The sequence below is a fragment of the Rattus rattus genome, chromosome 13, assembly GCF_011064425.1.
Source record: "Rattus rattus isolate New Zealand chromosome 13, Rrattus_CSIRO_v1, whole genome shotgun sequence".
Taxonomy (NCBI): domain Eukaryota; kingdom Metazoa; phylum Chordata; class Mammalia; order Rodentia; family Muridae; genus Rattus; species Rattus rattus.
Genome location: NC_046166.1, coordinates 12051500 through 12120688, shown reverse-complemented (window position 1 = coordinate 12120688; position 69189 = coordinate 12051500). Strand labels below are relative to the sequence as shown.

The window sequence follows — 69189 nt, the reverse complement described above, 5'->3', positions numbered from 1 at the left end:
CACCAGCTTCAGGGCTGGAGAGGTGATTCTGTGGTTAAGAGCACTTTTTGCTCTTGCAAAGGACCTGAGTTTGATTTTCAGCACCCACATGGATATTCTTCACCACCTCCTCAGGCACTCATGTGGGGCAAGACACTCACACACACAAAATAATAAAACAACCCTAAAAATGTATTGAAGAGGAGGAAGAGGGCATGGCAAGGTCAGAAGCAACCCTCACCCTCCTGTGTCTCCACAGGCATGCACATCACCCAGGCCCCACTTCCTGCAGCCCCTGAACGTCTTTCTAGTGTCACACGGGCTACAGTCAGGGCCTCAAGTTTGTACAACAAGCCCATGGAGCCTAATTCCCTCTTCTGAAGCCTCTGGGTCAATGGCTTATGGCTCTGTCACCATGCGACCAATGACTGCTGCTGGCTCCAAGCACAGCCACTCATTCTCCCAGGAGCAGCCCATGCCCACTGGCTGCTGGTCCCGCTCTCCCTGCACCCAGCAACCATCAATCCCGTTGTCTCTGGATGTCCTTCTTGTGGACTTCTTACACAGAGAGAATCATACAATGTATGGCCTTATGAGATACAGCATGGGTCGGTTCACTCTTTGTCCTGGTTTGACTAACTTTATCCTGTGGGCAGAGGACAGCTTGCTTATTCATCCATTCCCACATCCATTTTTAGGAACTGCTTCTTCAACTTTGTGTGCGTGCGTGCGTGCGTGTATGTGTGAAAGAGAGACAGACACAGACAGACAGACAGACAGAGATCAGAGGAAGGTCAGGCATCTCTAGCTCCATCTTCTTCCTTTGAGGCAGGATCTCTCCCAGCACCAGGACTGTGTGTGTGTTCTGCCCACGCCCTCCTCCGTAGGATGGCAGCTATCACGCCCCAGAATCCCCTTGTTTTCAGCCCCACAGTGCTAGGATCACCGATGTGTTTGAGACCAGGTCTTCTCTCCGCTGCTCACCAAGTACTCTGAACCCTCAGACCTCGCCCAGCCTTTTTTCAGGCTTTCGTGTAGTCCAGGCTTCAAACTCTTTCGGTAGTTGGATGACACTGAATTTCTGATCCCTCCTGCCTCTGCCCCCTGAATGCTGGAATCTGGGTCTGTGTCACCCTGTTAAGCACTCTTAGTGACTGAGCCACCTCCCCAGCCCTTTTAGCTCCCGGCACCTGGCAGAAAAGGTCTCATGTATAAGCTGGCTTTTTTTTTTTTTTAAAGAATTATTTATTTTATGTATATGAGTACATTGTCAGTGTCTTCAGACACACCAAAAGAGGGCATTGGATTCCATTACAGTTGGTTGTGAGCCACCATGTGGTTGCTGGGAACTGAACTCAAGACCTCTAGAGGAGCAGTCAGTCAGTGCTCTTAGCCACTGAGCCATCTCTCCATCCCTACTCTTTCTTTTTAAAGATTTATTTATGTATGTGAGTACACTGTAGCTGTCTTCAGACACACCAGAAGAGGACATCCGATCCCATTACAGATGGTTGGGAGCCACCATGTGGTTGCTGTGAATTGAACTCATGGCCTCTAGAAGAGCAGTCAGTGCTCTTAACCTCTGAGCCATCGCTCCAGCCCCTATTTACTTAATTTTATTACCATTGTGCTTGTGCATGAGGGCTACATGTGTGGAGGTCAATCTGTTCTAACTATTGTCAAGACAGCATCTGGCTGGCCTCTAACTCCCAACCCTGCAACTAAGTCTTCCGGTGCTAGGATTACATGTATTCACTGCCTGGGTCCACACCTTTCCTTTCATATGAAATTTAATTGACCTGTTTGGGTTTCTCGATTGGGGGTTAAGTTTACTCCTTTTATTTGTTTTGGTTTTCTGCTTTCTTGGAACTCACTTTGTAGACCAGGCTGGCCTTGAACTCAGGGATCCTCTTATCTCTGCTGGGATTAAACATATGCACCACCACCTTCCAGTTAAATTTCAGTTCTAATAAACCATTTCCTAGTTCCAGGTTATGATGTTATGATGTATATCAACATTCTCTTCTGAGTGTTTTACAAGTTGTCTAGGTGTGACTGCTCATGCAATGGCTAAGGCAAACACATCACTGTTCGTCAAGAGAGCCTGAGCTAAGATGATATCTACAAAATTAAAATAGTACAAGGTTAGCTCTTATTTAGATGTTTGATCAGTTTTCGTGTGCATGTGTATATATCTGTGTGTTTGTGTACACGTGTATATGCGTGTGTGTTGCTGGCAATTGAAGCCAGATACTCAAGCATGCTACACCAGTACTCTACCATGGAGCCGGTTAGTCTCTGTCAACCTGATGTAGACTGCTGTCATCTGTGCAGAGGGTCCTTAGTTAAGAAGTTGCCTCTAGGGTTGGGGATTTAGCTCAGTGGTAGAGCGCTTGCCTAGCAAGAGCAAGGCCCTGGGTTCGGTCCCCAGCTCCGAAAAAAAAAAAGAGAAAAAGAAAAAAGGAAGAAGGTGCCTCTAGGGGTTGGGGATTTGGGTCCTCAGCTCCAAAAAAAAAGAAGAAAAAAAAAGGAGGAGGAGGAGGAGGAGGAGGAGGAGGAGGAGGAGGAGGAGGAGGAGGAGGAGGAGGAGGAGGAGGAGCAGCAGCAGCAGCAGCAGCAACAGCCGCCGCCTCTATCAGACTGACCAGTAGGTAAGCCTTTAAGGGCATTTTCTTGACTAGTGACTGATGCAGGCCCTGCCCACTGTGGGCGGTGTCACCCCTGACCAGGTGGTGTGGGATTGTATGAGAACACAAGCTGAGTAAACCGAGGGGAACAAGGCAGGAAGCAGCAGTCCTCCATGGCCTCTGTTAGCCCCTGCCCTGACATCCATGACTGACTGAGTTATGACACAAACCCTTTCCTTCCCGAGCTGCTTATTGCTGTGGTGTTTTATCACAGCAGTGGAAACCCAGCAAGTACAGACCCCAGGCTTGTTCTTTTGCAGTGGGATTGACCAACTGCTAGAGAATCCATCTTTTCCCCACCCAAACTCCTGGTACACCCATCAAACGTCACTCACCGAGCTGGGCATATAACTCAACCAGTTACGAGTTGAGTGTTCAGCTAGTGTGCAAGGAGTCCTAGGTTCCATTCCAGCACCACGCAAGCCAGGTGTGTGGGTGCACAGCTGTAATCCAGAGTTTAGGGAGAAGCAGCAGGAGGATCAGAAGCTCAAGGTCATCCTGGGATGTTTGGTGAGATGGGGTCCTGTGTCAGTTCTGTCCCACTGGCCTGTTAGCCCAGCCTTAAGTGCAATGTGTGTGTGTGTGTGTGTGTGTGTGTGTGTGTGTGTGTGTGTGTGTGTGATGGTTTGCATGTGTTTGGCCCAGGGAGTGGCACTATTAGAAAGTGTGGCCTTGTTGGAGGAAGTGTGTCACTGTGAGGGGCGCTTAGAGACCCTATTCCTAGCTGCCTGAGGATACTCAGTCTGTTCCTGGCTTCCTCTGGGTGAAGATGTAGAATTCAGCTCCCCCTGCACCATGCCTTCCTGGATGCTGCCACGCTCCCATTTTATTTGAAGAATGTGGATTTTGGGACTTTGGATTTGGAAAGCAGTGGAATGCTTTAAATGGGGCTTAATGGCCTATCTTAGTAGGAACTCGGAAGTCTTTGTTACTGAGAGTGATTTGAATTGTGCAGGTCTGGCCCAAGAGGTTACGGAAGAGAATAATTTCGGTATGTGCTGTAAAGACTGCTTTTGTGGTATTTTGGTGAAGAATGTGGCTGCTTTTTGCCCTTGTCTGAAGTGTCTGCCTGAGGCTAAAGTGAAAACACTCAGATTAAGTGCATTGACAAGGAGGTCTCAGAAACGCCTATCATAGACTTTGTTCTTTGGTTAAGTCTCATGAAGAGCATTTTAATGAAGAAGGGTAAGTAGAAAAAGGAAAAATACAAAATATATGGTTCGAGTATTAAAGGGACATGCAGAAGTGAAACGGAGCTGAATCCTGTGTGCTGTCTCCTGGGATTAAAGGAGCTAATTTAGCTGGGTGGAATCCTGCCCCAAGGGAGACAGCCATACAGATCTCTAAATCCAAGGTCAATCTACAGAGCAAGATCCAGGACAGCCAAGCTTAGGCAGTGAAGGAGTTAGAAAAGAAGCTGGTGATAATGTAATAGAACAAGGAGGCCATGTTCCAGCTCCTGCAAGTAGCAGAACTCAGCAGCTTCAGCCATGTGTCTCTGGCCTTATAGTCAAGAGGAGAAGGAGGCTACTGGGACAACTGACGCTGGTCAGCTGGAACTAAGGAAGAGATCAGCATCACTGAGGGGAAATCTTCTGGGAAGTGTTTTTTGAGAGCTGTGTTCCAGAGATGCCAAGGTTGTAACTCATGCTGTGGTTTGACTTGGTCGTGTGTAAGAGTCACCCAAGTGGTACTGGTTTTGAAGGCATGAAGGGGTCATGAAGGGCAGCTGAGGCTGGGCACTGAGAGGCCATGGAAGGCCATTGGTGAAGATGCACCCTCAGTTGATGGCCCAGGACTGAAGGGGTCACGCAAAGGAGTTGAGGCTTGGCACCGTGAAGAGAGCCTATGAGAAGCTATTGGTGAAGCCTGGTTGCAACGGGAGACCCCAGTGTATTGGAGAGGCCAGTACCATGGGATGACCACCAGGAACAGCTGAGGCAGTGGAGTGGGTCAGCCTGAGTGCTACAGAGGGCAGAGCTGGAGAAGTGAAGCCAGCCCTTTGGAGGATCCTGTGTGGATCCCAGACATTGAAACAAGAAGCTGTAACATTGAAGCTGCCTTGGAGACCCAAAGATGTTAAAGATGCCAGAGCCACCCGCTATCTGCTGAGGAAAGCTGCTAACAGGGACTGGAACCAGCTCAGAAGAAAGCAGTTTGTTGCAGTCAACGAAGGTGAAAAAGATGTTGAAGATCTGAAGACCACTTTGACATTAGACACGGAGATGGCAGAGTTTGAAGTTTGCCCAGCTGGTTGCCTGTCTCGGGGATTAGACTTCGAACTTTGGGCTTTTAACATTGTTGATACTGCTATAGACTAAGGGGACTTTGGAAGTTGAACTAAATGTACTTTTTTATTATGCTAATTTAGGTATGGCCTCCATAGACTCCTGTATTTGAAGAAGCCTACGGAGGAGGGGAGTGGAATGTGATGGTTTGCATATGCTTGGCCCAGGGAGTGGCACTGTTAGAAGGTGTGGCCTTGTTGGAAGTGTGTCACTGTGAGGGTGGGCTTGGAGACCCTCCTCCTAGCTGCCTGAGGATGCTCAGTCTGTTCCTGGCTTCCTTTGGGTGAAGATGTAGAATTCAGCTCCTCCTGCACCATGCCTGCCTGGATGCTGCCATGCTCCAGCCTTGACGATAATGGACTGAACCTCTGAACCTGTAAGCCAGCCCCAATTAAATGTTGTCCTTTATAAAACTTACATTGGTCATGGTGTCTGTTCACAGCAATAAGACCCTAACTAAGACTGTATGTATGCATGTATGTATGTTTTCTAGATGGGACCTTGATACATAGCCCAGGCTGGGCTCAAACCCTGGGGTTTAAGGGATTACCTGCTTCCTCCTGAGTAGCTGGAACTTCAGGTATATACCACATGCTGGATTGAAATATAGTTTCTGTTCTAAGCTCTTGCTCTTTGGGACATGTAGCACAGCTACACTTGAACTTCAGATTCTTCTGCCTCAGGTCCTGAATCTTTGGATTATAAGCATGAACCACATCAGGCTGTCTGAAATATTTATAGTTTAGTTTTAAAAAATTGTGTGTGTCTACAGATTCAATGCAATCCCCATCAAAATACCAATCCAATTCTTCAAAGAGTTAGACAGAACAATCTGCAAATTCATCTGGAATAACAAAAAACCCAGGATAGCTAAAACTATCCTCAACAATAAAAGGACTTCAGGGGGAATCACTATCCCAGATCTCAAGCAGTATTACAGAGCAATAGTGATAAAAACTGCATGGTATTGGTACAGAGACAGACAGATAGACCAATGGAACCGAATTGAAGACCCAGAAATGAACCCACACACCTATGGGCACTTGATTTTTTTGACAAAGGAGCCAAAACCATCCAATGGAAAAAAGATAGCATTTTCAGCAAATGGTGCTGGTTCAACTGGAGGTCAACATGTAGAAGAATGCAGATCGATCCATGCTTATCACCCTGTACAAAGCTTAAGTCCAAGTGGATCAAGGACCTCCACATCAAACCAGATACACTCAAACTAATAGAAGAAAAACTAGGGAAGCATTTGGAACACATGGGCACTGGAAAAATTTCCTGAACAAAACACCCATGGCTTATGCTCTAAGATCAAGAATCGACAAATGGGATCTCATAAAACTGCAAAGCTTCTGTAAGGCAAAGGACACTGTGGTTAGGACAAAACGGCAACCAACAGATTGGGAAAAGATCTTTACCAATCCTACAACAGATAGAGGGCTTATATCCAAAATATACAAAGAACTGAAGAAGTTAGACAGCAGGGAGACAAATAACCCTATTAAAAAATGGGGTTCAGAGCTAAACAGAGAATTCACAGCTGAGGAATGCTGAATGGCTGAGAAACACCTAAAGAAATGTTCAACATCGTTAGTCATAAGGGAAATGCAAATCAAAACAACCCTGAGATTTCACCTCACACCAGTGAGAATGGCTAAGATCAAAAACTCAGGTGACAGCAAATGCTGGCGAGGATGTGGAGAAAGGGGAACACTCCTCCATTGTTGGTGGGTTGCAGACTGCTACAACCATTCTGGAAATCAGTCTGGAGGTTCCTCAGAAAATTGGACATTGAACTGCCTGAGGATCCAGCTATACCTCTCTTGGGCATATACCCAAAAGATGCCCCAACATATAAAAAAGACACGTGCTCCACTATGTTCATCGCAGCCTTATTCATAATAGCCAGAAGCTGGAAAGAACCCAGATGCCCTTCAACAGAGGAATGGATACAGAAAATGTGGTACATCTACACAATGGAATATTACTCAGCCATCAAAAAACAATGACTTTGTGAAATTCAGTAGGCAAATGGTTGGAACTGGAAACTATCATTCTGAGTGAGCTAACCCAATCACAGAAAGACATACATGGTATGTACTCATTGATAAGTGGCTATTAGCCCAAATGCTTGAATTACCCTAGATGCCTAGAACAAATGAAACTCAAGACGGATGATCAAAATGTGAATACAGATCGCTCCTGAGAGACACAGCCAGAATACAGCAAATACAGAGGCGTATGCCAGCAGGAAACCACTGAACTGAGAACAGGACCCCTGTTGAAGGAATCAGAGAAAGAACTGGAAGAGCTTGAAGGAGCTCAAGACCCCATATGTACAGCAATGCCAACCAACCAGAGCTTCCAGGGACTAAGCCACTACCCAAAGACTATACATGGACTGACCCTGGACTCTGACCTCGAGGTTGCAATGAATATCCTAGTAAGAGCACCAGTGGAAGGGGAAGCCCTGGGTCCTGCTAAGACTGAACCCCTAGTGAACTAGACTGTTGGGGAGAGGGCAGCAATGGGGGAGGGTTGGGAGGGGAACACCCATAAGGAAGGGAGGGGAGGGGATGTTTGCCCGGAAACCGGGAAAGGGAATAACACTCAAAATGTATATAAGAAATACTCAAGTTAATAATAAAAAAAAAAAAAAAAATTGTGTGTGTGTGTGTGTGTGTGTGTGCGCGCGCCGTGCGTGATTGCGTGCGTGCATGTGTGTGTGTTCCCTAACCCAGGCCCCTCCTTGCACAGACTGGGTAGCTGCCTATAGAGTTGAGTGGGGAGCCCTTTTTACTTATTATTTCTAGTTTGGGACAGCATCTTGCTAAGGTGTCCAGGTTGCCCTTGAACTTACCTGTCCCGCCTCCTCGGTCTCCCACCTGCTGGGGTTACAGGCACAGACTGCACGGCCAGCCTGAAATACGTTTTAACAAGATACTTTGTGGGCTGAATGTGTTAGTCCACATCTGTAATCCCAGAGCTCAGGAGGCAGAGGCAGAAGCACGCGGATCTCTGTAAATTCAAGGGCAGCCTGGTCTTAGCAAAGACACAACAGACCTTTAATTTGGAGGGTGGATCTGCAGGACCTTTGTGTGGGAGTGAAAGGGTTTGGGATGCTGGGCCTTGAGCAGTGCCCATGGAGGCTTCATCAGGTCAAATGTGCAGCCCTTGAGCTACAGGCAGAGCCAGTAACTCTAGGCTGAGGAAATCTCCACAGGAGGAGCTGGGGACCCAGGCTGAAGTTCAAGGACTTTCAAAGGTTACATGGGAGACAGTGGAACCCAAATGTCAAAGAGGAGGAGCAAAGAAAAAGCAGGGCAGGACAGGGTACCTCCTAGTGTTCCAGGGTGACTCAGTGAGGGCGGAACACAGAGACTGAGGAGAGGGTGGAGGTGTGGGGAAGTAGAAACAGCAGCCACACACTCGGCCATCTTGTCTCGCAGGAGAGCAGCAGGAACCAGCATGGAATGTGTAGGCAGCTGGGTTTCTACTGTTCTAAGAGGCTTGGCCGAGCTGGGGTCAGCTACTCCCAGACAAACACCTGCCTTGCACAGGACCATCAGCCATCCTCTGCAACAATTCACCTCACATAATACCCAGGCTTTCCCTGTCCTCAGTCATCATGGGGCCAGATCCTAGACAACTAGACACCTGCTAGGACCCAGACTTGAGTAACTCATCTCTGTCCAGCTCCAGGAAGCTCAAACTGGTCTGCCCAGCCCAGCCAGTTCATTCTGGAGAAAGTCCTACCAAAGCTCTGGGCCTCTGCCTAGACAGACAGACACACATACACAGACAGACTGAGAAACAGACCCACTCCTACCATGGCTGTGTGTGACTTTTCCTCTTGGGAGTAGTAAGCAAACTTTTCCTTCAAAAGTGCTTGTCTCGGGGTTGGGGATTTGGCTCAGTGGTAGAGTGCTTGCCTAGGAAGCGCAAGGCCCTGGGTTCGGTCCCCAGCTCCGGAAAAAAAGAATTAAAAAAAAAAAAAAAAAGTGCTTGTCTCCATGTGTGTCAGCCTGCCACACTTAATTCAAACAAATCTGTTACAAATCCAGTCAGGATGGAGGCGGAGAGGTGTTTCTGAAGTTAAGATACTGCACTGCTCTTGCAGAGGACAACACAAACTCTGTTCCCATGTTGAGCAATACAACACCTGTAACTCCAGCTCCAGGAGATCAGACGCCCTTTTCTGGCCTCTGGGAACACTGCACTCACACTTCCCACAGAGACAACACACACACACGCACATAAATACACACTAAATAAATAAATGTTTCTCTTTTTGGTGGTTTTGTTTTGATTTTTGGAGAGAGGGTTTCTCTGTGCAGCTGTGGCCATCCTGGATCTTCTTCTATGGACAAGGCTGGCCTCAACTTAGAGATCTGACCTCTGCCTCCCGAGTGCTGGGATTAAAGGCTTGCGCCACCACTTACAGCAAGATGGTCTTGTGTATGTGTGTGTGTGTGTGTGAGCGTGCGCACACACATACACACACGTTGGTGTTTTTGCCTGCATGTGTGTCTATGTAAGGGTGTCAGATCCCTTAGAAACTCTACTTTATGGCATGTGGCCACAGGCATAGACAACTATGATCTGTCACATAGGAGCTCTGGTCTTCTGCAAGAGCAACACAAGCTCTTAACCGCTAGGCCATCTCTCTAGCCCCAGGATGGATCTTTAAAAAAATTTTTTAAACTAATTTTATGTGTATGACTGTTTTGTCACACACATGGTGCCCACAGAAGTCAGAAGGCGGCATTGGATCCTCTGAACTGGAGTTACTGTTTTTGAGCCCCCATGTGGGTGCTGGGGATTGAACCTGGGCTCTCTGTAAGAGCAACAAGCGCTCTTAACTGCTTAGCCACTTCTCTAGCCTTTTCCCTTTTAAAATAGGGTCTCAGCCCAGCCTGGCCCTGAATACACTCACTATCTGAGGAAGACTGAACAAGACAAGTGCTAAGCCCAGGCAAGCCATGTGCTAATGTTTAGCCTCCAGCAGGAACATTCCCGGTGAGTCATGCCCTAAGTCCCTCACTAGAGGATTCTGGGAAGGGCTCTACCTGAGCCACACCCTCAGCCATTCTCACTGGAGGAATGCTAAGCCTGTACTTATCAGCTGCCTTCAGATCACCAAAGCACAGTCCAGTGAAACAGCCTTGCAGTGCAGAGTGTTACTGGGAGGGATGACCTCATCCTTCGCCATGACTTGGCAAACCCTGAGGTGAGCCATGACGGCCTCACACTCTTACCTTGACTCAAAGCAGAACCTGTGACTCAAAATGTGGCTGCCATGTTATCTCACAGTTCATGCAGATGAAAAGCCCAGAGCCACAGCAGAGAACTCGGGGTGGCGTCTAGAAGCTAAGGGTTAAAGGCCAGGGACATCAGTCTTACAACTGCAGGGAACGGAATGCCAATAACTACAAGGGTCTGAGAACAAAGCAGGAACACCCCAGGCCACTCTTTCTGTCCAGCTTGTGAGATCTGTGCCCAGATTCTTTTTTTTTTTGGAGCTGAGGACCGAACCCAGGGCCTTGCACTTGCCTAGCAAGCGCTCTACCACTGAGCTAAATCCCCAACCCCCTGTGCCCAGATTCTTGACACAACAAAACTCTAAGATCACAAATGTACGGTTTATTTTTGTAATTATTATTTTATTTTGGGAGGCTGAAGAAATGGCTCAGAGGTAAGAGTATTCATTACCTTTCCAGAGGACCCAGTACCCACATTGGCAATTCACAACCATCTGTAATTCCAGTTCCAGGAGATCCAGCGCTTTCTTCTGACCTCCTTGGGCACCAGGCACACATGTGGTACATACGTGCATGAAGGCAAAACATCCATACACATTAAAACAAAAGAGTAACATTTAAGGAGGTTTCATGATTATGTGGTTTTAGATAGGGCATCTTTTTTCCTAAAACTAATGCAATTCTCCTGCCTCAGCATCCTGAGTGCTGGGGTAATGGGTGTCTAGCACCACATCTGGGTAGTAACACCTTTTTGTAGTACTGGGATGAAACCTAGGACCTTAGGCTTGCTCAGTTAACGCCGTCGTCCCCTTGGCCTCCACCCCACTACCATGCATGTAAATTTCAGCAACTACTTCAGATGGGATTTGTTTCAGCAACAGAGAGCCGATGGTCTCCAGCTGACTTCAGACCAGCGAGTAGACTGTGGGAGGGAGGGAAATGGGGTCAGTGCTGAGCCACCTGGCTGGCCTGGATGTCACCTGGGTGCATCCTTACTGCTTCTCTCTCTCTCTCTCTCTCTCTCTCTCTCTCTCTCTCTCCTCTCTCTCTCTCTCTCTCTCTCTCCCTCTTTCACTCTCTCTGTCTACCTTGGAATTCCAAGTCCTCTGCCTCCAAGTGCGTGGATGCCAGGTCAGACATGGCCTTGGTGGGGACAGAATGACACAGTTCCTGTCACAGGGCCAGCAGGCTGGGCCTCCATGAGTGTGGATGGCTGCCTTGGGCACAGGGCTTGTCTGTGTATAACGCCCATATTTGACAATTCCTCCTTAAGGACTGGCCTCCCTGCTAATGTTGACTCCATGATAATCAGACAGCACAAGTCCAGGAGCTAAAGGTGTGGCTGATGTCTCAGCAAAATGGTAAACTCTGGGCCCTTCAGGACAGCCCTTTAAGGCTGTAGGAAAGAACTCTAAAAGCATGAGTTTGAAAAGATATAATTTCTCAACTGTATAAAAAATAAGGATAAAACATGAATTATGAGGAGCTTCATGAATCTAAAGGCAGCTGCATTAATGAGCCATCCCATCTTGTCAGAAAGATACAAAGGCAGGCAAGTTCCTGAGTTCAAGGTCAGCTTGGGACACAGCAAGTCCAAACCCAGGTATGGTAGAAATCGGTAATTCTAGGTCTGGGTCCCACCCAGATATCTTATAATGGCTGGCTTAACAGAGGCAGACAGATCTCTGAGATCTTTGGCAATGTTAAAAGGAAATGTGTGCTTGCTGTCTCCTGAGTATTAAGGGTTGGGGGTCTTGGGATGCTGATAATCAAAAAGAGACCTGGAGTAAACTGGATTGATATGTAAAATAAAAAACTGGGTTTATGATCAGCCGGAGATAAGCTATCCAGAGAAAGTGTTTAGAACTGCTTGGAGAACTGTCTCAAGCTGAACGGAGACAGACAGACAGAGAGCGGAGGGAGGGAGGGAGGGAGGGAGGGAGGGCGCGCTAGCTGGAGGTCTCCAGACAAAGACCTGGAAAGCCATCTCCAGCAGAGCGTAGGCTTCCAGCCTGGAGCCTCCATTTGACTTGAGTCTCTTTCTCTCAGACACCCCTTCTCTCAGAAGCCCTCTCCAAGCTGGGGCTGGTCCTCCACACCCGGCACATTCTAATTCATCTCTTTATTCTTACTGGCTCTTTCATAAATCCGACTATAAACAGCCGATTTCAGTTTGTTTTGCAACACTGTTACTCTTGGGGAGGCCTGCTCAAAGACTGGGGTCGTGCAGAGGCAAGAACTCTGCACATGTCTCTAAAATCAGACTCCCAGGGACTTAAAATCTGACCTCCCCAACAAAAACAAGCTACCACATAATTACTTAGAACTGTTTGGAAATTACAGGTAGAAATCAGGAGCTGTGATATCCTGTTGGTAGAACAGGGCTTATGATTGGTATAACTCCGCTCCTTGGTCCTACACTGTGGTAGCCGGTTCCTGATGCTCCTCTCACAGACACTGAGTAAGTAAGCACTGTTGGGGACACAGCACCAAGCTTCATTTCTCACCATTGTTCTATGTGAGTCTAAGTAGTCTGAATATACAATTTTAGAATTTTTTTTTTTTTTTTTTTTTTGAGACAGGGTTTCTCGTTTCTCTGTGTAGTCCTGTCTGTCCTGGAACTCAATTTGAAGACCAGGCTGGCTTTGAACTCAGAGACAGGCCTGCCTCTGCCTCCTGAATGCTGGGATTAAAGAAGCATGCACCACCACCTCCTGATGAATTTTAGTGTATATGCTATGTATGCATGCATGTATGTATGTATGTATGTATGTATGTATGTATGTATGTATGTAGGTATAGTATGGGAATGCATGTGCATGTGAATACTGGTGGCCTAGGATCGAGGGCATCAGATCCCCTGGAGTAACACATGCTTCTGAGCTGTTGTGAGCCTTCCAGGGTAAGTGCTAGGAGCTGAACCTGGATCTTTTGGAAAAGCAGCATCCTTAACTCTGGAGCTATCACTGGAGGGCAGTTAAGCATTAGTCAGTTTTTCTGTCTGCCTTTCTTTCTTTAGTTTTCTTCCTTCCTTTCTTTCTTTCTTTCCTTTCTTCAGTTTTTGTTGGAGACAAGATCTCACTATGCACCCGTGGCTGTCCTGGAACTCACTCTGTAGACCAGGCTAGCCTCAAACTTAAGAGATCCACCTGCCTCTGCCTTCTGAGCACTGGGATTAAAGGAATGCACCCACTGTACCCAGCTTAAAAGGGTTCTTAATGGCAGCTCCACATGAGTTGTAAAAGGACTCTTAGTACTTGGGGCACACCTTTCTTACATGATCTTTCACTGGGCAGTGAGGCAGCAAGGTCCAGAGTCTTAATGTGTATCTGTCAACATACTTCTCAGACAGGGCTGAACCAGGGTCCCCCACAGATCCCTACACATAGAATATATCTGCATATACAGACACATATCCACATAAATACAAATAAATAAATAAATTTAAAGCCCACGAGTAGCTACATAGCCCGGGGTTAAAGGTCAGAGGAGGGCAGACTGAGAGCTCACTGGCCACCCAGTGGAACCAAAATGGTCAACTTCAGGTTCAGTGAGGACCCCATCTACAAGGAATACAGTAGAGAGAGTTAACGTAGGACACCTGGTGTCTTCCTCTGACCACACACACACAGACACACACACACACACACACACACACACACACACACACACACACACACACACGCCCCTCAAGATTGTTTTCTGCTCTCATTTAGCAACTTCAGTTGCACAGCGCAGCTGAGACAGGAGCTCTCCCCCAACTGGTTTCCCTTCTGAAGGGGGTTCATGCTTACCCTGGCATACATGCTTACATGCATGTAGCCTGCACTGCACAGTGCAGTGTGTGTCTTTGTTTGAAGAGCACTCTATACCTCTTCCCTTTAGTAATTAAAACCAAGATGACTCTGTAGGAACGTGCTGCCAAACCTGACCCCGAGTTCAGCTGAGGAAGGACTCTTGGAATTGTCTTCTGACCCCTGCCCACTCACACACAAACGATAAAACAATAAAAATTTTACAAAATTTAATCTGTCTCTTTAGTACCACAAAAAGTGAATTATCCTAGGACATACATTTTTAGAAGTCAACCAATGTCCGGGGCCTAGAAAGATGACTTAGTGGTCTTTTTTTTTTTTTTTGGTTTTTTTTTTTTCGGAGCTGGGGACCGAACCCAGGGCCTTGCGCTCGCTAGGCAAGCGCTCTACCGCTGAGCTAAATCCCCAACCCCTGACTTAGTGGTCTTGTTTTTGTTTTACCCAGGGCCTTGCGCTTCCTAGGCAAGCGCTCTACCACTGAGCTAAATCCCCAACCCCTGACTTAGTGGTCTTAAGACACTGTCTGTTCTTGCAGAGGACCTGAGGTCAGTTCCCAGCGCCTGTGCCATGGAGCCCACAAATGACAGTCACTCCAGCTCTAAAGGATCCAATGCCTTCTTCAGGCTTCTGAGGGCAGCGCCACCCCCCTCCCCCCAGCAGATACACTTAGACAAGGACACATAAATTAAAAGACATAAATCAAAAAAATCAGTGTAGTCCATCATATTTATAGGCTAAAAAATCTCGCAGATAGATGGAACCAGTTAAAAACATTAGCAGATGTTGGTCCCACCTCTTCACAAACCACTGGAGAACAGAAGAATCCAAAAGCATCCTTAACTTATGAGGTACCACTGAGAAACCCAGTCAGGAACACTGGGGCATGCCTGTAATCTCAAGATTCAGAAAGCAGAGGCAGGAGGAGGACCTTAAGTTCAAGGCCAGCTCGGGCTACAGAGGAAGACCCTGCCTCACGAATCTCCTGCTGCAGAAAGGTAGCACAAGATGTTATCCCGGAACTGGGGAGCCTGAGGCAGGAGGAACCGGAACCATGCCCTAAAAACTAAAGTATTAAACAATACCTAAAAGACAATGGCACGTCAAGCAGGACACTCTCCGGTGTGCCATCAGACACACGGACAGCGAGCGGTCCAGGCCAGATCTGTCAATCACATGCAACACAGCCCACCGCCCTTCTGCAGAGAGAAGCGGGAGGAGGGAGCAGCCCTATGCAGTTGTGATGTAGACGGAATGTTCTGAGTGGTTTTGTTTCATTTTGGTGCTAGGAATGGAACAGAGGGCCTTGCCGTACCAGGCAGGTAGGTTCTCTGTCGTTAAGCTGCCCACCCGCTAGATCGTCCAAATTCGTATACGGAGACCTAGTGCCCAGAAGTAGCATATTTGGAAGTGGGGCTTAACTAAAGGAGCATGAGCTGAGAGTGAAAGCCTTATAAAAAAGCTCCCGCCCCCGCCCTTGGAAGAGAGAGCCCAGGCGAGGAGGTGGATCCACTGCCCAGATGCAGCCACGCCCGATGACCTGAGTCCCATCCCTGGACCCACAAGGTGCAAGGAAAGAACCGATCTGTAAGCTGTCCTCTGGTTGTCTATGTGCTGAGGTACGCACGCAAATAAATAATGTCAAAAGGAAGCTGGTGGAAGGAAGACTAAATTAGTAAAGCCATTATAGAAATTCGTGGAGGTTCCTCAAAACAATTAAAAATAGAATTACCAGGGGTTGGGGATTTAGCTCAGCGGTAGAGCGCTTGCCTAGGAAGCGCAAGGCCCTGGGTTCGGTCCCCAGCTCCGGGAAAAAAAAAAAAAAATAGAATTACCATATGACCCAGTTACGGGCGTCTACCCCAAGCAGAGACACTTGCACGTCCATCTGTCCATCTGTGTTCACGTTGCCCTAGTCCTGATGGCATGATGGTGGAGGTGCCCACCAGATCCGTGGGTAAGATAAACCCAGTGTAGGGCTGGAGAGATGGCTCAGAGGGCAAGAGCATTGGCTGCTGCTCTACCAGAGCACCCGGGTTTAACGCTCAGCACCCACATGGTGACTAGTGAGCATCGTGACCACCTAACTTCAGTTCCAAAGGGCACCAGGCACACATGTGGTACACAGATATGCACATAGGCAACACACCCACACAATACAATAAAAATGAATAAAGTAAAAACTGAAAAAGTTAAAAAGTTGTACATACACACAATGGAAGATTATTCAGCTATAAAGAAAAATAAAATTGTGAATTTTGAAGGAAAATGGATAGCTCTGGAGAGGGGTGACAAAGTTGGAAAAACAAGGGTTCAAGTCCCAGAATCCACATGGTAGCAGGAACCCCAGAGCACAGTGTTTTCTGACTTCACATGCTCCCAACCCTCCAAAATGGATGTTAGTCTGAAAAAACAAACAAACAAACAAAAAAGACAAAAAGGTCTCTCTCCTTCTATTCAGACCAAAGCCTGCAATGAAAGTCAGTGTGATGAAGTCCAACTCTGGAGAAGAGGTCAGGGAGGGTGATACTCAGTGATGAGAAAGACTGGAAGGGGGTACAAGAGGGAAAGAAACCACAAAAGCACATCATGTTCAAGAATGTCATTAACATCTAACATATTATGTTTATTTAAAATAAAGACTTTAAAGGGTCCTCTTGAGGAGAGGGGGTGTTGGGTAGGTTAAGGCCTCAGAAAGCACCTGGCCCCTGAGCCGTCTGGAAGCAGGAAGCAGCCCTCACCAGGCCTGCAATCTGCGGCTGCCTTCACTGTCAGGCCGAGTGACCTAGGGAAGTCAGTCAGACTGCTCGGAACCGCTAAGATAAGGTGCCACAGTGTGGGCTACAGAGGCCTGCGTCTCCAGACAAGCAAGCCATCAACTATTCCCATCAGGCTTTCTTCTCCCACAGGCTGCCTGGAGTCACCCCGAAGCAATTCCCAGACTTAGGGTCTCACACTGACTTCTCAGGCAGCTCATTATGCGAGTCTGTCAGCTCCCGCTGAGTGAAAGCTTCTTGGCTCCTGTAACCAGGATTGCCTTTAAATTTCAGAACTTCTGTCGCAATGTCCTTGGGGAGGGCCCAGAACTTTTAACAGACATTCAGAGACACTATGACTCAAACACAGATAGAGGACCGGCAGAGACCTCAGCCCGAAGAGATAACCTTTAGAAACTGCTCACCAAGGAGTGGGGAACAGTCGAGACGATGACCTATGGCACACTGAAGAAGCCAGAAGCCAGAAAAACCTCCCATGTGCGTGGACCAGTGGGGTATTGTGAAAATAGCTATACTGCTAGAAGCAATCTACAGATTCCACATAATCCCCACCAAAACTCCATCATCAGTTTTCACAGAAACAAAAAAGGCAATTCTGTACTGTGAAGGCCTCTTCCCAGCCCTGGGGAGGCAGAGGCAGGAAGATCAGGAGTTCAAGGTCATCCTTTACTACACAGTGAATTTGAGGCCAGCTTGGGATACCTGAGACACTGTGTCAAAATCTAGCTCCTGGGCTGCTGAGGTGGCTTCTGCAGTAAAGGCGCCGGTCACCGTGCAGAGGCCCTGAGTCAAGGACATCCTGCAAGGTGTCTTCTGTCTGCTTTCACAAGTGCTCGAAAGCATGCATACTATAAACGGCTGAGTGTAAACAGACCAATCCACCACCGCCCATATCACAGCAAAGGAAAGGACCGGCTTTAAAAGAGAGACGTCCCTTTCCCTTTCTTTCCCTACAGGCAGCAGAAGCCTGTCAGGAGCAGCACCCCGCTCAGATGAGTCTTAGTCACCCCAGGAGCTTGTTTGGAGGTCAGCAGGGGCTGCAGCTGCTCTATGCTGGAGACAGGAGCACAGTCCTCCAGACTGGGTGGGGCCAACATGGAGCAAGATGGGAAGGGACACCGGCTGAGCCAGCCAGTTCAGCCCATTCAACCCGGCTATAAATCGGCTATAAATCGGTCACAGTCAGCTAACACTCACCCACCTTCCTTCCTTCCTTCCTTCCTTCCTTCCTTCCTTCCTTCCTTCCTTCCTTCCTTCTCTGTTTCTATCCTTTCGTCTTATTGTACGAACTGGTGCTCACACATAGGGACTAGTGTGAACTTAAAGGTGCATTACACTTTTACTTCATTTTAAATCTTTTTTTTTTTTTTTTTGGTTCTTTTTTTCAGAGCTGGGGACCGAACCCAGGGCCTTGCGCTTCCTAGGCAAGCGCTCTACCACTGAGCTAAATCCCCAACCCCCATTTTAAATCTTTTGAGAAATGTTTTTTGGATTTATTTTATGTGTGTGGGTGTTTTGCCTGCTTGTATATATGTGCACCATGTGTGTGGCTGGTGGCCAACGAGGACAGAAGGTGCTGGGTGCCCTGGAACTGGATCTAGGTCTTCCACAAGAGTGACACCTTCCTAACCTCCAAGCCATCTCTCTAGTCTTCACTTTGTAGTTTGACTTCTAGTAAATAATTCCCTTGATTTTTTTTTTGAGCTGTTATATTGTTACATTTCTAACAATTTTTACTTAGTGTACTCTGTGTGTGTACATGTGTGGAAGTTAGAAGTTAACCTGGGGAAGTGGGTTCTCTGCTTCTACAAAGTGGGTTCCGGGAAGTCATCTCAGGCTGTCAGGCTTGGAAGCAAATGCCTTTACCTGCTGAGCCACTGCACCGATCCTGATCCCCATTCTCCTGTCTCTAAGCACACTTGACCCAGCCCCTCAAGTGCTGCAACACTCAGGAGAGCAGGCCCTGCACCTCATCTGGGTTCATCCTGCTATCGTGGGCGAGGGTGACCAGCCTTGAGGTCATGTGAAAGGGGAGCTGGCTCTGCCCTTTGCCAGCTGGGGCATTGGGTGAGCGAGCCAGGACAGTGCTAGAGGGCTGGCCATGGAGGTGTGGGTGAGGGAGAGCTGGCCATGGAGGTGTGGGAGGGAGAGCTGGCAAAGGGCTGGCCATGGAGGTGTGGGTGAGGGAGAGCTGGCAAAGGGCTGGCCATGGAGGTGTGGGTGGGGGAGAGCTGGCCATGGAGGTGTGGGTGAGGGAGAGCTGGCAGAGGGGTGGCCATGGAGGTGTGGGTGAGGGAGAGCTGGCGGTTGACCAGCTCAGCTACCACGCAGGCCCGGATCCAGGGCTCTGAGTCAGCCCACCTCAACCTCTACCCCATCTGTATGAGCTGGAGCACATGAAGGGACGGTCCTGCAGATCCAGTGCTGCAGGATCTCCATGTCACAGGGCAACAAGAGGACATCTGAGAAGTCCTGGTGAGGATCCAGTCAGTATTGATAAGTGTAGAAGTCAGAGGCCTTGAGCCAGATCAATGATTCATTGCAATGAACATTTGCAAGTAAAGAAGTGTGGACAAGAGGGTGGTATACTAGGGGACATACTGTGACACACTACGGCTTCCACAAGGACATCTGACAGGATAATAGAGGTGAGAGGCCTCACATGGTGGGTGGGAAGCTCTTGATGCCTGGTCCAGGCAGGAGAGATGAAGCTGGCTCAATCTACTGCACTGACAGGCTATCAGGCTGCAGCCAGGGTCCCAGCATCTAAGAGGCAGCCTTATGCAAGACACAGTGCCGTTTGCAGGTGCCCTTCACACATCTCCCTGTGTACTCTGGATTTGTTTTTATTTCTGTGTGTGCAAAGACACAGAGGCCAGAGAGATCAGAGGATCCTTTGGATATGTAGGTACATAGGAACGGCCCAACATGAACACTGGGAACCAAACTGGGGTCCTCTACAACAGCTATGAGAGCTCTTAGCCACTGAACCACCTCTCCAGCCCCGCTATGCACATAAAAAAATACATTGTGTGTGTGTGTGTGTGTGTGTGTGTGTGTGTGTTGTGTGGGGTATGTGTTGTGTAGGGTGTGTGTGTGTGTGTGTGTGTGTGTGTGTGTTCTAACATCATTTCTGTTACTATGATAAAATACACTGACCAAAAGCAACTGAGAAGAGGACATGCATTTGCCACATACAACCATATAACCCCAGGTTACAGTCCTTTACTTAGGGAAGTCACAGAGGTGGGAGCTTAAGAAGGCTTGCTACACCACAATCCATCAGGAGAAGCAAGGGAGGAATACTGCCTGCTGACTGCTTTCTCCTCCTACAAGTCAGGGCACTCACTGACAGGCACAAAGTATGACAGGCGCGCACGCGCGCGCTTGCGCACACACGTGCATGCATGTTATTTCTTGAGAAAAGGTGTGAGTGAGTAGTTCAAGCTGTCCTGGAACTCACTGTGTATCCCAGGCTGACCAGGATCACTCAAAGCAATTCCCTTCAATATATGTCCTTTCCACTACATTTATTGTGCATGTGTGCACACACGTGTGTGTAAGCATTCAGTGGTACATTCATGGAAGCCCGAGCACAGCCTTTGGTTGTCAGTTCTCTTCTTCCACTGCTTTGGTCCCACGCATTGATCTCAGGTGAGCCAGGCTTGGCAGCGGGCATCCTGACCTGCACTCCCATTTGCCAGCCCCTCCCTAGATTTTCAGTCTGTTGAGTCTAGGATACAGAACCCCAACAACAGAGAGTTGGCTGTACTGTGAGGAAAAGACCCAGCCAAGCTCTGTCCCTCGGGAGTGGAGACAGCTAAGGACTGCAGCTTTCTCAGGACTTGGGTGATCTTTATTTTTTTATTCTTTTTTAAAGATTTATTTTATGTGTATGAGTACACTGTAGCTGTCTTCAGACACACCAGAAGACGGCATCAGATCCCATTACAGATGATTGTGAGCCACCATGTGGTTGCTGGAATTGAACTTAGGACCCTTGGAAGAGCAGTCAGTGCTCCTAACTGCTGAGCCATCTCTCCAGCTCTTGGGAACTCTTTAGAACTCTGAGGTTCTATCAGGAAAAGTACAAAGAAGAAAAGGAAACCAGAGCCTCCAGGATCTCAAAAGCTACACACAAGCGTCAGGGACCAATTTTCACAATTATTTTAAGATAAAGAATAATACTTTCTTTCCTATTATTGTTATTGTTGTTGTTTTGTTATTTCACAGACCCTGGCCTTAGTATGTAGCCCAGGCTAGCCTTGAGCTGTACTTTTTCCTGCCTTAGTATTCATGCCCAACTCAATACCTAACTGGCAATATGAGCCGGCAGTGGTGGCTTCTCACACCTGTAATCCCAGCACTCGGGAGGCAAGGGCAAGAGGATTTCTTGAGTTCCAGGCCAACCTGGTCTATAAAGAGAGTTCTAAGACAGCCAGAACTACTCTGTCTTAAAACAAGGCAAAGCAAAACAAACAAAACTCTGGCCATGGAAAAGAACTGATGTCTTAAAATTTCATATAAAGAGGTAGGAAACCAAATATTAGTGGCACACACCTTTAAACCTAGTACTTGGGAGGAAGATGCAGGACAATCTCTGTGAGTTTGGGGCCAGCCTGGTCTACATAGGGAGTACTAGACCAGCAGTGTCATATAATAGATCCTTTCTTAATAACCAAACAAACGAATGAATAAAATGAATGAATGAATGAATGAATGAATGAATGAATGAATGAAGAGCAGGGGCTGGAGAGACAGCTCAGAGACTAAAGCAGTGGCTGCTCTTTCAGAGGGCCCAGGTTCAGTTTCTAAAACTCACGCAGTGGCTCACAACTATGTGTAATTCCAGTTGCACATAAAATGTCCTCTTCTAACTCTGTGGGCATCATGCATGTGTTCAGTGTATGTACATGCAGAGAAAACACACATACACATGAAATTAAAAATAAATCAAAACAACAACAGCCCAAAAGAGGTTGGGAGCTATGGCAAGAACGGTTCAGTGGGTAGAGGACCTTGCCACCGAGCCTGACGACCTGAGTTTCATCCCCAGATCCCACATGGTGGAAGGAAACAGGTGACTCTTGCAAACTGTACTCTGACCTCCTTACGTGCGCTGTAGACGTGCCACATGCATGCATGCACACATAATAAAAATAAAAATTAACTTCTCCGCCTTAGAATAAGCACCCTTTGGAAACTGTAACTAAAAGGAGTGGATGGATTCCTTTGTGAACACCAGCCCTCTTTGTAAACACAATAAGCTGCCTTGTGAAAGCAAAATGGATTTCAGCAATTCTGCCGCCTGACGCTGGATTTGGGGACATGGGACAGGTGATCTGAAAACCATTCTTTTGTCTTTTCCTATTGAAATTGGAGGGCTGGAGAGATGGCTCAGTGGTTAAGAGCACCCAACTGCTCTTCCAGAGGTCATGAGTTCAATTCCCAGCAACCACATGGTGGCTCACAACCATCTGTAAAGAGATCTGATGCCCTCTTCTGGTGTATCTGAAGACAGCTACAGTTCTTATATGTCTAAATAAATAAATCTTTAAAAAAAAAAAAAAAAAATGAAATTGGAATGGTGGCTGGGGAGACGACTCGGCTGTGAAGGGCACCGGCTGCTCCTGCAGAAGATCTGGGTTCCACTCCCACAGAGCAGCTCACAACTGTCTGTAGTTCCCGGGAATCAGATGCCTCTTCTAGGAGACCGGACACATACTTGACATGATACACTCATGCAGGCAAAATACCCAGGAATCTAAAAACAAATCTTTATAAAACCCCAGACGTCGCCTTTCTTTCCTGGGAACATCTTTTCCCAGCCCCTGGGACTTCTGGACGTCCGGTCTGACCCTTTCCACCTGGCTTCCCACAGCATGCCAGCCTCCCCATCGCTTAGCCACAGTCTACACAGCATGCCAGCCTCCCCCATCGCTTAGCCACAGTCTACACAGCATGCCAGCCTCCCCCATCGCTTAGCCACAGTCTACACAGCATGCCAGCCCTCCCCCATCGCTTAGCCACAGTCTATGTGTGCGGATATATGAATATATTCCTACTTCCTGTCTCTGCCCCAAACCCCCAAGCTCACGGTGTTGGAAGCAAGGACAATGTCAGCCCCCAAGTACAGTGTCCTGCACACAGAAAGTGCCAATAGGCATTAATCAAGTTCATTTTAAAAATGGGTCTTGGGGCTAGCAAGATGCTCCGTGGTTAGGAACATTGGCGATTCTTACTGAAGACCTGGGTTCAGTTTCTAGCACTCACAACCATTTGTATCTACAGAACCTGATAACTTTTCTGACCCCCTCGGGCATCAGGTCTGTGCATGGTACACATAAACACATGTAGGTAAGATATTCATATATGGGGGTTGGGGATTTAGCTGAGTGGTAGAGCACTTGCCTAGCAAGCGCAAGGCCCTGGGTTTGGTCCCCAGCTCTGAAAAAAAGAAAAAAGAAGAAGAAGAAAAAGATATTCATATATGTAAAATAAAACGATCTTTAAATTTTTTAATTAAAAGGTAATAAAAATGGGCTCTGAAGTCAGATGTAGTGGCATGTGCCTTTAATCCCAGCACTCAGGAGGCAGAGCAGGTGGACCTCTGAGCTTGAGGGTAGCCTGGTCTACACTGTGAAACCCTATTCAGGAAAAAAAGGGGTGGTGGCTCTTCTTCAGAGAATGGAGGGTAGCTCAGTCAATCAGCGAAGTGGCTGCCTTGAGTTCCCTAGAATCTGTAAATGACGAAGCTTGGTGTGGTGTAACAGCATCTGTGACCCTCATCCTGTGTGTAGTGGGGAGGTCAGATAAAGGCAGGACGCCAGGAACTTTAGCTAATCTGTCATTTCTGGGGTCAGTGAAATCCTGTCTTAAAAATACAATAGTGACGCAAAGGCAGGCGAATCTGTGAGTTTGGGGCCAGCCTGGATTCAGAGTGAGTTCCAGGACAGCCAGGGCTACACAGACATCCTGTCTCGAAGAACAGCAATAACATCAAGGAGGCAGAGTGTGGGCACCAAATAACGGCTCCCGAGGTAGCCTTTGGGGACCTATGCAAGAACTGAATCCATTCTTGGCTCCTTCCCCTTCTACATCTCTGGAACAGCAATTCTGCAGTCACTCCAAGTACACGGAAACCCGAGGCAGGAAAGAAGCCAAATCCAAATTTGATCTCATGAACCCCAGAGCGGAAGGAAAGAACTGACTTCCTCAAGGCTTCTGAGACCTCATACACCTGACTCATTCCATACGACAAATAAATGTAAATAAAAAACCAGAGCCCGATCGAGGAAGGCTGACCTCTTACCTCATACACACATGCACAATGTGAACCAGTGCATGCACACACACACAAAGCCACTTACACACGCATACATGAAAGAAAAATTTTAAAATGGGTCCCTGATGGCTGGTGCATGCACAAAACCCTGTGTTCAATCCTGAGTACCACAAGAGCTGGGTGTGGGTTGAGGTAAGAGATCTTCCTGGGCTATACATTGTGCTGTAGGGTTGAGTTTCAGGCTCTCCCAAACAAACAAAAGACAAATAAATGTTTTTAAAAAAGAATCCTGGGCCTGGGGATTTAGCTCAGTGGTAGAGCGCTTGCCTAGCAAGCACAAGGCCCTGGGTTCGATCCACAGCTCCGAAAAAAAGAAAAAAGAAAAAAAAATAAAAAAAAAAATAAAAAAGAATCCGTGGGGTGTGGTTAGTGGGTAGCACAGATCTCTCATCCCAGTTCTAAGGAGGTAAAGGCAGGAAGACCAGGAGTTCAAGGCTATCTTTTGTTTGTTTGTTTGTTTGGAATCCGTGGGTGGTTCAAGACAGGTTTCTCTGTGTAGCCCTAGCTGTCCTGCAACTCGCTTTGCAGACTAGGCTGGCTTCGAACCCACAGATCCTCTCAAGTTTATCTTTTAAAAGTGAGTTTGAGGGGTTGGGGATTTAGCTCAGTGGTAGAGCGCTTGCCTAGCAAGCGCAAGGCCCTGGGTTGGTCCCCAGCTCGAAAAAAAAAAAAAAAAAAAAAAAAAAAAAAAAAGGAAAAAAAAAAAGTGAGTTTGAGGCAATCCTGGTAATAAAAGCGCCCGCCGGGTTGGGGGTGGTGCACTGGAGAGAGTGCTTAGTGGTTAAAGTGCACTCGCTACTCTTCCAAAGAACTTGAGTTCCCTACTCACACATCACACATATACACATAAAATGAAAACTTTAAAAAAAGGGTACCCTCTATGTCCACCCAGCTCCCCCTATCCTTTTCTGAAAGTTCTCAACGGATCCTTCATCAGATCATTCTAGTACAGCTCTTCAGTCGCTTCTCTCCAACTGTGTGTCTTGCAAACTTGCAGTCTTTGCCCTACCTCCTCCCCACATCCCCCTCCCACAATAACAGATCACTTATCCTTACAATGTCTTCACCTCCATAACTCTGACGCCCTCTTTCCTCACGAAGTCACCCTTTATTCCAGGACAAGCTCTTGTATATCCTTCACTCCCTCTGGCCCGAGGCCACTCCGCTTGTCCATCACTCCAAGCTCAGCTGCACCTGTCCCCATCCTCATCCCGCCTCCGCCCCTTTCCCTACTGCCCGGGAGCCGCACCTGGCCTGAGCCTCGTCCAGGCTCTGGTCGGTGATGGCCATGATCTGCTGCAGGACGTCGCTCGTGTCATGGCCCAGTGGAGCTGTGGGCGGCGGGCGGCGCGGGGCGGGCTGTGGCGGCACGGGACGCAGAGGGGCGGCCATGAACTACGGGCCGAGCGAGCGCAGAGGGACAGGTCCGGTCCGGGAGCTTGCGCGCAGCAACTAACCGCCCTGGACCCAGGGACCACGCCTCCTTCAAGCCCGCCAGCCAATCGCCGCTGTGCACTGCCCACGGAAACACCCTTTTCATCAATCTTCTCTGTGCACCGCCCCCTCTCTCGTGACGCGCAGCAAACAGCCTTCTCAACGGCTGCTGAGGGTTGAGGGTTGTCTAGGAAACAGGGATTCTCTTCTGAGCTTCTCAACCCCCAGGACACACCCCCTGTGGGCGCTGTCACCAATCAGCACCAAGCACTGTTCCCCCTCCCCGGTGACTAGCTTGAAACTTGCTTTCTCAACTGCCAGTAAGAACCGGATTGAGGGTTGCCATGGTAACGACTACTGCCCACATCTGCTTAAATCTGGTGCACTTTACGGTTCCCTTCCCCCTCTCAGGCCCTCACCCCTTGCATGTTCTAGTGCCTCTGCCTTCTCTCTGGTCCTGGATCTGCTTAGGTTATCACTTCTTCACAGGGCCCAGGTTCTTCACAGCCGTCCACATCTGAGTTTCCTTCCTCAGAGGCCTGCATCCTCACGGCTCCCCATCTCCATACTCTCCTTCCTCAGAACTTTCCAAAAATTTGCGGGTGGGAATGGTGACACATGCCTTTAATCCCTGCATCAGGGAAGAGGATCTCTGTGAGCGCCAAGCCAGTCTGAGTTTCTGGACAGCCAGGGCTATGCAGAGAGACCTCGTTCAAAAATAAATAACGTGAGACAGATGCTCATATAGCCCATGCTGTCCTCAAGTTTGCTTGTATGTAATGAAGGTTGACTGAATTTCCTATGATGGGAGCGTTGTTTTGAACTTTCTTCTACCTCTACCTCCTAAGTGCTGGGATGAGTGGTGTTTGCCGCAGGGCCCTGTTTGTGTGGTGATGGGGATGGAAGCCGGGGCAACATGCATACAGACAAAACCCCAACCTAACTGCATCTGCACCCTAACTTTTCAACTTCTTGAGGCAGCTCCTCGTATAGTCCAAACTGACATCAAATTCACTAGTAAGAGTGCCCTTGAGGTTGGGGATTTGGCTCAGTGGTAGAGCGCTTGCCTAGCAAGCGCAAGGCCCTGGGTTCGGTCCCCAGCACCGGAGGAAAAAAAAAAAAAAGAGTGCCCTTGATCCCCTGCCTCCCTCTCACTGCCCTGGCTAGTTCCTCAGAACTGTGGATCCTCCTCATAGCTCTCCACAGCGCTTCAGAATTCCCACTTCCAGTCCTGCCTCTTCCTCAAGGCCTGCCATACCTGAGTCCCAGGAGCCTCGGAATTTCTGCTCCTTTTCAGTTTCTCACATCTGGAGTTCGCCCCAGCAGCCCTCATGGTACTCAACTCTTCCTATGACTCCTCAGAACTCTTCCCACCTCAAGGGCATCAGTGTCTCCAATACATGACTTTTCCTGGGGCGACCACTCCAGATAAATTGGACGAAGAAACAATTGCACTCAAGTGCAGCTTTGTGACCTGGGGACTTTACTGAGATTCCTCACAGGTGATGGGCACTTAATTCCTCACAGGTACAGCACTTAAACATATCATCGCTTCCCTCCCCTCACTTTGAGTTTATCATCTTTATCAGGAGAGCTGTCCTGTCTGTAAGTCCTGTGTTTCTACAAAAGCATATTAGTGGTCCAAACTTGTGAGGTCAAGCATGAATGAACATAGCGTTTCATTCAACATGGCAGTGACCATCTCCAGCCTGGAGAGTTAGCTATACAGCGGTTTCCCATAAGTCCTGGGCCCCTCAGGCATAATCTTCTTTGGTTGGTCACCAGAATCCTGTTATAACCGTATGAACCTTCTCTGCCCACCAGCTCTGAATGAAGATAGACATATTCATCCATAAACGCCTAGGCCTTATAGCTAGGCTTGTTCCCACCTAGCTTGTACAACCACTATCCACCCATTTATATTATTCTATGTCTGCCTCGTGGCTTGTTACCGCTCAGTCTCTAGAACCAGGGCCTGCTTCTTCCTCCGGGATGGGCTTCTAGAGCCTGACTCTTTCAGAGTTTAGTATCTCCCTGGAAGTCCTGCCTACTATCTCCAGCTTCACTGTAGGCTTTAAAAACAAACAAACAACCCTCTCTATTTTTAAAGCTTTTATTTTATTTTATTATTTTTATTTTATTTTTAAAGCTTTTCATTAAAACCAGCCAGAAGGGGAGAGAGGGAGCGTTTACAAAAATCAGCATCTGAATAAAACAAAGACATTCTTTACACAGTGCACAAAAAGAATATCCCTACAACCAGGTCTTTCTCTAAACCGTTTCCCTTTTATGAGGCTGAGGGGGCAGATGAAAGGTATAGACTTGCGTGGATGGCAGGAAGGAAGGTAGAACCTAGTACTTTTCTACACTGGAGAAGTCAACTCTATGTATTGCTTTAGCAAGATCCAGCGTAGGTGACCTCAACCTGTTCTTTTAGAAATTTCATCATCCTCTGTGTGTGTGCACGTGAGTGTGTGTCCATGCACGAGTGTGTGTGCGTGTGCATGCATGTATGCGTCCATGCATGCGTGCATGTGTGCGTGTGTGTGTGTGCACGCACACCACAGAGCATATGTGGAGGACAGAATAATTTTCAAGACTTGGGTGGTCTTCCCTCCCAAGTCCAGGGATTGGACTTTTGTCACCAGGCTCGGTAGGAAGCCCCTCACCTGCTGGTGTCCCTGGACCCAGTCACTCCTTCGGACCCCAGAATTCCACATCTAGCAAATGCTAGCACATGGCTGAAGAATGGAGACTTTGCTGAATACCAATCCTCTGGGGTATCTCAAGGCAAAGAACTCTCCCCGGCCTTTGGTCTCTCTTGCTTGGGATGTCTCAAAAGGAGGGGAAAAAAAAAGGACACAAATCCCTCTCCAGTCACAGAGTCTCCCGGAATGTTTGCTTAGAGACAGAATTCAGGTGAAGGCTTGAAGGGTCAGCACAGCTGGGAAGTCAGTCCTCCTTCTGCTGTTACTGAAGAGGAAACTCAAGCAGCAAGTGTGTGGGAGGGTATGGGAGAGGAGACCTCGCCCGTCAAGATATTCAAATGCTTAAGCCCCAGCCACAGGAAGTAATAGAACCCTCGAAGGTGGGCCCACAGTGGGGCCTTGTACAAAAGGTCAGACAGAGGCACAGCACTGCACAGGCCTGATCTGGGAGGAGGGAGATGACTGTAAGTTCCAATGACCTAAAAGAGACAAAAATGGTCTAAAAGAGACAAAAATGCCACCCAGCAGAGCAGTCAAGAAGGAAAAGCTGGGGGTTGGGGGATTTAGCTCAGTGGTAGAGCGCTTGCCTAGGAAGTGCAAGGCCCTGGGTTGGTCCCCAGCTCCGGGGGGGAAAGCTGGGGTGGGCAATGACTCAGCACTTTTTTTTTTTTTTGGTTTTTTTTTTCGGAGCTGGGGACCGAACCCAGGGCCTTGCGCTTCCTAGGCAAGCGCCTACCACTGAGCTAAATCCCCAACCCCGACTCAGCACTTCTTAAAGCGCTTGCTGCTCAGGTGTGAGGACCAGAATTCAGACCCTCACAGATCCACAGAAACACAGGGGTGGGGAGGCGGACTGACCTGTGGGCAGACGGGATTGCCCAGGGCACACTGGCCACTGAGACTAGCTGTATTGGTGAGCTCTGGCTTTGATGGAGGCCCCGCTATGTGGACTAAGGCAGTCTTGCCTTCAGGGATGACTTCTGATTTATCTCCAGCCTCCACCCAAGTGCAGAAATCTGTGCACGGCTAGGCACTCTCCTTTAATCCCAGCTCTCAGGAGGCAGAGGCAGGCTGATCTTCCTGAGTTAGAAGCCAACCAGTGAGTCCCTTTCTCAAAGAAACAAACAAAAAGCATAAATCTTAGAAGTGGAGAAGGAAAAAGGAAACATAAAAGCTGACAAGATCAGTCCCGGAAAGAGGCTGGGTGAGGCCGACAAAGGACAGCCACTAAGGTCAGGTAAGACAGAGCTGGCTTCTGGAGGCCAAGTCAGGATTTGACTGGCTACCTCCATGCCCAAAGTGACCCATGTCCAGTAGGCCTGGACCTCCTAGGAGGTAGGGACGCTGTCCTTCGTGGACACCTGGCTGCAGGAGTTCATGGGCTGTCACCTTGGAACATGAGGTTTTGCCAGCTGCCGTTTCTGTGGTTGTGTGGGGTTTAGAATTCTGGTAACGTTTTTGAGGTACGACTGCTACAGCCCCGTAAGGAGTGGGGAGCTTGGCTGCGGTTTGTCAGGAGGCTGTGCTCAAAGAAGAAACAGGAAGAAAGAAATTAGATTCAAAGATCTCAATATCCTTTCCCCTCTTTCTTTATCTTTCCAGTGACGGGGTGAAACCAGAGGATTAAGGATGAGAAAAAAAAAAAAAACAGCAAAAAAAGCGAAGGCCCACTACAATCTAGTGGAAGGGTCAGAAGAGTTCAGTTTTCTGTTGTTTTTTCCTTTTGGACACGGTTCGCAGGACAGAAGATCTGTGCTGGGGAACGAGCCTAGAGTGTGCAGGGTCCCGGCAGTGGGAAAAGCCAGAACATTTACTGTAGAAAGACAAGCGTTTTCAGTTCTTTAGAAATGGATGCTTTAATGCCTTAAGAATTTGGCCTCAGATAAGACAGAGGTTCAAATTCCTGCTGCTATTCGGCATGGGAATCCGAGGTGAGAGCATAACCCTGACTCCTCTCTGGTGAGAGGGAGCAGGGAACCAAGTTCACAGCGGCTCACGCTGCCTGACAGGAGGCTTCCTAGGCAGGGAGGGGGCTGACCTCAGGCCTGGCATATCTGAGGTCTCAGGGGACTCAGAAGGCGAAAGTCCAGGTAAGCTTGTGACTTAATTCTAGGCTCCACTCAAGCCCCTTTCTCATGGAGTTTCCTGGTCCCTCCTGGCATATCTATGCTTTTCCACGCTGTACAGTCAGACACAGGCCACGTCTCGATACAGCTTGTCATCCCAGTACCCAGGGAGCCAGGGCAGGAAGACAGCTAAGACTCTGAAGTTATCCTGAGCTGCATGGTAAGTTCTAGGATGGACTGGGTACAGTGTGACATTCTGAGTCGAAAAACAAGGGGGTTTGGGGGGCAGGCAGAAGGAAAAGCAGGATTACACAAACAGGAAATCCACCTAGGTTCTTTGAGAAGGAGATAGGACAGTTGGAGGAAGGACAGAAGCAAAAAGGAAGGAATATTTGTAACACTCCAGGAAGAGACATACAGGACTCTGAGGCAGGACAATGGATTTCAAGACCTGCCTATCTATACAGCAAGTTCAAGGCTAGCCTAGGCCACGGGATTCCATGTTGAAGGATTCTTGGCAGCCCTGAGTCATAATAGATAATTCCAGGACCCTGGGACAGACTGATTGAATTAATGGCAAAACACCAACCAACCAGCAGAAAAACAAAAACAAACCAAACTGAACCAAAACCCAGGTCTGTACCTCAGAGTGGAAAGGCTTGCTCTGTATTGCGGGTCCCTCGCACTAAGGGGAGGCAGGTGAGCCCTCAGGTTGCTCAGTGCTTCTGAGCAATCAGCTTCCGTACAGCACTTGAGAGTGGAGTCTGGACCATCAAGAGTTCAAGGCCATCCTCAGTTACACAGTGAATTCAAGGCCAGCATAGGCTATATGAGATCCTGTCTCAAAAGCAAAACAGAACAACAGAAAGTAGCCTCAGGAAGGCAGTAGCCTCAGGAAGGCAGTAGCCTCAGGAAGGCAGTAGCCTCAGGAAGACAGTAGCCTTCAGTCTACCCTGTAACAGTGGGTGGTATTAACCTGAGACAGCTCTCACCTCTTCTATCCCAACAGCTACAGCACCACGGAGGAAGCAGCAGTCCACAGACGTGCCAGAGATGTACAGTAAAAATATGAAAATGTCTGTTAAAAACCCTAAAACCTGAGATGATTGAGAGCCGGATTGCCAAGTCCCATTTGGATGCTCTCCCCAGGTGCATGGAGATGTCCCCGAATCCCTGTGTCCTGAGGCAGAGCCATGCATCTGCTGGGCGGGCTTGACTCAGGGGCTCTGTGAGTGGCCGTGGGCTGCCGCTGAAGCTCCTGCCTCCTGCCTCGGTCCAAGGTACTAAAGGGTGGAGTCCATCAGTGGGTGGCCATTCTCGGGAAGCATGATCCGGGTGCTGGCACCCGTCCGGGCAGACGATGAATAACGGGCAGACTTGTGGTGCGACCAGCGGAGACATGTGCAACAGAGAAGGCGGCGGAAGGTACGGCGCATCTCAGCGTCTCGGCACGAGTACACCACCGCGTTGACCAGGGAGTTGGCCTCGGCCAGGAGCAGGAAGTACTTCTCCACAGCCAGAACGTTGCAGGATTTACAGTCCAGACCGTCCAAGAGCAGCACCACCTGGCCCGGTGTCCAGCACACCACAAATGCCCCTGCAGGACAAAGGCAGGTTAGTGGGGTGGGGGTGGGGGTTGACTATGTGAGCCACCAGGGCACCTCCTTAAACAGCTCTGTGCTCAGGCAGTGACCAACTGAGTGGCACAAACCACACAAGCTCCCCGTATGAGTAGACCTGCTAAGGGAGACAGACACCTTTCTAGTTTGCCTAGCTGGTTTGCTGGAGCAAAGAATCCCAGGACCAGGGTTGGGGATTTTGGCTCAGTGGCATGACACCTTTCCTAAGGCCCTGGTTCTGGAGCTCCGGGAAAAAAAAAAAAAAAAAAAAAAAAAAAAAAAAGAAAAAGAAAAAAGAATCCCAGGACCCTGGAGCCTTCTCTAGATTTGTTTACTAAGGGGACAGGACAACAATTCATCACGGGATGAGCTGGTTACAGAGTGGGGTGAGGAGTGGGGCAGGTACCACTGGGGAGAATCAATTTTGGATGGGAATAGTGTTCTCCTGTTTCCCCAAAGCCAAAGTAACCACACTACCCCTTACTAAAGCCCCGCAGAGGGACTGAGGACCCACATTCAATTCCAAGGGCCCACACAGAGTAAGGAGAAAACTGATTCCCAGAAATGGTCCCCAGTGAATTGTAGGGTGTGCACACACACCCACTAAATAAATCACAAAGGGGTTTATCTTATTTACGCGTGTGTGGGCGGAGGCCACACGCTCGGGGCTGCTGCTCTGGAGGGTATAAAAAGGCATCAGAGCCCCAGGAGCTGCTGGTGGTTATGAGCAGCCTAATGTGGGTAATGGGAATTAAACTCGGGTCCTCAGGGAGAACAGGAAGTACTCTTAATCACCCAGCCATCTTTCTAGTCCCCCAAATAAACAAACCCCAAAGGGGGGGCCAGGTGCAGTGACACCCACCCCATCAACCGAGGGAAATAGAAAGAGGAAGATCAGGGGGTTTCAAGGCCTGCCTCAGCCACAGAGAGGGTTTGAGGTCCACCTGAACTTCATAAAACCCTGCAATAAAAAACCAAACCCGGGGTTGGGGATTTAGCTCAGCGGTAGAGCGCTTGCCTAGCGAGCGCAAGGCCCTGGGTTCGGTCCCCAGCTCCAAAAATAAAAAAGAAAAAAAAAAAAAAAAAAAAACCAAACCCAAGGGGTTGGGGATTTGGCTCAGTGGTAGAGCACTTGCCTAGCAAGCGCAAGGCCCTGGGTTCGGTCCCCAGCTCTGGAAAAAAAAAAAAACAAACAAACCCAAAAGCCCGTTACTTTTAATCCCAGCACTGGGGGTGGGGGTGGGGGGACAGAGGCATGGATCTGTGTGAGTTTCAGACCAGCCTGTCTACTGAGTGAGCTCCAAGCCAGCCTGGACTATATAGTGGCACCCAACCTCAAAAGAAAGCCAAATAAAAATAACAACCAGGGCTGGAGAGAGACGGCTCGATGGTTAGGAGCGGGTATCACAGTCTCATCCCTAACACCTGTCATCAGGCAGCTCAAGACTGCTTGGGATTTCAGCTCCAAGGGCCCAGGATGCCTCTAGCCTCCACATGCACCTGCACGCATTTGCACAATCCGAGACACGATGTCACAGTCACACAGACACACATGCACAAATAAAAATAAATCTCAAGAAAGAGGGGCTGGGGATTTAGCTCAGTGGTAGAGCGCCACCTGGAAGCGCAAAGGCCCTGGGGTTCGGTCCCCAGCTCCAAAAAAAAAGAAAAAAAAAAAAAAAAAAAAAAAAAGAAAGGCTGCGGACGTAGTGACCCACAGCTTTAAAACTAGCATTTGGGAGGGAGAGGCAGGCAGATCATTCTGAGTCCAAGGTTAGCCTGGTCTACAGAACTAGTTCCAAGACAACCAGGGCTACATAGAGACCCTATCTCGCAACAAAGCAAAGCAAAACAAACCAAGAAAACAAAAGCATCCTGGGCTGAGGATGGCAATTGTGTGGCCAAATGCTTGCCCAAATGCTAGCCCAGCCCATCCTAGCCCTGGAGAGACAAAGGCAAGGAGTCGGGAATCCAAGGTCAAGCAGCCAGCTGGGCTACGTGACTCTGGGCCTCAAACACAATCAATCACACAAAAAAGACCACTAAATGGTTTCCTTTGAGAAACAAATGAAAATTGAAGGGCAGCCTTTCCTCCTGGGCAGGCTTGGCCACAAGACATCTTTTCCTCTTTGGAATCAACGCTTGGTTCAATGCCACAATTACATCTTTTGTTGTCTTCTCCTAGTCATCTCCCCGTGAAACATCCCCTCCCTACTGCTACCTCGGGTCACCTTTTCAGGTCCCCGGGGGTCCTAAAGCTGTTGTCAGAGCACCCACTCACCCAGAATGATGACAACCGTCTTGACTAGGCTGAGCATTGTCTCTCGGTAGCGGGGATGGCAGCTGACGTGCTCCGCCATGCGTTCCACCCGTCTGCGCACATAGAAGAAAATTCGTGTGTAGACGGCTACCATGAGTAGGAAGACAAGCAGGCTGGATAGGGCCCACACAGCCAGGTAGGAGCGGCTGAACAGGGGCACCATTCGTGAGCAGCTGTCCAAGTCACAGAGGCAGTGCCAGAAGTGTGCAGGCAGCAACCCCAGACCCAGCGCAGCCACCCACACTCCCACGATGAGTGTGACCACACGGCCCCGGGGCAAGCGGCTGTGCAGCTGCACAGCCATCACACTGCGGTGCCGTTCCACAGCAATGGCCAGCAACGTGGCCACCGATGCCGTGAGGCTGGTGTCCAGCAGGCCCTGTCGCAGGAACCAGCCTTTGATGGAGAGCCTGGCGGTGCGGGGGCCAGTATGGAACATGAGGAAGAGGTAGGCCATGCCAGCAAAGAGGTCAGCTGCAGCCAAGTTGCCAAGCAGGTAGTATATGGGCTGGTGGAAGCGTCGGTTGGAGGCAATGGCTGCAATAACCAGCAGGTTGGTCAGCAATACCAGCACACTGACTGTCAGCCCCAGGGCCACCACCACCACATCTTTGGGGCGCCAGTGAAGGCTGAGCTCCTTGCCGCTGTTATTATAGAAAAAGCCGATGGTCTCATTGTAGTAGCACTGGCCCATGGTGGCCACCTGTAGATACAGAAAGACGGATCAGTGCAGGTGGCCCCTGATGGAAGGACGGTTGAACAAAGCAGTGGCCAGAGACTTGAATCAAGACTGGGTGAGTGCAACTTACAGACTCAGAGGCCCTCTGCACAAGAAGTCTGTGGTGAGGGCCAAAGTGACCTTAAAAGAGCAAGATCTGTTTATCTACTCGGAAAGCAGGGTCTCCCGATGCATCCCAACTGGCCTAGAACTTGCTGCGAGACCAGGCTGGCCTCAAAATCATAGAGATCCGCTAGCCTCTGCAGAATGGGGCTGTAACAATTAAAAAAGGTTCTCCGATCGGTTTTTTCTTTTCCCCTTTAAACTCTTAAGAACCCAGAGCAAATGCATCCACATTGCAACTCAGTGCCACGTGCCATTAATCGGTGACCGGGTTGGACACCTGTGGTTTCCGATGGGTGTGGGTGGGTTGGCTGGGGTAGCACAAAGGCGGCGTGAGCTGCAGGGTAGCCTTAAGATCAAACTGGTGCCAGAGTCCTTGCACAGTGCAGAGGCCAGGGTGCGTGTGCACACCAGAGCGAGGTCCGTGGTCAACACCCGAGGACAGTGCCAAGGCACGGAGGGGAGTTCGCGCGATCAGAGTAGACTGAGAGACCGCCCAGAAGTTAAGGTATAGGCAAGATTCCTCGCAAGAGCTCTGAAAGCAGTCCATTCCTGGGTGAGACCGAAGGCCAAGGAGGCCTCCAGGACAAAAGAGGGTATTACAGACAACCCTGGGCTAGGAGGATTGTGGAGAAGGGCGCGCCTCGCTTTCTTCGGCCGCCTGCACCCACCCTTAACCGGTTGGTGTTCGTCTTACCTGGGCCTCCAGTCAAGCGGCAGATTGGGCGGGCTCGCGGTGGGTCGAGGCAGGACTGAGACCCATGGCCCTGCAACCCAGCGGTTGCGCAGCGGCGTCCCGTGTGCCTGGAGCCCCCGACCGAAGAGGCGGGAGGGGCGGGGCCTCGAGGCCACGCCCCCACCTGCCCTAGCTCTTGGCCCTTGGGGGTGTTCCGCCCCCAGGAGAGTCCCACCCCCACGTCGGAAGTATAGTCTCCTGAAACTGTGACCGTTCCACCTCCTCCCTACAACCCACGTGGGGCACCCTTTCCACTCTGTCCATCGTTCACCTCACGTGCTTGCCCTTTCCCGCCTTTGGGGCTGAGCCACCTAGCAGTCGGAAAGATCCACAGCGGGGGGCCTCTGCGGTCGCCCCCGTTTCTGTCCAATCCTATACCGAGCTGCAAACCCCGCCCCACTCTGCCGTGGTCAATCTCCCCGCTGGACCCTCGCCCCGCCGCTGCCGAGCTACCCTGCTTCCCGTGGTCTCGCCCCACCCTACCGCTGGCTCAGGCCTGCAGCCTCCTCCCCTGACCTCCCCCGGTCTGCAGCACACAGCCCCATTGTCCCGATTATCTGCACCGAGTTTTATTTGATTGTGTAGAACCGGATCAGGGACACAGCTCTGGCAGGGCCTGAGTGACTGACTCATCTCGAGCTCCAGGCCCTACACTAATTGCCGGTAGGTTTCGCAGGGTGTGTTTTAGAAGTCTTGTTCCTTCATCTGGCTGGTAATAAAGGGGTAAAGGACACTGCTCTTACTGGTGACTTGTCAGCCTTCCAGCACAAAGACGAATGTGCAAGAACACACAAGATTTATCTTACTTTATTTTGCTTCCCAAGACAGGGTGTCTCTGTGTAGCCCTGGCTGTCCTGGAACTTAGTCTGTAGACCTGTCTGGACTCAAACTCAAGAGATCCTCCTGCCTCTACCTCCTGAGTGCTAGATTTAAATAAAGGTGTGTGGCACCACTACCCAGCAGATTTTTTTAATTAAAAATTTATTTTTTTGTGTGCATGTGCATAGGTCAGACAATTTGCAGGAATGGATTCTCTCCACTAAGCGTGTCTGGGAGATCCAAGGAAGGTCTACGAGGCTGTACAGCAAGCACCATTGTGCTCGGCCGTCCTGCCCGCTGCAGGAAGAGGGTTTTATTTGGAGGTTGTAAGAACACAGACTTGGCCAGCACTTGGGAGGCAGAGGATTTGTGGTTTGCAAAGGGAGCTCCAGACCAGCCAGAGCTACAGAAAGAGACCTTGGCTCAAAACAAACAAACAAACAAACAAACAAACAAAAGGAAGGAGTAAATAAAGGTGACAGGGCTGAATTGGAGTCTGCCAAGGAGGCAAGTGGTAGCAGGACCAGGAGCCATTATGACTGAAATAGTCAGACGCCTGTCTCGACGTCAGAGACTGAGGTAGACCTGAAGGATCTACTGACCTGAATTGACCATTGAGTCTTGACCCCAGTCGCCTGTGTTGCCTTGCTTGTTTAAATCTCCTCTGGCAGGGAGATGTTGGGACACTTCAACCAAGTGTTTCAGGACTCCCATAGGCATGTAATCTTCATTACCTGAACTCTCGGTAACCCCATCTCTCCCCACACCCCATGGAATTGGTTTGGTCACCAGGTTGGGTCAGGTAGGGAGACATATAGGACCATCAATTCAGTCCTCGGTCCCTCAGGCTGGTGGGTGGTCAGAGGTGCTCCTCAGACTCCTCGGGCTCTGGGTCAGCACAACAGGAGGCTCTGGACACAGCCTCACTGTCCAGCTTGGAGAGTAGCCGGGCTGTCTCCTGGGTGATCTCAAAGTGCTTGGGCAGAGGGTTCCGGCGCAGGGTGCCGCCTTCAGGGGAGGCAGCAGCAGGGCCCAGGCCTCGTGCCCTCAAACTACCTCGGTGCACTGCTGAGACAGTGATAGGAGTCTCCTCACACAGCTTGGAGGCCACCAGAGCCAGGCTGGAGAGCTGATGAGTAACTGGCCGCACACCTCCCCGGGAATACTTCACTGGCTGGCGGCTGAAGTGGCCCCGGGATTGTGCTACCAGGAGCAAGTCCTCGGGGGAGTGGCTGGACCCTGTGGAGTGGTAAGTATTAAACATCCCCAAGTTCCCTGGATGTACCCCCAAGGACAAGCATCAGCCGAGCAACCCTGAGACGGAGGTGAAGTGAGGGTTCCCCAGTCTACTCACCATCCCCCGCCCCATCTCTGGTGTCTTCCACCTCCTCCTCCTTTCGGTTGCTCTGCAGAGTCGTAAGCTGCAGGAAAAAACCCAGAATGTGACCCCCATAGTAAAGGGCCTGTTTAGGGATTTCTGGAGGAAGCTCAGAGAATTAAGAGGATTCGCTGTGGAAGCATGAGAACCCATGTCTGGAATTTCTAGCATCCTTGTAAACTGCGAAGCATGCCTGGGAGTGCTTGTGGGATGGAGACGGGGTCCTGGGAGCTCTTTGGCATGGCAGTTCAGTTTCAAGTTCATTGAGTGGTTGGTCCTGCCTCAATACCTGAGCTGTACGTAGCCAGTGCTCACCTTTGCTCAGGGGAACCATCAGAGCCACACCGTCTTTTCTGGTGCCGAGAACCAAACCCAAAGCCTCCCGCATGCTAGCCAAGCACTTTGCCTCTGAGTTTCATTTGGTTCTTGATTCCTTCCTGCTGTTCTTACCCACTCGGTACAAGACAGGGCTGCAGATGGCTCCCACACCAGGGCCCTCACAATGTCGCATGTGCCCAATTTCATGCTTATTTCTGGTCCTTTCCCTCTCTGATTCAGACACCAAAGGAGAGAGGTCTTTGATATCTATCAAGCTCACTCATGTACCTGCAAGGCCTGGTACTTCCAACAATGGGTGCCGAGTCGGCCCAGCTGTTTATTCTACTCCCGAGTTTATCCCCACAGCCAGCACAAGTCCACATTCAGGAAAATGGCTCAGTGGGTCAAGGAAGTCGCCACTGACCTTGGCAATGGCAGTTTGGTGTCCACACTGTACAGGGCACACAGAGAGAACTGACGCCTGCTATTGTCTTCTGACCCCCACACCTATGCCTGTGTGCCCCCTCCCACTGGGGTTTGGGGGGTAACCATAGTTCTTCTATGGTAGGATGGGAAGCCCTCGGGAGACTCAGACACCTCAGGGTCAGCCAGCCTGGCGTGTGCAGCACAGCGGAAGAGAGAGCTGGTTCTGAAAATGTCCTCTGACCTCCACGACGCCACGGCGCCTATGCATCCCCACGACTAAGCACAAATGCATTTCTTTCAAGACAGGCTTTCTCTGTGTAGCCCCAGGCTGTCCTGGAACTCACTCTGTAGACCAGACAGGCTTTGAACTCCTGGAGATCCACCTGCCTCTGCCTCTGCCTCTGCCTCTGCCTCTCAAGGGCTGGGATTAAAGTCATCACCATGCCTACCCTCACAAGTAAGTTTTGAAGAGAAAAGAAGATGCTCAGAAAGGAGGTGCCCACCCGACTGCACTCACAGCACCGAGGCAGGAAGATCACAGAGAAAGACCCTATCTCAAAGTCAGATAAAACAGCAGAATCAACAGGCAAGTGAGTCAGTAAGTCAGGGCGGAAAGACGCTCAGTGGTTAAGAACAGTGGCTACTCCTCTAGAGGACAGGGGTTCAATTCCCAGCACCCACATGGCAGCTCAAAACTATAACTCCAGTTCCAGGGGATCTGATACCCTCGGCCGACACATGTGCAGGAAAACCACCAATGTACATTAAAAAAAAAAAGAGGACACATGTGTCATCCCAGCTATTTAATAGGTCGAGGCAGGATGGTCACTAAATTCAAAGTCATTCTTGCTTACAGAGTGAATTCAAGGCCAATCTGGCAATGTACAGAGACTCTGCTCCAAGATTTAAAAAAAAAAAAAAAAAAAAAAAGGCTGGGCAGGCATCTCCCAGGAAGCTTGGCCAACAGGGAAGAAGGAAAACTACTCTCACACAAGTCTCTGACCTCCACATGACTCTCCCCTCCCACACACAATACATAAAATAGTGTAATAAAGGAAATCTGGTCTGGTCCTGGATTCGGCCCCCAGGATCCAGAGGGTGAAAGGGCAGGCCGTCGTCTGGCCTTCACACTCATGCTGTGATATGTGCCTGCATACTCTCTAAATAAATGTTCTTAAAAATCCAAAAGAAACTTAAAGAGAGCGCTGAGGGTGTGACGTAGTGGTGAGCACACACCACACTCCTTCCTAATGCACACCAAACCCTGGATTCAATATCCAGTTGTGCAGAAGAAGGGAAAATAAACACAGACAATGCTCTCCCCTCATCTGTGGGGCAAGCCGGCTCCTACCTCAGGAGGCGTGACCTCGGGACACTTCTCCAAGGCACTGTGTTGTTTGGGGTCTGGGCTGGAATCTGAGGCTATGGTCAGGGGCTGTGAGTCTTGGGCAACGAGTGAGGCTGGGTGCTGGGGACTGGATTCGAGGAGTGCGGGAGCCAAGGCAGGGTCTTGAGTCAGGGGCTCAGAGGTCAGGGGGAGCTCGTCCATCCCGAAGATCTGCTCATAGTGCACAATGAGGAACTCAACAAGCTGAGCCTGGTGACCAGAGTCCAGTAGACAGGCCACAGGGCTGGCACTGGTGGCCCCTGGTCCGTCTGGTGGCCGCAGCAATGTAGGCCCAAATACAATCCCCAAGTTGTTGGCAGACATCTTGTTTTCTTTAAACCGAGCGGCCACCCTGAGGATGTGTAGGGAGAAGAGTCAGGCATGGAATTGGAAACATTGTCCTCAGTGGAGGATAAGGGTAGGACCTGTAAGCTAGACTGGTGACTTGGTCAGGCCACAGGAAAATAGTCTCTGGTCACTGTTTGAAACCAGGGAATCACATGGACAGTGTTGGGGTTAGGTGTGGGTATCCACAGCTCAGAAGAAATATGAAAGGCTGGAGGTTAATATGAACCACATAGGTAAGCAGTTACACGTTCAGGGAAAGAGGGCCATGATTCAAAGCTTAGGGACCCATGCACACCTGAACAGATGGGCCACCAGGTGCCGCAGGGTGCTGTAGTTAGAGTCAGGCAGCTGCACCAAGAGGGTCTTCAGCGAGCGGATAATCTCAGGGCTGGGGCTGGGGGTCCCAGGGTCGTCCCCAGGGTCTGCATGCAGGGTCTTTGCCAGAGAGATGAAGGCGTCGTAGAAGTGGAAGGGGACCACGGGATCAGTGAGCTGGTGGGGACAGGAGTGTGGGTGGGCTGCTGAGGGTCCTCAGCCAGAGGCTGCATGGCTCTGCCCACTACCTCTGGCCTGGAGCCACCTACCTCCTGAAGAAATCGCTTGAGGACACTGGTGATATCATGAGGAGAGTTCCCCGACAGCTCTACCAGTGCTCGGCCATTCTCAAAGGCCTGGCACAGGCGCTCCACACGTACCCGAGACCCACTGACCCGATAGATACCCTGCAGGGTAAGGGATACCTGGCTTGTGATATGGTCACCGGTGGGGACAGGTCACTTGTGGGGTCAATCAGGAATGAGGATGTCGCCTACCTGCAAGCCCAGGGCACGGTGCTCTATCTCAGCTGTGCATCTGGTAACCACAAAGGGCACCTCCTCAGGGAAATCTCTGGGGAGCTGTAGGAAGTCAACCCCAAAGAGAGGCATCCGGGCTGGAAGCCGCTGGTGTCCACAAAGGATGAGGAGGGTCTCCAGGCAGCGCTTGTGACAGGTCAAAAAGCACTGGGGGAGGGGGGAGGTCACAGGGTTAGGAGTTCAAAAAGACAAGAAAGTTATCAGGAGGTCAGCAGGGGATGAGGAGGGCATCAAGAAAGCCAGGGAGTAAAGGTGTTTGCTGCCAAATCTGACGTCCTGAGTTTGATTCCCAGGGCTCACATGGAGGAAGGAAAGAAATGACTCCTTTAAACTAACCTCTAACACTCACACACGCCATGACACTAATGTACCACACCAACATCACAGACACACACAAATGAACACTGAGGTTGAGGTTGAGAGGGAGGGGAGAGAGGGAGGGGGAGAGAGAGAGAGAGACAGAGAGAGACAGACAGACACAGAGAGACACAGAGAGAATGAGAGAGACAGAGAGAGAAGGAAAGAGAGAACGAGAGAGAGAATGAAAGAGAGAGAGAAAAAGAACGAGAGAGAAAAAGAACGAGAGAGAGAGAAAGAACAAGAGAACAAGAGACAGAGAATGAGAGACAGAGAGAGACACAGAGAGAGAGAGAGATCTTCAGACAAAGGCAGGCCCTAGAGCAAAAAGGCCGTAGGGCTCTTGGGTCAGTGTGTCTAGTGAAAGTGAGCAGAGGTCATTAGGTCCCTAGTCTAGGCCACACCTCTTCACACTCTGTCCCGCTGACCATGAAGGCTTCACATTCTCTGCACTTGGCTGGGCCCCGCAGTCGCCGTAGTCGGTGGGTTTGAGCGGCTGTAGACAGTGTCCACTTCCTGAAGGGGCTGCCTGTTCCATTCTCCATCCCATCCCCCAGATCTGCAAGAAAGGAGTCAAGGCTATCAGGCTACTCCCTTGTCCCTGCAAGCCCGCCTGCCCACCTATGTCCAGCCTTACCAGGGTCTCGCTCCTCAAAGTCATCTGAGGACTCCGTGCCCGTGGATGACGCCTTTACCAGCCGGCGGGCGCCAGCACCTGGGGTCAGAGGAGCACAGAGGTAGGATATAGTGGTCATGAAGGTCTAAGGACACTGATTTGGTTTTCAGGGCTTTCAAAAACTGCCAGAGGAAGGGTCAGGGGTCAGAGGTTAATAGTTTAGCAGTGGGCCAGGCCTTTGTCTGGTGCTTTAGAGGAAATCCCAACCAAGACAGTCAGTGGATCCACACTTGAGGATCAGGGTATGGGGTAGATCAGAGGCCAAGAGATAGGTTGGAGATTAAAGGTCAGTGCTTGGCTGGGAGGACAGAGGGTAGGAGGTTAAAAGGGCACAGGTGTGTATGTGGTAGGGAAAGGTCACGTCCTACCCTCACCTGGGCTGGAAGTGGGAGAATCCAAGGACCGGGACTCACTGCCACCACCTACACTGTCCACATCACTGCCTGGGATCCCTGTGTAAGGACAGGGCAATCAGGCTGGCCCAAGCCCAGGCCCCTTACCCACCAGACCTCAAAGGACTTACCCTGGCTGCCTAAGCTGGCAACCTCCCAAGGGCCAGGCTCAGAGGGACCCTCCTCCAGCCTTGTAGGTAGAGGCCCTGAAAACTTCTTTTTTGTGTCCTGAGGGAAACTGGGAGAAGAGAGGGTTGAAGGCTTGATCCCCAGGAATTGGCCTGGTGACAGCAAGTGGGTATGGTCTGAGTCCTAACTCCAAGGATATAGGTCTGAAAGCTCTGGTGTCCAGGACCATCTTGGTCTCTTAAGTGTCCTAGCCCCACCATCCTAGGACTGGGATAACTCATCAAAAGTTTCCCAGGATCCTGTAAGCATCCCTAATGAAAGTCATTGAGTTATTTAAAACCAAACAAACAAACAAACACATGAGGGGCTGGAGAGGTGGCTCCGTGGTTATGAGCTCATGGCTGCTCTTCCAGGACCCACAATTCAGTTCCCAGAATACACATTGGTGGCTCTCAACTGCCTGTAACTCGTCCCCCCTCTTCTGGCCTCTGAGAATACCTGCACACAGGTGGCATACACACATACTTGTCAATAAAAATATTTTTTTTCTTTTTTTTCCGGAGCTGAGGACCGAACCCAGGGCCAAAATAATTCTTTAAAGAAAAAGACACTAAGCGAATTCCAGGACAGCCAGGGTCACCTAAAGATACCCTGTTTCAAATATATCCCAGGGTCAGGCAGTCACGGTGCACACCTTTGATCCCAGCACTTGGGAGGCAGAGGTAGCAGGAGGATCTCTCTGAGTTTGAGGCCAGCCTGGTCTACAGATCGAGTTCCAGGACAGCAGGGATATATAGAGAAACCTTGTCTCCCAAACAAACAAACAAACAAACAAACATCTCCAAAACATTGAAGTAAATGGAGACTAGTTAGGAAAGTAAGGGGTTTAGCTGGGGTAGGAGCATGACGAGAGGGTAACTGAAGTGACCATAATCAAAGTATAGCATATTCATATATTAAAACCTGGCACGGGGTTTCTGGGCTTACTCCAAGCCCAGCCCTCGGGCTCACCTGTGTACCACAGGCGCGAACTCCTGGAAGCAGAAGGCGGGAGATGGCGGTGGTGGGGCCCCAGGTTGCAGTGACCGCACAAACTCCTGGTAGCGCTGACCAGGTTCAAAGGGCACACAGCACTCAGCCAGAGCAGAGAAGGAGCGGGGTCCTCGCTCTGCCTGCGCTCCTCGCAGCTCAAACAGGCCCAACGTCACCTGCAAGGATGGATATTTGACCTAGATTCCGACTGAACCTAACCCTTACCAATGAGCAAAGCCAATGTTTGAGGGCGGGGCCTGCCACTGGTAGGCTGTAGGACTAGGTTTGGGTTGTCAGTGTATGGGACCTGCAGTAAAGATGGCCTCCCGGGGCCTCAGGGCTGAGTTAGGAACAGATGTGCCCAAGTACAATGAACCTTGGTGACTGTGGAGGAGGTCCTTACCCGCCTAAGCACTTCATCTCCTTGCAACACCAGCTTGCGTACATGCGACACTATCCGCCGCTTGGTGGTCTCCAGATCCTGCTGGCGCGTATTGGCTTCCCGGACACAGGCCTGGTACAGAGCCTCCGCCTCATGTGCCTGGGGAAACCGAGACAGAGAAGGCTTAAGCGGACCGGAGTTGGAGAGAGGGAAGTAGCCAGACATTAGGGAATCTTGGTACTGTGTTCCGACCTTGGCCTGTGCCTCCTCTCGGGAGCGCCGTCTGCGCTCCTGTTGCTTGTTGGATCCAGGAGATGCCTGGAGAGGAGGGTCCTCAGGGGACCCCTGGGTGCGTGCCCTCAGGTCCTCTCTGCGTTGAATGTACTGGAGCTGTGAGCGCCGCAGTGCCTGCTCCGCCTCGCTCTTGGAAACAATAAGAGGTTCATGAGCCCGTGGCCCGCAGAGGACTCCATTCTTCCGCGCGGGGCCCACCTGCGCCTGACCTTACCATGCGCTTCTGCTCCTTCAGCCACTGTTCCTTGAATTCCTTCCTCCACTTCTCAATTTCCATCCTTTTGGCCGCCAGGGGCTGTGGGGTGGGGATGGGCATGGGTAGGGAAAGCAGTTGCAGGCCTCTCCATCTGTTCTGCTTCCTGCCTGATCCCCTTAGATACCCCAGACCCAAAACCCTTTCTGAATCTGTTTTTTTTTTTTTTTTTTTTTTAACCAGGCCTTTTCTACCCTAAGTCCAAGTACATGAGCAGAAAGTTGTGTGATCGCCCCATCTTTCCGTCAGGAAGCTAGACATCCTGAGGTTTTAATTCCCGAGGAAACACCCATCCTGACAATCCTATTGGTGTACTTTTTCAATGTAAAACGTTTTAATTTTTTATTATTTTAAGTTGTGCATAGTGTACAGGCGTGCCCGCATCGGTGTGCGTACCCATGGAAGACAGAAGGACGCATCGGATCTCCAGGGAGTTGGAGTTACAGGTGGCTGTAGACTGCCCGTCATGGGTGCTAGGAACCAAAACCTCAGGTCCTCTGCAAGAGCAGCACGTGCTCCCAAACACAAAGTCTTTCTAGCTTCCTTTTAAGTTTTTATTTCTTTAGTTTGTATTTGTGTATTTTTGGAGAGACATTCATGCCGGGGCACGTCTGTGGAGGACAGGACTCTCCTTCCTCCATGTGCGTTCCAGGGATCAAACTCAGGTCACCACGCTTGGTGACAAGGACCTTCACTGGATGAGCTAACTCGATGGGTCCTTTTTCTTTTTGTTACTGGGGATTTGAACCCATGGCCTTGCTGGCTAAGTATTCTACTACTGTGCTATTTCCAGCACTTCCTTTTAAAAAAATCTACTTATTATTATGCTGATGTCTGAGGGCACTCACGCCATGCCATGCCTGTGGAGCTCAGAGGACAGCACTGTAAAGTTGGCTTTCTCCTATCTTTATGCAGATTTCAGGGATTGGACTCAGGTCTTCAGACTTGTGCAGCAAGCACCTAGAGTGAGGATTCTAGAATCTTGGTTTCTTTAAGAAACACAGAAGTATTATAAGAATGTGCTTTCATGGGGCTGGGGATTTAGCTCAGTGGTAGAGTGCTTGCCTAGGGAAGGCCCTGGGTTCGGTCCCCAGCTCCAAAAAAAAAAAAAAAAAAAAAAAGAATGTGCTTTCATTTTAATCTCAGGTGTGAGGATGCCGAACTGTCCCAGCAGCTGACTCTGATTTGCCTCCTGCTCTAGGAGAGACGTGGTTTTGCCATCTGCAGATAGTTTCTTCGTCTGTATGATGCTTGGAATTATGGGAACTTTTCAATGGTATATAAATGCTAGTGCCCCAAAAAGTGGGGTTTGTGGTTGCTGCTTGTAATAGGGGTTGGTCGTGGTTGGTCAGTAGTTGTGGTCAAAGAAGAAGCAAAAGGAAAGAAATAATTTCTTTCTGGGATCTGTATTAATTTCTGGGATCTGTATCTCTCTCTTCCCCATCTATGCTTCTTTCTTTGCTAACTAGTGTTAGGGGCAAAAAACAGGGTTGGGGTGCAAGGGCTCTGGGAGTCAAGGGTGGGAAAAAGAAGAACCTACTATGTAGCGAAGACCAGCTACAAGCACCTTTACCTTCTGAGCTATCTTGCTCTCCCTGAAACCAATCTTTTTGTTTGTTTGTTTGTTTGTTTTTAAGATAAGTCTTACTATATGATGTTGGCTGGACACTACCTCAGAGATTCTTACCTTCCTAGGCTCCACCATGTTGGAATTAAAGGTGTGTACCTCCATACTAGGCTTTGTTCAAGACAGGGCCTCAGGCTGTCCTGGAACTCACCATGTAGACCAGGCTGGCCTCGAGCTCAGAGATCCACCTACCTCTGCTTCTCAAGTGCTGGGATAAAGGCATGCACCACTATGCCCTGTGAAACTGGTATTTCTAAGCTGAAGAACTTTAAGACTCAGGACTGGGGATGTAATTCTTCGGGCAGAGACTTCCCTAATACACCCACAAATGAAATATCTTCCCTGACTTTCTCAAATGAAAGCACCATTCTCTGTGTGTGTTTTGCAGTCTCACAGAAAGCTGGGCTTGAATCTCAGTGTAGGAACACTGGACAATATCCTGAGCATCTCTGGGCTCCAGCTTCCTCCCGAGTGAGACTGCAGTGAGGCTCCCTGAGGTGGCCTTGGGCGAGGGAGAGGAGTGGAGGCTTACCTGGTAGTAGTCTCTCTTCTGCTGGGCCACGGTGTCTATGGCCAGGGCACCCAAGCTGTGGTCATGCTCCAGGAACAAGGTGTAGATGTACTGGAGTGGCATTTGGCTCTGGGGTGGAGGGCAGGGCTAGCTCAGGAACCGCATGGACTGGGGGTGGAGGATCTGGGGATGGGCTCTGGGGAGGGCTGGTACCTGCTGGAGAATGGATCCCTTGCCAGCCTCGGCGATCTTCATGATATTCTTCGCAAATTCGAGCTCTGAGGGAGAAGAGACAACGGTCTACAGGCAGCTAGGGCTTGGATCCTGCCTGCCATCGGAGGTTGGGCGGAAGGAAGCCTCACCATAGTTGGCTCTCTTGTCTGTCCAGGCCAGTAGCTCCTTGGCATAGCGGCTCCATGCTTTGGCGTACTCCAAGGCAGCGTCCACACCACCCTTGGTCCGGATAAGTCGTAAATCTAGTTCTTCCTCTGGGACAAATAGGGAAAGCCCTGAGCCCAGTCCCCCTGTGGAAGCCTTCACTGAACCCCGAGACCAGACCCAGGGCTTTTGTTTCACACCTTCATGGCTCCCTAAAGCTCCCTTTGGAATCACTGCAAGCGTCATGATTCACAAATTCTCTACTCAAGACTAGGAATTCTTTAGGGCAGGGGCGTGGATCCACTGTGGGCTCTGCCCTGTCGGTCCCTCCCCCTACCCCGTCTGGAATCTTTGATGTCTGGATGAAGGAATGGCCTCCTCACTACCCACCCCCCCTCAGTCTGAAACCCTTCCCTACCTGTGAGGGGTGCAGGGCCTTCTGGGGAGGGGTTGCTCCAACTGGCTTCACTGTTCTGAGATAAGAGAGAGACAGCACTGAGGAGCAAGCAGAACAGCGAGCAGCCTTGACTCACCAAGCACCCGGATCCTGTCCCTACCTCCTCAGTCTCCACGGCAGCTGTGTCAGTCTTGTCAGGCTCCAGGTCTTCTCTGAGTACAAGGTCTCCAGCCAGGGGATCGAAAGTCCTGGGGGTTGGGAAAGATAATAGTGTCAGGAAGCCACTTCTGTCCAGACTGTCCTTTGTTGGGGAAAAGTCCTGGGATCCTAGGACAGTTGAGGGAGAAGGAAGAGACTGACATTGTCTATGATTTGGAAGGTGTGACCTGAGGATTTAGGGGAGGCAGGGGGGCTGTAGTTTGCTTTGAAGCAGAAGCTCTTGTCTCCTGGCAGGCTGGCCTTCAACTCAGTGTTGGCCTGCTTCTCTGCCTCTACTTGCTAAGTGCTGGAGTTACGCTCACGCAGCACCACCCAGGCTGGGTTATGCAGTCTATGGATGGAATCCAGGGCTTTGTGTATGCCAGATGAGCATCCTATCAACCAAACCTCACCCCTCCCTTCTGTGGTACAGGCAGGACTAAATCCTGGGCCTTTCGAATGCCACGTACCTGCTGCATACCCATTCCTAGAGGTGATCCTTTTCTAAAAACAAGACTTGAGAAAGGGTTGGAAGGGCCATAGGCAATTTAGGGGTTCACAGAATTCCTGCTAATGGCTATTTTAACCACTTTTTAAGGGATCATGAGGTTGCATGTGTGTCTCAGGATCACTTTTGAAACAGACCCCAAATACCTGTGTATCTAGACTGCCAAAGGGCCCAGGTGTTTGGGGGGCTCCTGTCTTAGACTCAGGAGGTTGGAAGTCAGGGTGTCTGGATGTGGGGCAGCATGATACCCAAATAATTAGGGAGCTCAGCCCAACGTGGTGACACAAGGCTCAGACTCACACGTTCCCCAATGATATCTCGAGGTTGTCCAGGCTCTGGAAGATGTCACTGTATCTCTTCCTGCCCTCAGGAGCTGGGGTTAGCTCTGGGGGAGGGAAGTATAAGAAAACATGAGCCCACCAGTGTCTCTCTCCACCCACAGTAGTGGCAAAGCAATCCGAACGTACCTCAACTACTCTCAAGCAGAGGTGGGAAGGAAAGAGAGAGGGAGAGGGAGAAAGAAAGGGAGAAGGAGAGGGAGAGGGAGAGAGAGACAGAGAGACACACAGAGAGAGACACAGAGAGACAGAGACAGAGACAGACAGAGCGAGCACACACATAAACAAGTGAGTGAGTCTAAGAGGGAAGAGAGGGAGTGAGCTTCGGTGGGGTCATTTCTGATCCCACAGATGGATCCAGGCAAAATCAGAGAGGCGGCTGCTCACAGCCACAGAGACACCACACAGGGGAGGACCCATAAGCAAAGGAAGGAAACAGATGCAGCTACCATATGAATGTTGACAATGGAGCCACATGGACCCCAGGCCAGACAGATGGAAACGCACGTGGGATACACAGGCACTTAGCCTACGTATAAACACACGCGAGGATGGCTGAAACCACGAGGGACAGGACTGAATGACACTCGACACACAAAGACAGCCGGAAACACAACCCCGCTCTAGTCACAATTCTGCCGCCGCCGCCCCCTTGGCCTGATGCCTCGGGACTACCTGCAGGCATACTGGCCATGACACCCTGCCCCCATCCATCGTACAATCAGAAGCAGAAGCGGCCACTTCCCCTTCCTGGGCCCCTTCCCCCAGGCATCCGGGGTGCCCGCTCTGCCGTGCAATCTGAGGGTCGAGGGCTGGTGTCCTGAGCACTGAGCACTTTGGGGGTCTCCAAGGGGATCGGGGATCCCCTCGTTCCTTTCCCTGCCAGTACTCCTTTCCCGGCTGTCACATAGCTCAGGTAAATTGGGCTACCTGTTTTAGGAGCTGAGGAGCGGTGATGGGAGGCCCCCCTTGCTTCCCACCCCCGTACCTGTCTCCGTTGAGTCCATGGCGAGGCCCTGGGGCAGGGGGTGGGGTGGGGAACGCGCAGAGCCGAGATAGGGACAGGGCAGCCGCCCGGGACCAGCCCCGATTTCCTGCCTTTGCCGGCCTAGTGGTGTTGCCCCGCCCCACCTATGCCACGCCTCGAGATGACCACGCCCCTCCCGGAAGCCGCCATCGCATTTCTGATTAGCCTCCGGAGTTCACCCCAGTCAGTGTAGTGGAGCCTCAGCGAGCCAGGGGTCCCTTTGGCAGATTTCTGTGACACCCTAAGTCCCTGTGGCACTCGTCCAGCAAACCAGGAGTGTTTGCACCAGAACCGTCCTCACCCAGCGACTAGACTTAACTCACAGCCCAGGCATTTAGATCCAGGGCGCCCCCTGTGAAGAATGTGATGAGGGGTGCAGTGAACCCCAAGTCCCCAGCCAGCATCCTGCGACAAGCTCCTTTTTTTCTTTTTCTTTTCTTTTCTTTTTTTTTTGAGAAAAGCGTCTCACTCTTTGGCCTGGCTTGGTCTGAATTCAGTGTGTAGACCCGATTAAAATCTCCAACTCAGAGATCCCCAGCCTCTGCCTGCTGAATGCTGGGATTAATGATATGCACCATTGGGGCTGGAGAGATGGCTCAGCAGTTAAGAGCACTGACTGCTCTTCCAAAGGTCCTGAGTTCAATCCCCAAAAACCACATGGTGGCTCACAACCTTCTGTAATGGGATCTGATGCCCTCCTCTGAAACAGCATTAAGACAGAGTACTCATATACATAAATCTTGAAGTAAAAGTGCAAACTGCTCTCTGGTTGGGTGAAGTTCCTGAGGTGGTTGGGTTCCTTTCAATGCAGTGTTTTTAGGGGCACTGTGACCTCCATGCATGTAAGGAGACTATCCAGGAGTGACTGACCACTCCAGTCAGTGGCAGTCAGTGGCAGCCACATTTGTGATAAGGGATGGTGGCTACGACCTGAGATCTGTGTCTTCAGGGATAGTACTCAGTGTTCCTGTGACAGCATTTCGGAAGGAAGGCACATTGTTAGCCTCTCAGGGCCTGACATGTTACAAAACCCAACACATATCGGATGTGCATGACACTAGAAAACCTGTGGTCCTAGGTCCAGGCTTGGTCTACAAAGTGCTGAATGCCCACAGAGGGTGTCTCTCCCCTCTGGGCCTGTGGGATGCCAGGCCCTTCTTGAGTGACCACCTGGCTCCTCCAACTCCCAGGGGCCCCGTGTGGCACAGATAAGTGGAAGCCAGCCTTATAAAATTGCAGACGCCGGTTTATTACCGAAGGCTAGCCAGGACTCTTCTACTAGCCCAGCCAGCGGATGCCCACAAGGGTCCCAACTCAGTCTTCCAAGAGCAAGGCAGGGCTGCCTCACGGTGGAGATGGGAGCAGTGTTCCCTCCTGGGGCAATGGCGGTTTTCCTGCTTGGTGGCAGCCAGGGTAGGCAGTGGATACCAGCACCATCTTCTCAGGAGGGCACTCTCAGCTTCGGAGTCCCCAAAAAGAACTGTAGGACACGGTCAGCCAGGAGTGCCAGGCAGAAGTCCAGGGCCAGGACCTGGCCGATGACCAGCTTGAACTGTCAAGGAGGAAGCAGGTTGAGCTGGGCCTGTGGCTGAGTGGGGCCAGGCTGTGCCAGGGCCACTGCTCAGAGCTACTCACCTCTACAGGGATGTCCACAAGGCCAAACTGGCTGTTGAAGTCAGGGGAGGAGCCCAGGAGCAAGCCCATGATGGCCATCAGTGACACTGCCAGACTCCACACCAAGGGCTTGTTCTCAGGCAGGCTCTCCATGAAGGGTGGGCCCTGGAGTGAAAAGACACAGCTGCTTGGGGAGGGCTGAGCAGGGTTAGGTCAGGTGGGAATGGCAGGCATGCAGGGCCTCCCTCACCTTGTAGTTGATGGCAAAGGTAGCCATCTGCATGGCCATGGCCATGATGTACACAGTGCTGTTGACCAGGCTCGGCTCAAACTCCTTGTACAGGTCTACAAACTGTTCCTGCCTGCAGGGGAGCATGGGTGTCAGTACCCCTCTCCTGCTCAGGCACCCACCGTAGTTTCCTGCTGCCTCCTCTCTTCCTGGAACCCCACTTACTTCTCAGGGCTGCGTGCCTGGGCCTCCCGGTACAGGTAGACCAGGCTCAGGAAGTGGACAGAGAACTGCAGCATCACCGTAAGGATGGTGTATAGGTTGAAGATGTTGGGCAGGGGCCGCTCTCGGGAAAGAGTCTTGAGAGGCTGTGGGGCAGGACTGACAGTCAGCCAGCTTGCTCACTCAACAGTGGGGTGATACTCCTGCCACAGCATCTTGTTTGATCCTGACCCAGGGGCTGCCTATATCCAAAATAGTCTGTATTCCATGGGCGCAATGGAGGGCTCGTCAGGAAACAAATTACTTCCAACTCCCAAAAGTGCAGCCAGAACCTTGGGCCTGGAGACGTGCCTGGTCTCTCCAGCCTGCTGCTTCCCACCTTATGATTAGGGTGGGATCTGAAATGTCCTCAGAAGACCCACGGAACGTACTATGGTAGGGATTTGGAAAGGGACCTAGGGCTGTGACCTCATGCCCAGACATCTGTGTGGGGCCTGCATAAAGGGAGTGCGTGCAGCCTTGTGGATAATCCAGCCTTCCTCTTTAGAGGTCAGTAGCTCTAAATATGACCTGAAATCTCCGGACGCCTAAGCCAAGACACATCTTTCGTTCAAGTTGTTCTGTGAGCCTTTCCTCACCTTGATGGGAAGTTGACACATACACCCTCTGGCCCCTGGGACCTCTATTTTGCCATCTCAGCAACCAGTTCAGACTCCTGGTTGTGGCAGTGCCTGCCCTTTCCTCAGGAGGCCTCCCTGGCTGTCCCTGAGGCTTGCTCTCATTCATCACTTCCTTTGCCCCAGGGCTGTGACCTGCCTGCCCCTGCAGAGACAGTGGCATACCCTAAGCTATATCACTGGCCAGGTCTGACCGTCTGGATGTCCTGTGCCACCTCAGAGACAGTCCTGCCTCTGGGTTCCATCTATAACTTCGGGGATGACAATTCTAATCCACAAGAGTTCTTGAAATGCCCAATCGTCTGGGGCCCACCTTGGAGCGGGAAATAAAGAGGAAGCAGCCGGCCAGCAGCAGCCCCTGCAGGGTGGCCTGGAAGTCGCTGAACTTGACACCCTCCAGGTAGAGGACACTTTGGCTGTATGCCAAGATGAGGGCATTGAGGGCCAGGATCTTGAACATCTGCAGCGTTGTCACCAACGTGCAACGGCCCTGCTTGATCACGTGGCAGACTGTGGGAAAGTAGGGAATGAGTGGGCAGGGTAGGTATGGGTGTTGGTTCTGGGCACAACAGGTAGGGTTCTGGGGTGAGCATGGCTCCAGGCAGGGGCAGGGCTAGGAGCTTGGGACTCACTGCACTGGATGGAGGAAAGCTTGGAGGTGAAGGGTGCTGCAATGCTGGCATCCCCCAGCTTCACAATGGGGGTGCTCTCATCTTCCAGGTCCCGTAGCACTTGGCTCAGGCGGTCCTGGGGGGTGGGAAGCAGGGGTCAGTCCTGGCTAGCAAGGGTTTTGGGTATTTCCGACCTGAACACTCACCCTGTGGGAGGCTGGTGGCTCCTCAGGAGAGAGGAGTGCCGACTTCTGTTTGGTTGACCTGGAGACTCTGGGGCCACTGTTACTCAGGACAGGGCTGTCCCTTGGCCGTCGTCGCCGTTCTACAACCCTCTCAGGGGCATTGGCCAGAAGCGCGACACCTGAGAACGCATTGGAAGGAGTGATGGAAGGGCCAGGGTCAGTACCAGTGTTCAGTTGCAGACCTAGACCCCAGGCTGCCCGCCTGCCACCTCCGACCAGCTCCAAGGTACACATTTTGCCTAACTACCCTATGGGGTCCTCAGAGACTGGTCATCTTGTTTTGCTGGTGAATGGCTTGACAGATTGAAGCATTTACCACACATGCCTGGCATTCATGTAAAAAGAACCAATTCCATAAAGCTACCCTCTGACCTTTACAGCTATGTGGTGGCAGGCACAAGCCTTTACCAGCACTGTACCTACATCAAACAATACTAATAAACAAGTTTTAACACACTGGATAGTGTGGCACTGTCTGCCTATCCATGCTCAAGTCCCAAAGGTCAACCCCAGACTCAAAACTTTATCCTCAGGCTGGAGAGATGGCTCAGTGGTTAAGAGCACCGACTGCTCTTCCAGAGGTCCTGAGTTCAAATCCCAGCAACCACATGGTGGCTCACAACCATCTGTAATGGGATCCGATGGCCTCTTCTGGTGTGTCTGAAGACAGCTACAGTGTACTCATATAGAAAATAAATAAATAAATCTTAAAAAAAAAAAGGGGTTGGGGATTTAGCTCAGTGGTAGAGTGCTTGCCTAGCAACCATAAGGCCCTGGGTTCGGTCCCCAGCTCCGGAAAAAAAAACAACAAAAAACAACAAAAAAATCCCCCTTTATCCTTGAGACAGGGTTTTTCTGTGTAGCCCTGGCTGTTCTGCAACTTATTCTGTAGGCCAGGCTGGCCTCTAACTCAGAGGTCTACCTGCCTCTGCCTCCCAAGAACTGGTATTTGAAGGCATTTACTGCCACTGCCCTGCCAGAACCATTAGAAAAAAGGCAATAGGGCTGGTTTCAGCGTTTTAAAAGAGAACTTCCAGAGGTCATGAGTTCAATTCCCAGCAACCACATGGTGGCTAAAATCTGTAAAGAGACTTCTGGTGTGTCTGAAGACAGCTACAGTGTACTTATATATAATAAATAAATAAATTTAAAAAAAAAAAAAAAAAAAAAAAAAAAGGACAGGGGAAAAAAAGAAAAAAAACCAATTGCATAAAAAAAAAACCACTTGTTTCAAATGCAAAAAAGAAAAAACGGGGTTGGGGATTTAGCTCAGTGGTAGAGCGCTTGCCTAGGAAGGGCAAGGCCCTGGGTTCGGTCCCCAGCTCCGAAAAAAAAAAGGATCAAAAAAAAAAGAAAAAAAAAAAAAAAAAAAAAGAAAAAAAAACAAGTAAAAGCCACAAGAAGAAAACGCCAGTCCAGATGTGTCAAAACCATGATGACGGGGCTGGAGAGATGGCTCAGTGGTTAAGAGCACTGACTGCTCTTCCAGAGGTCCTGAGTTCAATTCCCAGCAACCACATGGTGGCTCACAACCATCTGTAATGGGATCCGAAACCTTCTTCTGGTGTGTCTGAAGACAACTACAGTGTACTCACTCTACAGTGTACTCACATACGTAAAATAAAATAAAAAAAAAATCTTTAAAAAAAAAAAAAACCATGATGACACCTGTCATCCCAACCCTCTGGAGTCTGAGGCAAGAGGATCTTGAGTTCCAGCCACACGGCACAGAGACCCAGGCTCAAACAAGCACAGAAATCTCATCAGAACCTTAGAGAGTCAGTGGCAGCACACACCTTTAATCACAGTGCGTGGGGTGGGGGGCGCGAGGGGAATCTCATCAGACCCTAGAATGAGCAACTGGAAACTGCTGGCCTACACGAAGCTAACAGAGAAGAGTCTATGAGGGTGAGAGCCCAGCAGACTGCAGGTAATGGAAGAAGCAGAAAGACCAAAGCTTAGCTTTTGGAGTCCAGGACTATCAACACTCTTCCTGACAGTGACCTGTGGACCATACCTGGTTGTGGGAGTCACATAAAAATGTCCCAATTGCCTCTGTGCTCCTATCCTCTGCTCCTTATGCCTATACCTTTCTCTGATCCTGTAGCCCCTCAAGATTTCTTTTCCAAAGACAGGGGGGTTCTGTGTAACTAGGCTAGCCTTGAACTTACTGCACAGGCAAGAATGAACTTGAATCCCTGATTCTCTTGAGCTCTGGAACCACACACCTCTGCCTGAATGAGAACCACTGCCCAGGGACGTCATTAATTAAAATCACTGTTTTTTCAGTGGTTGAGATGAAATCCAGGACTTTGTACATATAAGGAAGACATCTACTGCTAAACCATATCCCTGGTCTCTCATTGGAGGGTTATAGGAAGGACCACACAAAGCCACACCACCAGCTCCTATCAAATGCGCCAGTCTCTGAGCAACAGGGCCAGGTGAGATGTCCCTACGTTAGTGATGAAGGAGACAAAGCTCCCAGCTATTGGAGCTCACCCACATCAGCGTGCTTTAGTGCGCCCACATCATTGGTGCCATCTCCACACATAAGGGTCACATAACCCAGTTCCTTCAGGCTGGTGATGACGAATTCCTGTATGGCAGACATAACATAGATGGGGCTGCAGCCATCCCCAAGGCCCCCAGTGCCCAAGCCCAGGGTCTTGCACATACCTTCTGCTTGGGGGCCACACGGGCAAACACTTGCACATGAGGGATGAGGTGGAGCAGCTGCTGGGGATCCACAGCCTGCAGATGAGCCAAGCCATCACCTGTGAGGCACAGCGCGTGCTCCAGGGCCAGGGCCTTGGGGGAGCCCAGGGTCAGAGGCAGTACGATGCTGTTATCAATGGAGCGCCACTCACACGGCTGGCCTGTGGGTCACATCTATGGTTAGGGTTGTGACTCCTGGGTCAACACCATAGCCTCACGCAGAGTCTGGCCCTGCTTTGGGCATTTCACAGGGAACACACACAAGATCCTCAGATACAGGTGAGGAACTTGAGCCTGGCTCTACTAGCTGCATGCAAACACGGAAGGGCTGGTCTCAGACGTCAAGCCAACCTTCTCCTGACACTGGTCCCTCATCTAACAGATCTCTCCACTACCAGACTGAACTCCAGCACTCTTGGAACCAGACTCCTCCCATGTTAGGCCTCATGGGACCCACTTTTATGTATGAAGCTCAGATCCAGGACCAGGCTGGGAGGCAGCTCATTGATGTACCCTGCACTGACTTCCCACCCTAGACTACTGACTCAGATGGGAGGGAGGTTTGTTTAATCAACCTGCTGGACCTGCCCATAAAACAACAGTTCCAACCCTCACTTCAGGGTCACCTACTCACAATCCGCAGGCCCAAGAAGATGGTACATGAGGCTACAATGGAGGGAGACCTGAGGCCAACAATTCAGAGTGGTAACCAAGTTCTCTGAGAGGCAGTGGTGGTTCTAGAAGTCTTTTTAGCTGCATGTACCTACCACCCTGTGTGCATTCTGCTACCCTGTATTGGGGTACCCACTGCTCCTCACATAGGTCCTGCTCTAAGAGACATCAAAAGACCTGAGGGAGAAGTGGGTTCATTTACCTATGCAGGAAGGGTTCTAAGGCTGGTCTTAGAAGATATGTATGCAAAAACTGCCCTGGAAGCCACTGTATAGCCCAGGCTGGTCTGGAACTAATAGCAATCTTCCTGCTGGGCTAATAAGAGGGCATCCTCACATCTAGCTAAGTAGACTTCCTTTTGAGTCCCCAGCCTCCTTACTTAAAGCAAGATGCCAACAGCAAGGTTAATAGTTTAGCTCTTCTTCTGCAGTGTGCATGGAAGCTGCCCATGGTGTAGGGTTGGGCAGACAGATATGCTAACATGCCATGCCTTTTACCCAGGATCTTTCACCCTCAGCATTAGGCAACTGGTGCCCTCATCAGGTGTTGGGAACCTGGCAGTCCCTGGACAATGGCACAGAAGTGACCTGACCAGCACAAGTTAGGCAAGGAGGCATGAGGCCTGTTATAAACAAACATAGCAGACTCAGGAACCAGGACTGCCCTTATAGCACCACACACCACACTGCCCATTTTCTGAGGCCTTCTTAAAGTAGGCTGACATCACACACCGGTTTGGGACTAGAGCCCCAGCTACTTGGCCTTACCTTTCTCTGAGGGAGGATGCAAGATGAGCGTATGGGCCTTGTCAATGAAATGCAGTTCCTGAGCTACATGGCATGCAGTGAGTGGGTTGTCTCCTGTGATCATGACAACCTAGGGCACAAGGCACAGGGCTTAGCAGAGAACATCTGTTGGGAAGAACTCTTACCTTGGCCTCACAGCTCCTCCTAATAAAGTATGAGGGAAAAGGCCACTTCTATGGGAACCGACAGCCTACCAACCCAGGGAGTGCTATACAAATGGCAGGGCTGCGCTAGCCATGGGGCTGGGCTGGCACCTAGGGCTGCTTACACACCAAGCACATGCTGAGCCACAGTTCAGTCCCAAGGCACTGCTTCTTAAAATAGTTTACTTTTTGATACGTACACCTTTGAATATGAAGGCAGAAAAGACATCAGGTCCCTCATGTCTGAGGTTATAGGTATTTTTTAGGTGCTGGGATCTAAACTCTAGACCTCATGACTGAGTGGCAAAGTCTCTTAACTTGCTTTTACTTAAAACGAGTTAAAAATTAGCTGTTGACTGTCAGTGCCGAGTCTGGTACCTGTTTGTATGAAGAACATTCTAGTGATAGAAAAGGGAGGGAGGTTGTGACCTATGGGGATTCAGTGGGGACCAGCTGTGTGTCTGCCTCTCTCTGGGACTGCTCGCGAGGACAGGTATGGCCTCAAGCTTCTACCTCCTCCTCACAGAGTCTGAGGAGCTGACAGGTGATGTGTGTTGTAGGGGTCCCATACTAAAGAGCATTCTCTACCTAACTCTGAGAGTGCCAGCTATACCCACTCCCAGTTTAAAGCTGTGGCTTCCTCACTACTGAAACCCAGAGGGTGGCACGGTCCTCCCTCTGTGGCACCTCCCTGCCCCTACCTCTCGGTTTGCTCATACCCGGTGGGATGCATTCTGGATCTCTCGGATCACAGCCTTTGAGTCAGCTTTGAGCGGACAGGAGACCACGATGAAGCCCACAAACTTGAGGCTGCATTCCAGTGCCTCCCGCTTGACCTCCCGGGCCTGTTGACAGATGTGGGGTACCTTTACCATCTGTCCTTCCAGCCAGCCTCTTCACATCTCCCAGAGTGGAGCACAGTGAGGAGAGCAGGGTAAGGTGCGTCAGCAACTAGAGCCTCTGTGTGTGTGTGCTGGTGCTGGGAGAGGAGAGGAGAGGAGAGGTGTCCTCTAGAGTTGGGAGGGGAGAGGCAAAGCAGGTGTGCAGTGGGCGCAGCTTCTGATGATGGTCCAAGTGTACCTACTGCACATCGGGACTGTGGACAGGGGCTGTGCAAGACCACCACCGTGGGGGTAACCAAAAAGAACCAAGGAAAGGAGGTGACGGAGATCACAGAGGTAGAGTGAAGATGGGGCTCAGGGAGGACAGGTTCAGGGGCACGGACAGGCTTGGGACAAACAGGGTTCTCTAGAACAGCAGCAAGGGAAGCACAACGCAGGAGGAAGAGGCTGAGTCCTGGCTCCAATGGCCTCAATTCTATTCTAGAGGGATATTTGGCTGTAGGGGTGAGCAGACTGGACCAGACTGAAGCAGGTGAAAGGGCAGTGGGGATAGATGGAAGTTAGCAGTGGACAGGTATGGATCCTCCAAGGCCTCTGACCACCAGAAGAATGGTGGGATCTGCAACGCCTCAGGCCTTCCCTTGAGGAGATGCCCAGGACACCCCAGAGCAGAGGAAGAAGGTGCTGTGAAAGTTGAGTGTGGCAGGCCGTTGTTACCTGCTGATGCGTGAGATGCCCTAGCTCCTTGTATCCCAGAGCCAGGACACGGGCTCCTTCCCGAGAGATATCAGTGTGGATGTGGTGGTAGTCAGGTGGGCACTGGGAAAACTGCAGGGAAGAGAGGGGGATGTCACTGCTTGACCCCTGCCTGCCCTTTAACCCTGGGGTTGGGGCTGGCTCACCATAGAGTGCAGGGTTTCGGGGGCCCCCTTCACAGCCGCGATGTAGCAGAGGTCAGTGGAGCCGAGCTTCTCGTAGGAGGCGAGCACAGACATTCGCTTTAGGGCACTGGCAAAATGAAAGCGCTGGTGAATTTTCAGCCCCTGAGTTTTAATACTTCGGGGGAATACTTTCTCATCTGGAAACAAATAAGTACGAGTCCTGAGGGGCTTTGCTCCAGAGAGGGAGCCAAGCACCCCCACCCCCCACCCCAGCTTTCCCACCCCAGCATCCCCAGAATCCTGCTGGTCACAGGCAGGGAAGGCTGGACACCAACAGACCCAAGAAGATACCAATGTGAAGCTAGCCTGGGCACTAGCCTGGAGGAACGTCACCATCATGGGCCTGCCCGCCCAGGACAAGAGGCCATCCGTGCCAGACCTTGGATGCTAGTCCCTCACCTTTGGTCAGTGTCCAGTCTACAGCTGTCAGCATGGCCTTTTCCAGAGGGTCACCCACTAGGGTGCCATCATCCAGCTGCATGAGGGAGTGGCAGGAAGCCAGGGCCCGGTGTGTTTCTATGGGAATGCTGGACACTGGGGTCACCTCTTTCCCATCTCTGCAGAGACAAGGACAGTTGGTCACAAGGTGGATAGAGATGGTGCAGAACTGCACCTCTCTCAGGGCACCTGGGAGCCTTCAGTGAATACATCCAGAGCAGGACAAACTGCTAGCACCCAGTGTGCTATTCACTAAGGATATCTTGGTGAGAGGAGTGGTCCTTGTAAGACTACTGGCCTCAATGATGGCTCCTGAGGTCCCAACAGATAAGGTAACAGGCCTCTGGCTGGCTGTTCTGGGACTGAACCCATTTCCCAACCTACCTCTGATGTCACTCATACTGATCACCACACAGGACCCACTGTAACTGAACCTCAGAGGCAGGGCTTCAGTGAAGGCTCACAGCAAGCTTGGGTCTGTTTGCTGGGGGGGTTTAGACACCGTTCCTTTATGCTCACCTCAGCCCTGCCACGCCTCGCACCACCAGGCTGTCACTGGTCAAGGTACCCGTCTTGTCAAAGCAACATACTTCGACCTTGCCAGCGAAGGGGATCCGGAAAGGCTCTGTGCAGTACATGTCTGGGGGTGGAGGGTGACCTGGGGTCAGGGGCTCCCTCCAGGCTCCTGTCTGTTCTATGCAATGCCCCACCAATCACTCAGCACTCACAGAGCTTGGCCAGGGCGATGAGGGAGGTGTTCACAGCCAGGGACAGCTCAATGGGCAGTTCAGGGGGTACGACCGAGGTGAGGATGAGGGTGCACTCCAGAAAAAGCTTGTAACGGTTCCGGCTGGGGTCCTTGGTCCCTGTGGAAACAGGGCCTGGCAGCCTGGGGCAGGCCTGAGGCTGCAGAAGAGGAGCTTTCAGGGTGCTTACCTTCAATCCACACATACGCGGCTGCAGCAATGGCGAACACCAGGAGGAAGAGGATGAAGATAAAGGTCTCCAGGTTGTTTGCAGTGACCCTCTTTACCCCAAAGAGAATTGTACGTAGTAGCTTGCCCTGCAAGGATAGGCAGGACACAGTCTTCCCTGAGAGGCCTGTGGAAAATAGTGGCCTTTGCTCCCTAAAAGCACAGAGGCTGGCTTTCCTTTCTAGGAAACAGCAATACCTGCTTCAGTCCATGAAGTAGGTAGACAAGGAATTAGGCTTCCACCAAGAGCCACAGAGGAGGGCAGGGAAGTGCAAAGGAAGAAGCCAGGCTTCCACTCCCCCTTCAGGCAGAGCACCTCACTTAACACCCATCTCCTGGGAATGGTAACAGTCAGACTACCTTGGGCATATCCACTGCTATCTCAGCCCAGGGAAAGCAGGCCTGCATTAGCCTTAGGGTAAGAATTCTGGGAGGAACCCTCATACACTCTGGGCCCTCAGACATGGAATCAAACACCATACCTGGGATGTGTTGAATCCAGTCCTTAGGACAAAGGCCACACATCCGTTGTCAACCGCTGAGGAAACAAACGGAGAAGCATTTGCTGTTAGCACCCCTGCCCCCCTCCTTCATACTACAGCAGGTACAGGATACCCAAGACACCCTTGAGGCACCTACGCTTCAGGCCCGAAGTGGCCTTCTGTGGGGGGATGTGCTGTACCACCTTGGTGCCCCCAAAGATGACATGAAGCCGAGCGTCGGCCTGCAGGTCTAGAACACGGTCTGGGCTCAAGTCTTCAATGGGCTCCTGAGAAAGGAAACATCAGATGGGACAAGAGCCTCACTTTAGCTTCCCCCAAAGACTTCGGACTCCCATGAGTGGCCCTACCTAGGCCAGCAGGTACCTCCTCCCCACAGGACTTGTGGGCTCAATGCCTTGTGATCTGGATTAGGCCTCCTCAATGATACAGACAGAGAATCTCCATGCCCATCCTGATAGAATATCCTGGTCTCTTTTCATCTGGCTCCTGACACCTACAGCAATGACTCCAGCCCACCTGCCTCTGCCACTCATGTGTGGCAGGGACTGCCTGGTCACTGGCCTCTCCTGTTCTATGTCATTCTTCATGAACTGGGGAGTGAACTATGGATCCCAGCCATCACCTTCATTTGTGGCACGGATTCCCCAGTGAGCATGGCTTCATCCACAATGCAGCGGCCCCGCAGCAGCAGTACATCACATGGCACCAGGTTCTCCTGGGGGGAGCGGCCTGCGAGGTGCAGGCAGGCGAGTCAGCCACTGGCTAAGGTAAGGACTTCTGCCTGGGGGTGGTAGGGTTTGGGGGGAATCCTGCCTCACCGATGGACACGATGTCCCCAGGAACAATGTCATCGCTGGCGATGGGCCTCCACTTTCGGCTGCGGTAGACCTGGGAATATGAGCAGGGGAAGTCTGTCAGCATAGCAAATGCATGGTGTCCACTCAGGGGTGGGCAGGGCTCCCACCCAGCTGTCCCCTCAGTCGCACCTGAATCATGTGGGGTTTGTTGCCCATCTTTCGGATCTCTGACATGTTCCTCATCTGCTGCTGCACTAGGGAAGCCTCGAAAGCCACCAGCATGGACAGAGTGAAGACACTGTAGTACCAGTACTCGTCCAGGCACCAGAGCCCGACGCAGAACACCTGTGAGCCAGCAGCCTGTCAGGGCTTGTCTCCCTGTCCCATGACCAGGAACCCTGACAAGTACCCATGATCCCCGAGGACATGTCTCCATGGACAGGACATGGTCTGGCCATGGTTGGAAGTGGCAGCCAGGCTCACTGTGGCTGTGACAGTCCTAGAGGAGCTGGTGCTGAACAGAGCCACTGTGTTAGTTACCTGAAACACGAAGAAAGGGGCTGTGGCTCTCTCCTTGAAAAGCTCAGAGAAGTCAGGCACCGCCATCTCGGCCCTGCAAAAACCATAACCAAATTCCTGGATGAGGCTGAAAGTGTGGGCCCTGCCCTGTCACCTCCAACAGGACACTCACAGTGAAGATACAGCACACCTACAGTGGGGGCTGCACTCGACTTTGTCCTCCTCTCTAGGTCACTGGCCAGGCGCAGACACCCTGCTGAACCCTGTGACAGGCTCTTTACAATCCCACCCACCCCGGGGGCAAGATGAGAAGAGCCGGATGGGGTGTCTGGGAGAAGGGACTCTAGTGACAGAGCCCATTCCCCACTGGATTTGGATGTTCTTTCTCAAGTAGCTCAGGCTATCCTCAAACTCCTTACAGGGCTGAGGGGGAGCTCTGAACTCTTGATATCTCTGCCTCCCTCTTCAAGTGCTACCATGGCCATGTGGTGGTAGGGATGGAACTCAGGACCTTGTCATTGTTAGGAGAACTCTAACCCTCACCCCCAGAATTGGGAATATTTTCCCTCTTCTTTCCAGAAACAGGTTCGTACTATGTATCTTTAGTTGGCCTGGAATTCAGAGATTCAAGTACTGGGATTAAAGATGTACACTGCAATGCATAGGCCTCATTAAAAAATATATTTTTTCTGCATGTAAGAGGAGGGTGACACAGTGTATGTGTGGCAGTCAGAGAAAAACCAGCAGAAGCTGGCTCTCTCCTTACACCGTGTGGGTCCTGGGATCAAACTCAGGCTGTCAGACTTGATAACAGGGGCCTGCACCCACTGAGCATCTTGCTGGCCTTGGGAATTTGCTATATCTATTCTGAATAAGCCCTAGGGTTCAAGTAGCCTGTCCCTAGGGTGTCTCCTGCAGCAGCTTAGTCTGAGTCAGGCTTCCTCTGCTCTACTCTCAAAATTCAAGGACATTCACAGGCTTCCCCAAAAATGGTGGGATCTGAGAAGAAACCACAGAGTATCCTATACTTGAAAAATAACAAAAAAAAGCCCACAGTGACAGCATAAAATCTGTCCCCGGCCATTTCTGTGGTCATTATCAGGGTTGCAGAGACGAACTCAGTACTGGATGTGGTTACATTTAGTTACTGAGAAGCAACTGAGTCATGAATGAACCCCAGGGGCAGCCAGTGATGTGACTCAGAGGCAGGGCTCCTGTCTGGCATGTGCCAGGCACCAGGTTCCATGTAGAGTCCCAGAGAGACAACAACCTGCTAAGATCTCCACAAGTTCCCGATTAAGCTCTATCAAGGGGGAACACCATGAGGGCCATGATGCCAAACAATGGTGTTTGGCGCCCAGCTTTGGGCTGTCCTCCTTCCTGCAGCCACATATCGGCACCTTTGTCTTAGTAAAAGGTTAACAAAGAAAGTCTGTGAGGAGCATCTGTTGTCCTATGCAATATCAAAGAGGCACCATCATGTTTTGGTTTGTTTCCTCTCGCAGTGTTGAGGTAGAATCATTCTAGTCCATTAGGCAAGCACTCAGCCACTGAGCCATACTCCAGTGTGTCAGCTGAACAGAAATTCCAAATTAAAATCTAATCCTATGCTGGGTGGTGATAGACATGCTTTTAATCCCAACAGTTAGGAGGCAGAGGCAGAGGCAGAGGTATGTGGATCTCTGTGAGTTCAAGACCAGCCTGGTCTACGAGTTAGTTCCTGAACAGCAAGGGATACATAGAGAAACCCTGTCTCAAGGTAAGGGGAAGGGAGGGAGAAAAATAAAATCTAATTCCATGATTGTGGTCCCCCAGGAGTCAAAGAGATGACTTATTTGGTAAAATGTTTGCCTTAAAAGCATGCAGATCTATGTTCAAGTACCAGAATCCATGTAAAAAGCCAGGCATAGTGGCGTGGACCTAACATCCCAGCACTTGGAAGGTAGGGACTAGAGCACTGCTGGTGCGGCTACCCAGTAAGACTGTTTAGTGAGCTCCAGTTCAGACCCTGTCTTAGGAAACAAGGTGGATGGCTCCTGGGTATGACACACCTGAAGTTGACCTCAGCCGCCACACATACATACATACACATGCTTAACCCCTTTCCCCCCAGTCAAGAGAATTACGAAAGCCAGGAAGCAGAAGAATGTCACTAAACATAGGGCAACCCTCCCAACCAAGGCACATCACAAAGCAGAGGGCTCTAGTTCCTGGCCGCTGAGGGCCCTGTTGGCAAACAAGTTTGGAGGAAACCAGAGCAGAGCAGGTTTGTCAAATGGGGCCATGGTCACTTAGAATTCTGGGTTAAAGGCGAGCTTTCAGCCCTACTGCTGGGCCCCGTGACCAGGAGCACAGTGGGCAGCAGTGGGCCACAGGGAAGTCAGGGACTCACTTGTTGCTCCCAAACTTCTTCTCTGCGGCTCGGATGTCGGAGTCTTCCTGGAAGCCTCTGTTGCTTTGATAGTAAGAGAAGGCGTTCCCCACTGGGAAGGCCACCGGGAGGAACTGCTTTTTCTCCAGGGCATCATAGGAATATTTGATCTTCTGGAACTCAAATGACAGCACCTCCAGCCCATCTTCTCCCTGGAGTGGAAGGAAGTGTGTTTGTGGCAGAAAGCCCCTGACCTGGGGAATACTGGTGTTCAGGACTACCACAGGAATACCTGTCCCAGCTTCCCTGCAGGATATAGATCCCTTCCTACCTTGTCACGGTGCAGGGCCACCAGTTCAGTGGAGCCATTGTTGGGGGTTGGCACCACCTTCACGAAGGTTACTTTGTTGGGATCATGCTCCTGCCAAAAAACCAAAGATTGTTACCGAGTCCTTCTTAATCCAAAAGTACATGTCCTTCATAGGGTCAGAGGAGGGTAGGCATGTCCCTAGGCTCTAGTGCTGGCTTGGCCATGCCCTACTTGATCACTATTTTGTATTATAAGGTTGAAGTCACCGGGCAAACTCACCACCCAGGCTTCTGGACCTGAGCTCAAGTAACATGGAGCATCTAGTTGGCTCTCCATTCACAGGACTCACATCTTGCCACCGCCCACCCACCTGTGCCACAACGGCTCTCTCTGGCTTGTTCACTGCTCCCCAGTACACTGGACACCCAGCTTGCCTGTGTCTGAGTTCAGTCTTGGTGTCTGACCATGACCCACCTACAGCCCGTGGACACGTGACGCCAAAGACAGCTAAGGATGTGATGCAAAACCATAAGCATATTTTTTTTTTCTTGGTAACTTAGTTGTGAGGTTCCTCAGAAGTAATTATGCTCTGACTACACTGTGTTGTGATATTGGGGTGTGTGTGTGTGTGTGTGTGTGATGCCTCCTTCCTCTACAACATTTTCTTTTGCACAAAGCACATACACTGAGACAGCTAGCTCCCCTGATCCATTCAGGCTTTTGCCTAAATGTCACCTACTTGGGAGTCCTCCCCAGGTGGCTCCATCTAAAGTTCCCTGGGACTCCTCTGATTGGTAATCTGCCTTCTGCAGTAACAAATGAGTCCACCTTCTTCCCAAACGGTTTTATCCAGGCTACTTTCGTGACATAAACGTTCCAGCCATGCTGTTTTTGCTTGGCCTTGCAATGACTGGAGGTGGAGGTAGGACACACAGTGGTGACCCTGAAAACTAACACACAAGGATAAACTAACACAGGGGAAGACAAGTAAAGATGCCATGGAGGGTGCTGGCCCTGCACTTTACAAGTTCCCTTAGTTTTCCTCAGTGACCCTGGAGGGAAGTGTTTCAGCTTTCACTTTACAGTAAGGTGAAACTGAAACCCTAGAGGGAAGCAAAGCCTGATCGGTCTCCTCACTCAAGGCTGCTTAGCTCCTCCCACTCCTCCTTCCTAGAAGAGGAGAGGAAGTTCCCAGCTACAGATGCAAGGGATCCAATGCCCTCCTGCACTGCACACCCACACAACCTGGGTGCCAAGCTCAGAAATTTGGGCCCCTCTGCTGGATAAATATTAATGAAACAGGGTGTCTTCTCTTGGACATACATACACACACACACACACACACACAGAGCCAAAGAGGGTGTATATGAAGGCATTCATGTTTTTCCTGCAGTCATTGACACTGCCTCCCTTTTCTGAAGACCAACCCAAAGCAGATATCAGTGCCCCAGGCTTCAAATTTGGTGTGATCTGTAGTGTGGTCACTGGGTGTTACCTGCCAACCTAGAACACCTAATAGTCGGTGCCTCCTGTAGAGACACTGTATTTAGAATTCTGAACTTAGAATACTACACCGCCTTGCTGCATATCCTGACAAGCCCTCATCTTAACCACATTTATCTTACAGATAACTTGAGACTCTAAGCTAGTAAGTCACAAGTAGCTCCTGGCCATCTTCAGCACCAGGGTGAACTATTCATTCTTGGGTCTAGCACGGGGGACAGAGGCTGAACATTGAGCGGTAGGATTTGGCTTCATACATTTGGGAAATTACCCCACAGGTCTAGCCTAACACTTCACACACACACACACACACACACACACACACACACACACACACACACACACACACACACACACACACACACACAGAAGCCAGAAAGGCTTTTAACCTGGAGACAGATAGGCGGTTCTCTGTGAGTCCTAGACGCCCCAAGGCTGTATAGTAAGATCCTGTCTTGTAGAAAAAAAGAAAAAGAAAACCAAGACAGGACCGTTCCAAGAGCAATACACCATATGGGAGCTAAGATGACAAGTCACACAAACAGTAACATATGGGTCTTGCTCTAAGTCTGTTCCTGTTTCTCGTGAGGCAAAAAGACCATGCCACAATAGCCTGGCGAGTCACAGCGGGGTCAGAGCCATAGGGCAGGGGGCGCTGCTGGAGGCAGCTGGAAGGCTGCAGACCAGACTGGAGACACGCAAGCCCGCTGCAGCCCGGAACCCCTGCTAGGCCCCATTGTGCCTGGGTCCCAGTCGGGGTCGGGCGCGCGCACTTACCGGGGTGCAGGTGAGCGCGCAGTGCGCGTGCACAGACCAATGCCCCGACAGGATTGTGAGTGCGTGAGCGAGGCAGATGGTAGCGAGGGCCAGCAGTGCGGCCTCGGGTATCTGGGTCCAGCTGTTGCCCCATCCCCAGCAACCGCTGGCGGCGGCGCCCAGCCAGGCTGGGTACAGCAACCCGGCAAACGGCAGCACGGTGAGGCGCCGCAGAAGCGCCAGCCGCCGGTATGGCCATACAGCGGCCACCAGTTCGTCGCCGCTCGCTATGAGCGCTGGCCCGGCAGCGAGGCCCGGCCGCCCAGGCTGAGGAGACCCGCTGTCCCGGGCCCCGCCAGGCCGGGCTCCGCAAGGTACCGCGTTGCCCACCACCGCCATCTTTCCCAGCGCTGCGCTGGCTTCCGGCAGAGGCACCGCCTTCTTCCGGTATATTACTTCCGGTGAGGCTAGATCGCCATGAGTGGCCTCAGGAATAGGAAACATCTAGGTAAAGCGTTAGATGGGATAGAAAGTGTCTGCTCAGGGCGCCGCCATGTCAGGCTGTGGCTGGAAGGAGATTAAGAGCGCTGCCATGACAAAGAAGGTATCAAAGGTCCAAATCAGCTTGCTAAGTTCGGCCACGGCGGACTAAGACCGGAAAAGATTCGGCAGGCAGGGAGGGCTTGACATCATCGAAAGAACCTGAAACGGAAGAGCCCGGCGCTTCTCACCAACTACTTAGGCATCTGTCAGTCACTAGGAACAGGCCTCCATAGGTGAAGGAGAAAAGCTTACCCAAAGATTCAAGCTTTAGGAGGTGGGACCTTTTGAGGGCGGGGTTTGGTAGTAGGCGGAGCCTTTGCAAGGTATCGGTAAGGTACCTTTTCCGTGGAAGCCATACTGGTAATAAGTACACAAAATAGTCACATTAACATAAATGGAAAATTAGATATTTATATGAAATGTATTACGATATTTTACCCAACTATTCTGTACAAGCACTGTTATTTGAACACAACCATAAGAGGGTTTTTGAAGATTTAAAAAAATTCTTTGTAAGCATGTATTTACCTATATCTGTGTGTGTGTGTGTGTGTGTGTGTGTGTGTGACCTGTGTGCAATTCCTACAGGGACTCTAAGAATGCGTCTGAATCCTGGATTTGGAGTTACAATTAATTGTGAATGTGGGTGCTGGGAATTAAATACAGGTCCTCTGGAAGAGCAGCCAGTACTCTTAATGGCTGTTGCCTTTGACTCCTGAGTGCTGGGATTAAAGGCATGTGTCGCTCTGCCCAGGTCCAACATAGCTTATTTTTATTCTTTGTCAATGTTATTTTGCTTGGTAGTGCAGGTTATCTCACGTGTAAGATGACAAATTCAAGTTCATCT

The 69189-nt window shown here is 50.6% G+C and overlaps 4 protein-coding genes across 4 annotated transcripts in view; all 4 read right to left on the bottom strand.

Moving 5' to 3' along the window:
- The window catches only part of Pbx4 (PBX homeobox 4), a 43936-nt gene extending 18337 nt beyond the window's left edge, over positions 1–25599 (bottom strand). The window contains exon 1 of the mRNA XM_032919057.1: positions 25405–25599. Coding sequence (XP_032774948.1) covers positions 25405–25547 — 143 coding nt within the window. The 5' untranslated portion in view covers positions 25548–25599. The remainder of the gene's footprint in view (positions 1–25404) is intronic.
- A 5422-nt stretch (positions 25600–31021) lies between these two features.
- On the bottom strand, positions 31022–35967 carry Lpar2 (lysophosphatidic acid receptor 2). The gene is made up of 3 exons (XM_032919345.1): positions 35841–35967; positions 34264–35005; positions 31022–31960 (listed from the first exon to the last, which is right to left on the bottom strand). Exons 2-3 carry the CDS (start codon positions 34994–34996, stop codon positions 31647–31649), a joined length of 1047 nt encoding a protein of 348 aa, XP_032775236.1. The 5' UTR covers positions 34997–35005; positions 35841–35967; the 3' UTR covers positions 31022–31646.
- An 876-nt stretch (positions 35968–36843) lies between these two features.
- Positions 36844–50019, bottom strand: Gmip (GEM interacting protein). The gene is made up of 21 exons (XM_032919096.1): positions 49870–50019; positions 48844–48928; positions 47998–48085; positions 47859–47913; positions 47425–47550; positions 47276–47340; positions 47084–47191; positions 44886–44966; positions 44630–44800; positions 44399–44536; positions 43975–44171; positions 42966–43072; positions 42817–42894; positions 42404–42481; positions 42171–42325; positions 41368–41556; positions 41140–41277; positions 40851–41047; positions 40172–40559; positions 38053–38119; positions 36844–37937 (listed from the first exon to the last, which is right to left on the bottom strand). Exons 1-21 carry the CDS (start codon positions 49886–49888, stop codon positions 37558–37560), a joined length of 2910 nt encoding a protein of 969 aa, XP_032774987.1. The 5' UTR covers positions 49889–50019; the 3' UTR covers positions 36844–37557.
- A 1114-nt stretch (positions 50020–51133) lies between these two features.
- Atp13a1 (ATPase 13A1) lies at positions 51134–68560 on the bottom strand. The gene is made up of 26 exons (XM_032918846.1): positions 67821–68560; positions 65562–65651; positions 65252–65442; positions 62881–62953; positions 62530–62685; positions 62362–62431; positions 62166–62272; positions 61680–61809; positions 61523–61578; positions 61003–61129; positions 60795–60932; positions 60586–60706; positions 60028–60185; positions 59590–59765; positions 59405–59515; positions 58565–58690; positions 57664–57772; positions 56186–56385; positions 56009–56105; positions 53468–53625; positions 53283–53397; positions 52964–53160; positions 51977–52119; positions 51773–51884; positions 51544–51687; positions 51134–51460 (listed from the first exon to the last, which is right to left on the bottom strand). The coding sequence occupies exons 1-26, from the start codon at positions 68301–68303 to the stop codon at positions 51350–51352; spliced, it is 3699 nt and encodes a 1232-aa protein (XP_032774737.1). The 5' UTR covers positions 68304–68560; the 3' UTR covers positions 51134–51349.
- Between the last annotated feature and the right edge of the window lie 629 nt (positions 68561–69189).

Excerpts from the sequence above, each read along its gene's own strand:
- Lpar2 (XM_032919345.1), bottom strand. The coding sequence starts at position 34,996 with ATGGGCCAGTGCTACTACAATGAGACCATCGGCTTTTTCTATAATAAC. Across the intron at positions 31,961-34,263 it reads GACGGTTGTCATCATTCTGG|GGGCATTTGTGGTGTGCTGG; the intron begins GTGAGTGGGTGC and ends TTTGTCCTGCAG.
- Gmip (XM_032919096.1), bottom strand. Across the intron at positions 43,073-43,974 it reads TTCGCGCCTGTGGTACACAG|TTTCCCTCAGGACACAAAAA; the intron begins GTGAGCCCGAGG and ends CTCTTCTCCCAG. Across the intron at positions 41,278-41,367 it reads ACCGTGCCCTGGGCTTGCAG|GGTATCTATCGGGTCAGTGG; the intron begins GTAGGCGACATC and ends CTTACCCTGCAG.
- Atp13a1 (XM_032918846.1), bottom strand. The coding sequence starts at position 68,303 with ATGTTTCCTATTCCTGAGGCCACTCATGGCGATCTAGCCTCACCGGAA. Across the intron at positions 61,579-61,679 it reads GGCCACTTCGGGCCTGAAGC|CGGTTGACAACGGATGTGTG; the intron begins GTAGGTGCCTCA and ends TTGTTTCCTCAG. Across the intron at positions 53,626-56,008 it reads ACTAAAGCACGCTGATGTGG|GTGTCGCGCTTCTGGCCAAT; the intron begins GTGAGCTCCAAT and ends ATGCGTTCTCAG.